Here is a 72089-nt window from a genome sequence, read left to right on the forward strand (position 1 = left end):
ACTCATCGAGAGAATCCACTGGGAAAGATCCCATCGGCCCATTGTGCCTCTGCTACTCCTCAAACCCCTTTCTGTTCCAATCCCAGTTTCCAGCCAAAGACCTTCGCCTTTGCATTCCAGGGGGTTCAAGGTTTCATCTATTCTCCTTTGTGTGAATAATACCATCATTACAAGGAGAAATCTCTGCCCATCGCTTTAAGATTGATCCCTGAAATATTTGCGTTATGCTGATTTATTATCATGTTTTTGCTGATTTTGAGCTTTTAGGCGAGTTGAATCTGAATTCTGACATGATTGCTCATTTGCTAGTGCAGTTGGGGAGGGTTTAAACTAATGTGGCAGGGGGATGGGAACCGATGATGGAAGTCAGTGGGGACGGAAACAAAAGGCAGGAAGGGAGAGTGTGTAAAGAATGACCAGAGAAAGCAGGGCAGAGAGCAGGGAAAGTCTACATTAAACTGCATTTTTTCAACGCAAGGGGCCTGACGGGCAAAGCGGATGAACTCAGGGCATGGATGGGCACATGGGACTGGGATATTATAGCTATGACTGAAACATGGCTAAGGGAGGGGCAGGACTGGCTGCTCAATGTTCCGTGGTACAGATGCTATAGAAAGGATAGAACAGGAGGTAAGAGAGGAGGGGAAGTGGCGTTTTTGATTAGGGAGAACATCACGGCAGTACTGAGAGGGGACATATCCGAGGGTTCGCCAACTGAGTCTATATGTGTGGAACTGAAAAATAAGAAGGGAGAGATCACCTTGATAGGACTGTACTACAGACTCCCAAATAGTCAGCGGGAAATTGAGGAGCAAATATGTAAGGAGATTACAGATAGCTGCAAGAAAAATAGGGTGGTAATAGTAGGGGACTTAAACTCTCCCAACATTGACTGGGACAGCCATAGCATTAGGGGCTTGGATGGAGGGAAATTTGTTGAGTGTATTCAGGAGGAATTTCTCATTCAGCATGTGGATGGACCGACTAGAGAGGGGGCAAAACTTGACCTCGTCTTGAGAAATAAGGAAGGGCAAGTGACAGAAGTGTTAGTGAGGGATCACTTTGGGACAAGTGACCATAACTCCATTAGTTTTAAGATAGCTATGGAGAATGATAGGTCTGGCCCAAGAGTGACAATTCTTAATTGTGGCAAGTCCAATTTTGATGGTATCAGACAGGAACCTTCAGAGGTAGATTGGGAGAGGCTGTTGGCAGGCAAAGGGACGGCTGGTAAATGGGAGGCTTTTAAAAATGTGGTAACCAGGGTTCAGGGTAAGCACATTCCCTTTAGAGTGAAGGGAAAGGCTGGAAGAAGTAGGGAATCCTGGATGACTCGAGATACTGAGACTCTGGTCAAAAAAAAGAAGGAGGCATATGACGTACATAAACAACTGGGATCAAGTGGATCCCTTGAAGAGTATAGAGATTGTCGAAATAGAGTTAAGGGGGAAATCAGGAGGGCAAAAAGGGGACATGAAATTGCTTTGGCAAATATTGCAAAGGAGAATCCAAAGAGCTTGTACAGATACATAAAGGGAAAATGAGTAACTAGGGACAGAGTTGGGCCTCTTAAGGATCAACAAGGGCATCTATATGCAGAGCCTCAATAGTTGGGTGAGATCCTGAATGAATATTTCTCATTGGTATTCACGGTTAGAGAAAGGCATGGATGTTAGGAAACTAAGGGAAATAAATAGTGATGTCTTGAGAAGTGTGCATATTACAGAGGAGGAGGTGCTGGAAGTCTTAAAGCGCATCAAGGTAGATAAATCCCCGGGACCTGATGAAATGTATCCCAGGATGTTTTGGGAGGCTAGGGAGGAAATTTCAGGTCCACTAACAGAGATATTTGAATCATCGGCAGCCACAGGTAAGGTGCCTGAAGATTGGAGAGTAGCGAATGTTGTGCCCTTGTTTAAGAAGGGCAGCACGGAAAAGCCTGGGAACTACAGACCGGTGAGCCTAACGTCTGTAGTAGGAAAGTTGATCGAAGGTATTCTGAGATAAAGGATCTGCAAGCATTTAGAGAGGCAAGGACTGATTCGGGGCAGTCAGCATGGCTTTGTGCGTGGAAAATCATGTCTCACAAATTTGATTGAGTTTATTGATGGGGTGACCAAGAAGGTAGATGAGGGCAGTGCAGTAGACGTTGTCTACATGGACTTTAGCAAAGCCTTTGACAAGGCACCGCATGGTAGGTTGTTGCAGAAGGTTAAAGCTCACGGGAACCAGGGTGAGGTTGCCAATTGGATTCAAAATTGGCTGGACGACAGAAGACAGAGGGTGGTTGTAGAGGGTTGCTTTTCAAACTGGAGGCCTGTGACCAGTGGTGTGCCTCAGGGATCGGTGCTGGGTCCACTGTTATTTGTGATTTATATTAATGATTTGGATGAGAATTTAGGAGGCATGGTTAGTAAGTTTGCAGATGATACCAAGATTGGTGGCACAGTGGAGAGTGAAGAAGGTAATCTAGGATTGCAACGGGATCTTGATCAATTAGGCCAGTGGGCCGACGAATGGCAGATGGAGTTTAATTTACATAAATGTGAGGTGATGCATTTTGGCAGATCAAATCAGGCCAGGACCTACTCAGTTAATGGTATGGCGTTGGGGAGAGTTACAGAACAAAGATATCTAGGAGTACAGGTTCAAAACTCCTTGAAGGTGGAGTCGCAGGTGGACAGGGTGGTGAAGAAGGCATTCGGCATGCTTGGTTTCATTGGTCAGAACATTGAATACAGGAGTTGGGACGTATTGTTGAAGTTGTACAAGACATTGGTACAGCCGCACTTGGGATACTGTATGCAGCTCAATGGTTAAAGCGTGGTGCGAATAACGCCAAGGTCGCGGGTTCGGTCCTCGTACGGGTCAACAATACAACGTCATCACGAAGTGAAGTGCTTGCCTCATATGTTTGCAGGCAACCAGTCCAATGTTACTGGGGCGGCATTATTACTGACCTGAAGCCGCGCAGAGTCCCTTTTATCTGCTTGACTCCTCTTGGATAATATCTGCCACTTTTTCATTCTTTTACATTTGTGCGCCACAAACGTGTCGGTAACATGTTTCCCAAGTTTCTTAGTCTACAGCGATGACAATTCACGTCGTTCTGAACAATGCCTTACCTCCAATTCCTGCAATTTTCAGGCAGATCTGCTCCAGGCAACTTTGGAAATAACAACGCAACATGTCAGACGTGCCCACCATTCAGGACTGGAGTGAATTTGGAAACGGCATGGTCACTCCAGCCCAAAACGCATACTTGGCCGGTTAGCTCAGATGGTTAGAGCGTGGTGCTAATAACGCCAAGGTCGCGGATTCGATCTTGTACGAAGTAACCACAGCGTGAAATAATCTCCGCTTGTCCGGCAAGCTGTAGCGGCATTTTGACTCCGCTGCGACGGCGCAGAGTCCCCTGTAACTGCTTCGCGCCTCTTGGACAGTATCTGCCACTTTTTCTGAGAAACTGTCGTTCTTTTACATTTCTGTGTCACAAATGTGTCCAACGTCTCCTAATCAACAGCGAACTCCTGCAGATGACAATTCACGTCGCTCTGAACTGTGCTTTACGTCTCCTTCATTGCAATATTTCAGGCTAATCTGCTCCAGGCAGCGTTGCAAACAGCCATGGTACGATGTCACATCAGCCTATCTTGAAATTGCGGCATTGAATAGATCAGCAGCGCTGTGCAGGAATTACTAACCCTCTTGCCAGTAATTTGGCTCAAATGCTGCCACCTTCAACAAACCGATTGCTTAACATGCAGTCGTTTGCTGGCTACGCCAAATACATTTGATGCTTCGAGATGTCTTTTTCAAAAATCTGCACTACTCATTTATAATGTGGTGCTTATTACACTGATGTGGAGATGCGGGCGTTGGTCTGGGGTGAGCACAGTAAGAAGTCTTACAACACCAGGTTAAAGTCCAACAGGTTTGTTCCGATGTCACTAGCTTCCGGAGCGCTGCTCCTTCCTCAGGTAATTACACTGAAACACGTCTGGAACGATCAAAATACCTTAAGGCGAGAAGTATACTTGTTTGCTAATCTATTGAGAGGCGACGCATGATCTCCCGGTTAATGTCCTTAGCTTGTAACTCCCCGAACCATTTACCCCAATTTAAAATTCAGCTGGCTCATCATCATTTCGTGCTGAAGCAGCAGCCGTCCATTCGGACTAATGTGAGCGCCTGTCCTGCAATTGCAAATAATCTGCATGATGTTGAGATGCTGGAGCTGGATACAGAAAGAATTGTGACAGCAACAAGAAGTGTGACAGCAACAGGTGTATTTGAAATCACAAGCTTTGGCAGCGCCGTCCCTTCATCAGTTGAAGTGATGAAGGACCACTTTACCTGATGAAGGGACAGCGCTGCCAAAGCTTACGATTTCAAATCAACCTGTTGGACTTTAATATGGTGCTGTGAGACTTCTTACTGAATAATCCGCACTCACTTTATTGCGGAACGGTTACATTTCGACATTCCGCCCAAGTCTCCAGACAATCTAAATCCTGCTGTATCCTCCGAAAGTCCTCATCGCTATCCGCAATTCCACCAACCTTTGTGACGTCTGCAAACTTACTAATCAGACCAGTTACATTTTCCTCCAAATCATTTATATATACTACAAAGAGCAAAGGTCCCAGCACTGATCCCTGTGGAACACCACTGGTCACAGCCCTCCAATTAGAAAAGCATCCCTCCATTGCTACTTTCTGACTTCTATGGCCTAGCCAGTTCTGTATCCACCTTGCCAGCTCACCCCTGATCCCGTGTGACTTTACCTTTTGTACTAGTCTACCATGAGGGACCTTGTCAAAGGCCTTACTGAAGTCCATATAGACAACATCTACTGGCCTACCTGCATCAATCATCTTAGTGACCTCCTCGAAAAACTTTATCAAGTTAGTGAGACACAACCTCCCCTTCACAAAACCGTGCTGCCTCTCACTAATACGTCCATTTGCTTCCAAATGGGTGTTGATCCTGCCTCGAAGAATTCTCTCCAGTAATTTCCCTACCACTGAAGTAAGGCTCACCGGCCTGTAGTTCCCGGGATTATCCTTGCTACCCTTCTTAAACAGAGGAACAACATTGGCTATTCTCCAGTCCTCCGGGACATCCCCTGAAGACAGCGAGGATCCAAAGATTTCTGTCAAGGCCTCAGCAATTTCCTCCCCAGCCTCCTTCAGTATTCTGGGGTAGATCCCATCAGGCCCTGGGGACTTATCTACCTTGATATTTTTTAAGACACCCAACACCTCGTCTTTTTGGATCACAATGTGACCCAGGCTATCTACACCCCCTTGTCCAGACTCAACATCTACCAATTCCTTCTCTTTGGTGAATACTGATGCAAAGTATTCATTTCGTACCTCGCCCATTTCCTCTGGCTCCACACATAGATTCCCTTGCCTATCCTTCAGTGGGCCAACCCTTTCCCTGGCTACCCTCTTGCTTTTTATGTACGTGTAAAAAGACTTGGGATTTTCCTTAACCCTATTTGCCAATGACTTTTCGTGACCCCTTCTAGCCCTCCTGACTCCTTGCTTAAGTTCCTTCCTACTTTCCTTATATTCCACGCAGGCTTCGTCTGTTCCCAGCCTTTTAGCCCTGACAAATGCCTCCTTTTTCTTTTTGACGAGGCCTACAATATCACTCGTCATCCAAGGTTCCCGAAAATTGCAGTATTTATCTTTCTTCCTCACAGGAACATGCCGGTCCTGTATTCCTTTCAACTGCCACTTGAAAGCCTCCCACATGTCAGATGTTGATTTGCCCTCAGACATCCGCCCCCAATCTATGTTCTTCAGTTCCCGCCTAATATTGTTATAATTAGCCTTCCCCCAATTTAGCACATTCATCCTCGGACCACTCTTATCCTTGTCCACCAGTACTTTAAAACTTACTGAATTGTGGTCACTGTTACCGAAATGCTCCCCTACTGAAACATCTACCACCTGGCCGGGCTCATTCCCCAATACCAGGTCCAGTACCGCCCCTTCCCTAGTTGGACTGTCTACATATTGTTTTAAGAAGCCCTCCTGGATGCTCCTTACAAACTCCGCCCCGTCTAAGCCCCTGGCACTAAGTGAGTCCCAGTCAATATTGGGGAAGTTGAAGTCTCCCATCACCACAAACCTGTTGTTTTTACTCTTTTCCAAAATCTGTCTACCTATCTGCTCCTCTATCTCCCGCTGGCTGTTGGGAGGCCTATAGTATACCCCCAACATTGTGACTGCACCCTTCTTATTCCTGATCGCTACCCATATAGCCTCACTGCCCTCTGAGGTGTCCTCTCGCAGTACAGCTGTGATATTCTCCCGAACAAGTAGCGCAACTCCACCTCCCCTTTTACATCCCCCTCTATCCCGCCTGAAACATCTAAATCCTGGAACGTTTAGCTGCTAATCCTGCCCTTCCCTCAACCAGGTCTCTGTAATGGCAACAACATCATAGTTCCAAGTACTAATCCAAGCTCTAAGTTCATCTGCCTGACCCGTAATGCTCCTTGCATTAAAACATATGCACTTCAGGCCACCAGGCCCGCTGTGTTCAGCAACTTCTCCCCGTCTGCTCTGCCTCAGAGCCACACTGTCCCTATTCCCTAGTTCTCCCTCAATGCTCTCACCTTCTGACCTATTGCTCCCGTGCCCATCCCCCTGCCATACTAGTTTAAACCCTCCCGTGTGACACTAGCAAACCTCGCGGCCAGGATATTTATGCCTCTCCGGGTTAGATGCAACCCGTCCTTCTTATACAGGTCGCATCTGCCCCGGAAGAGCTCCCAGTGGTCCAGATAATGGAAACCCTCCCTCCTACACCAGCTGTTTAGCCACGTGTTTATCTGCTCTATCTTTCTATTTCTAGCCTCACTGGCACGTGGCACAGGGAGTAATCCCGAGAATACAACCCTCGAGGTCCTGTCTTTTAACTTTCTGCCTAGCTCCCTGAACTCCTGCTGCAGGACCTCATGCCCCTTCCTGCCTATGTCGTTAGTACCAATATGTATAACGACCTCTGCCTGTTTGCCCTCCCCCTTCAGGATGCCCTCTACCCGTTCGGAGACATCCTGGACCCTGGCACCAGGGAGGCAACATACCATCCTGGAGTCTCTTTCACGTCCACAGAAGCGCGTATCTGTGCCCCTGACTATAGAGTCCCCTATTACTATTCTGCGCTTTGACCCTCCCTTCTGAACATCAGAGCCAGCCGTGGTGCCACTGCTCTGGCTGCTGCTGTTTTCCCCAGATAGGCTACCCCCCCCCCCCGACAGTATCAAAAGGGGTATATCTGTTCGAGAGGGGGACAACCACAGGGGATTCCTGCACTGACTGCCTGCCCTTTCTGGTGGTCACCCATTTCTCTGCCTGCACCTTGGGTGTGACCACATTTACATAACTGCGATCTATGACGCTTTCCGCCACCTGCATGCTCCTAAGTGCATCCAATTGCTGCTCCAACCGAATGATGCGGTCTGTGAGGAGCTCCAGTTGGGTGCACTTTCTGCAGATGAAGCCACCCGGGACGCTGGAAGCCTCCCGGACCTGCCACATCTCACAGTCAGAGAACAACACCCCTCTAACTGACTTTGCGTCAATTAATTAAAATTAAAATTTGTCTTTTTTTTTAAAAATATTTTTTTTTAAATTTCAAAGTTACTGTCAACTACCTGTTTCCTAGCACTAGATTTCTAATAGAAATGCGATAGCTAACGATAGTACTCTCCGATCTCTGGCTTAGATATCCCTCTAAATTATAATTAAGTTATTATGTTTAATTAGTTACCAAATACTCAATTTTTTTTTAAATTTAGGGTAGAATCCCAACCAGCCACTCTGGCCACAGCTTTTCTGTGATGTCACTTCAGTTTCCTCCCCCCCCGACACACACAATTTGAAAAAAGGTATAAAAGTAAAAATAAGTAAAAATCACTTACTTCCCTTCTTACCTTCTGAGTGTCTTAGATGTTCTCAGGTTCTCTCGCCGACAGAGACTGCTCCTCCACCTCCGAACCTTGACCTGCACAATGCTAATAATATAATAATAATATAATATGGCACTTACTTTACACCAATGGGTCTTATTATTAGGGTAAAGGAGGAGGGCGGGTGGGAGAAACTACACGTGTAGTGTCTCGGGTTTCCTCTCCACCAGAATTAATTGGTTGGGGAGGGGGGAGGACTTCCCAGAGGTCCGCGGGTCGAACTTCCGGTTCCCGCCTTATAGAAAAACAAATAAAACAGAAAAGAACAGACAGGGGACCAGGTAAGGCTTTTTAAAGTCGCTACTCACCTCCCAGAGGGCCCCTGCGCACCGCTGCCGCCGAAATCCAAAGGGCTGCTCCTGTAAAGGTAAGTGGTTTTAAACCCCTAAAACCCCTGTCTGTTCCAATCCCAGTTTCCAGCCAAGGATCGGCGCCTTTGCATTCCACGGGGTTCAAGGTTTCAACTATTCTCCTTTGTGTGAATAATACCATCATTACAAGGAGAAGTCTCTGCACATCGCTTTAAGATTGATCCCTGAAATATTTGCGTTATGCTGATTTATTATCTTTTTTTTGCTGATTTTGAGCTTTTAGGCGCGTTGAACCTGAATTCTGACAGGATTGCTAGTTTGCTAGTGCAGTTGGGGAGGGTTTGAACTAATGTGGCAGGGGGATGGGAACCGATTTAGGAAGTCAGTGGGGACGGAAACAAAAGGCAGGAAGGGAGATTGTGTAAAGCATGACCAGAGAAAGCAGGGCAGAGAGCAGGTAAAATCTACATGAAACTGCATTTATTTCAATGCAAGGGGCCTGATGGGCAAAGCGGATGAACTCAGGGCATGGATGGGCACATGGGACTGGGATATTATAGCTATGACTGAAACATGGGTAAGGGAGGGGCAGGACTGGCAGCTCAATGTTCCGGGGTACAGATGCTGTAGAAAGGATAGAACAGGAGGTAAGAGAGGAGGGGGAGTGGCGTTTTTGATTAGGGAGAACATCACGGCAGTACTTAGAGGGGATATATCCGAGTGTTCGCCCACTGAGTCTATATGTGTGGAACTGAAAAATAAGAAGGGAGAGATCACCTTGATAGGACTGTACTATAGGCTCCCAAATAATCAGCGGGAAATTGAGGACCAAATATGTAAGGAGATAGCTGCAAGAAAAATAGGGCAGTAATAGTAGGGGACTTTAACTTTCCCAACATTGACTGGGACAGCCAAAGCATTAGGGGCTTGGATGGAGGGAAATTTGTTGAGTGTATTCAGGAGGAATTTCTCATTCAGTATGTGGATGGACCGACTAGAGAGGGGGCAAAGCTTGACCTCGTCTTGGGAAATATGGAAGGGCAAGTGACAGAAGTGTTAGTGAGGGGTCACTTTGGGACAAGTGACCATAACTCCATTAGTTTTAAGATAGCCATGGAGAATGATAGGTCTGGCCCAAGAGTTAAAATTCTTAATTGGGGCAAGGCCAATTTGGATGTGATCAGACAGGAACTTTAAGAGGTAGATTGGGAGAGACTGTTGGCAGGCAAAGGGACGGCTGGTAAATGGGAGGCTTTTAAAAATGTGTTCACCAGGGTTCAGGGTAAGCACATTCCCTTTAGAGTGAAGGGCAAGGCTGGTAGAAGTAGGGAACCCTGGATTACTCGAGATATTGAGACTCTCAAAAGGAGAAGGAGGCATATGACGTACATAAGCAACTGGGATCAAGTGGATCCCTTGAAGAGTATAGAGATTGTCGAAATAGAGTTAAGAGGGAAATCAGGAGGGCAAAACGGGGACATGAAATTGCTTTGGCAAATAATGCAAAGGAGAATCCAAAGAGCTTCTACAGATACATAAAGGGAAAAAGAGTAACTAGGGACAGAGTAGGGCCTCTTAAGGATCAACAAGGGCATCTGTGTGCAGAGCCACAAGATTTGGGTGAGATCCTGAATGAATATTTCTCATCAGTATTCACGGTGGAGAAAGGCATGGATGTTAGGAAACTAAGGGAAATAAATAGTGATGTCTTGAGAAGTGTGCATATTACAGAGGAGGAGGTGCTGGATGCCTTAAAGCGCATCAAGGTAGATAAATCCCCGGGATCTGATGAAATGTATCCCAGGATGTTGTGGGAGGCTAGGGAGGAAATTGCGGGTCCCCTAACAGAGATATTTGATTCATCGGCAGCCACAGGTGAGGTGCCTGAAGATTGGAGAGTAGCGAATGTTGTGCCCTTGTTTAAGAAGGGCAGCAGGAAAAGCCTGGGAACTACAGACAGGTGAGCCTAACGTCTGTAGTAGGAAAGTTGCTAGAAGGTATTCTTGGAGACAGGATCTACAAGCATTTAGAGAGGCAAGGACTGATTCGGGGCAGTCAGCATGGCTTTGTGCGTGGAAAATCATGTCTCACAAATTTGATTGAGTTTATTGTGGGGGTGAACAAGAAGGTAGATGAGTGCAGTGCAGTAGACGTTGTCTACATGGACTTTAGCAAAGCCTTTGACAAGGTACCGCATGGTAGGTTGTTGCAGAAGGTTAAAGCTCACGGGATCCAGGGTGAGTTTGCCAATTGGATTCAAAATTGGCTGGACGACAGAAGACAGAGGGTGGTTGTAGAGGGTTATTTTTCAAACTGGAGGCCTGTGACCAGTGGTGTGCCTCAGGGATCGGTGCTGGGTCCACTGTTATTTGTGATTTATATTAATGATTTGGATGAGAATTTAGGAGGCCTGGTTAGTAAGTTTGCAGATGACACCAAGATTGGTGGCACAGTGGATAGTGTAGAAGGGTATCTAGGATTGCAACGGGATCTTGATCAATTAGGCCAGTGGGCCGACGAATGGCAGATGGAGTTTAATTTAGATAAATGTGAGGTGATGCATTTTGGCAGATCGAATCAGGCCAGGACCTACTCAGTTAATGGTATGGCGTTGGGGAGAGTTACAGAACAAAGAGATCTAGGAGTACAGGTTCATAGCTCCTTGAAGGTGGAGTCGCAGGTGGACAGGGTGGTGAAGAAGGCATTGGGCATGCTTGGTTTCATTGGTCAGAACATTGAATACAGGAGTTGGGACGTCTTGTTGAAGTTGTACAAGAAATTGGTACGGCCACACTTGGAATACTGTGTGCAGTTCTGGTCACCCTATTATTGAAAGGATATTATTAAACTAGAAAGAGTGCAGAAAAGATTTACTAGGATGTTACCGGGACTTGATGGTTTGAGTTATAGGGAGAGGCTGGATAGACTGGGACTTTTTTCCCTGGAGCGTAGGAGACTTAGGGGTGATCTGAAAGAGGCCTATAAAATAATGAGGGGCATAGATAAGGTAGATAGTCAACATATTTTCCCAAAGGTAGGGGAGTCTAAAACTAGAGGGCATAGGTTTAAGGTGAGAGGGGAGAGATTCAGAAGGGCCCAGAGGGGCAATTTCTTCACTCAGAGGGCAGTGAGTGTCTGGAATGTGCTGCCAGAGGTAGTAGTAGAGGCGGGTACAATTGTGTCTTTTAAAAAGCATTTAGATAGTTACATGGGCAAGATGGGTATAGAGGGTTATGGGCCAAGTGCGGGCAACTGGGACTAGCTTAATGGGAAAAGCTGGGCGGCATGGACTGGTTGGGCCGAAGGGCCTGTTTCCATGATGTAAACTTCTATGATTCTATGATTCTATGATCAGAAATTGAATTTCATCCAGTCCCAATAAAGGATGCACTTTGGATCTGTCCATCGCTGCTGTTCAGTTAAACCTCATTGTTATATTCCATCACATTTATATTTAAATACATTTCAATTTGTTTTCTTCATTCAAAGCCATTCTGCACTCTGTCCTCTGGGTTTCTGTTGCCATGAGCACCCGGTTTCCCTGGGTTTCTGTGGCTCTGGCTCATCTTTCTTTCTCACTCCACAGTAGAAATATTTCCCACTTTCTCTGTCTGTTAGCTTTCACAAAGAGTCATCGGACTCGAAACGTTAGCTCTTTGCTCTGCCTATAGATGCTGCCAGACTTGCTGAGATTTTCCAGCATTTCCTCTTTCGTGGTTATCTTTCTGTTCACATGGAAATTCAATTGGTCACAACTGGTCCAAAAGCAGCAATGGTTCCATTGGGGCTCGAAAGCAGGACCAGCTGCGTGTAAAGCGGACGTGATAACCACTATACTATTGAACCAGCTGGCGGCAGCTACGCTCCTTATATGACTGGAGTTTGTGATTGTTCCATCGATCCGGAACCTTTGTAAAGCGTCTATTTGATGGGAATGGATCAGCTGTCCAACACCTGACTTGCTGTATAACATGTTTGCGTGTCCACAAAGTCACGTTCAGCTGATTGTGCCCAATGTTTTCTCTTTGAATCAGGCAATTCTCGAAAAAGACTCAAAATGAAAGAGCGTTTAATTAAATGAAAATGAAATGAAAATCGCTTATTGTCACAAGTAGGCTTCAATGAAGTTACTGTGAAAAGCCCCTTTTCACCACATTCCGGCACCTGTTCGGGGAGGCCGGTACGGCGCGGAGGTTTTTTGGCAAAGGGGAGGTTTCGCTTTTGTAAGGAACAGTTTTGAAGCAAGCGTGCTGGACGCAGCGCACCTTGAGTCAGAATGTTGAGTCATTGAGAGTCAGGAAGTGACTGTCCCAAATCTAACTGGGAATAAGCTGTCTCCAGGAAAGGGACTCGGTGGGCGGAGAATCGGAGTGAAGCACCTAACAGCAGCACAGCTCTGAACTCGCCCTGAATCCAGAGGCAGAGCTGCTGATATGCCGTCCGGATTCAGGGAGTGGCGCAGGGCAAAGGAAGCAGCTGTATGTTCTGGAGGAGAGGCACAGCATCAGCAGAGGAAAGAGGGGCAACAGCGGAGCGACTGGAGCAACAGCGAAGGGGGAATGCGGTCACTACAAGCAGGATCTCTCATAGCCCGGATAGCTCAGTCGGTAGAGCATCAAACTGTCAATCTGAGGGTCCAAGGTTCAAGTCCCTGTTTGGGCGATCATTTTAGATCCCAATGATCGATGCTAAAGTGAACCCATCGAGTGAATCCACTGGGAAAGAAGCCCATCGGCCCATTGTGCCTCTGCTACCCCTCAATCCCCCATCTGTTCCAATCCCAGTTTCCAGCAAAGGACCGTCGCCTTTGCATTCAACGGGGTTCAAGATTTCATCTATTCTCTTTTGTGTGAATAATACCATCATTACAAGGAGAAATCTCTGCCCACCGCATTCAGATTGATACCTGAAATATTTGCGTTGTGCTTATTTATTATCATTTTTTTGCTGATTTTGAGCTTTTCGGCGAGTTGAATCGGAATTCCGACATGATCAGGAATTGAATTTCATCCAGTCCCAAAAAAGGATGCTCTTTGGATCTGTCCGTTGCTGCTGTTCAGTTAAACCTCGTTGTTATGTTCTAATAAATTCCATCACATTTATATTTAAATACATTTCACTTTGTTTTCTTATTTGAATGCCATTCTGCACTCTGTCCCCTGGGTTTCTGTGGCCATTAGCACCCGGTTTCCCTGGGTTTCTGTGGCTATGGCTCATCTTTCTTTCTCACTCCACAGTATAAATATTCCCCACTTTCTCTTTCTGTTAGCTTTGTCAAAGAGTCATCGGACTCGAAACGTTAGCTCTTTGCTCTCTCCTACAGATGCTGCCAGACTTGCTGAGATTTTCCAGCATTTCGTCTTTCGTGGTTGTATTTCTGTTCACATGGAAATTCAATTGGTCACAACTTGTCCAAAAGCAGCAATGGTTCCAGTGGGACTCAAACTCAGAACCTGCTGCGTGTAAAGCGGACGTGATAACCACTACAACATGGAACCAGCCGTCGGCAGCTCTCCTCCTTATATGACTGGAGTTTGTGATTGTTCCATCGCTCCGGAAGCTTTGTAAAGCGTCTATTTCATGGGAATGGATCAGGTGTCAAAACCTGACTTGCTGTATAACATGTCTGCGTGTCCCACAATGTCGCGCTCAGCTGATTGTGCTCAAATTTTTCTCTTTGAGTCAGGCAATTCTCGACAAAGACTCAAAATGAAAGAGCGTTTAATGAAATGAAAATGAAATGAAAATCGCTTATTGTCACAAGTAGGCTTCAATGAAGTTACTGTGAAAAGCCCCTCGTCAACACATTCCGGCGCCTGTTCGGGGAGGCCGGGACGGCGCGGAAGTTGTTAGGCAAAGGGGAGGTTTCGCTTTTGTAAAGAACAGTTTTCAAGCAAGCGTGCTGGACGCAGCAAACCTTGAGTCAGAATGTTGAGTCATTGAGAGTCAGGAAGTGACTGTCCCAAATCTAACTGGGAATAAGCTGTCTCCAGGAAAGGGACTCGGTGTGCGGAGTATCGGAGTGAAGCGCCAAAGAGCAGCACAGCTCTGAACTCGCCCTGAATCCAGAGGCGGAGCTGCTGATATGCTGTCCGGATTCTGAGAGTGGCGCAGGGCAAAGGAAGCAGCTGTTTCTTCTGGAGGAGAGGCACAGCATAGGAAGAGGAAAGAGGGGCAACAGCGGAGCGAGAGGAGCAAAGCGAAGGGGAAATGCGGTCACGACAGGCGGCACCACTCGCAGCCCGGATAGCTCAGTCGGTACAGCATCAGACTTTTAATCTGAGGTTGCAGGGTTCAAGTTCCTGTTCGGGAGATCATTTTAAATCCCAATGATCGATGTTGACGTGAACCCATCGAGTGAATCCCCTGGGAAAGATTCCCATCGGCCCATTGTGCCTCTGCTACCCCTCAAAACCCTGTCTGTTCCAACCCAGTTTCCAGCCACGGACCTTCGCCTTTGCATTCCAGGGGCTTCCATATTTCATGTATTTTCTTTTGTGTGAATAATACCATCATTACAAGGAGAAATCTCTGCCCATCGCTTTCAGGTTGATACCTGAAATACTTGGGTTATGCTGATTTATTATCATTTTTTTGCTGATTTTGATCTTTTAGGCACGTTGAATCTGAATTCCGACATGATCAGAAATTGAATTTCACCCAGTCCCAATAAAGGATGCTCTTTGGATCTGTCCGTTGCTGCTGTTCAGTTAACCCTCATTGTTAAGTTCCAATAAATTCCATCACATTTATATTTAAATACATTTCACTTTGTTTTCTGTATTCAAAGCCATTCTGCACTCTGTCCCCTGGGTTTCTGTGGCCATTAGCACCCGGTTTCCCTTGGTTTCTGTGGCTATGGCTCATCTTTTTTTCTCACTCCACAGTATAAATATTTCCCACTTTCTCTGTCTGTTCGCTTTGACAAAGAGTCAACGGACTCGAAACGTTAGCTCTTGGCTCTCCCGACAGATGCTGCCAGACTTGCTGAGATTTTCAGCATTTCCTCTTTCGTGGTTGTATTTCTGTTCACATGGAAATTCAATTGGTCATATCTTGTCCAAAAACAGTAATGGCTCCACTGGGGCTCGAACACAGGACATGCTGCGTTTCAAGCAGACGTGATAACCACTACTCCATGGAACAATCTGGTGGCAGCTACACTCCTTATATGACTGGATTTTGTGATTGTTCCATCGCTCCGGAACCTTTGTAAAGCGTCTATTTGATGGGTATGGATCAGCTGTCAACACCTGACTTGCTGTATAACATGTTTGCGTGTCCCACAAAGTCGCGTTCAGCTGATTGTGCACAAATTTTCTCTTTGAGTCAGGAATTTTCGAAAAAGACTTAAAATGAAAGAGCGTTTAACGAAATGACAATCGCTTATTGTCACGAGTCGGCTTCAATGAAGTTACTGTGAAAACCCGCTAGTCGCCACAGCTGGCGCCTGTTTGGAGAGGCCGGTATGGCGCGGAAGTTGTTAGGCAAAGGGGAGGTTTCACTTCTGTAATGAACAGTTTTGAAGCAAGCGTGCTGGACGCAGCGAACCTTGAGTCAGAATGATGAGTCATTGAGAGTCAGGAAGTGACTGTCCCAAACCCAACTGGGAATAACCAGTCTCCAGGAAAGGGACTCGGTGGGCGGAGTATAGGAGTGAAGAGCCGAAGAGCAGCACAGCTCCGAACTCGCCCTGAATCCAGAGGCGGAGCTGCTGATATGCTGTCCGGATTCAGAGAGTGGCGCAGGGCAAAGGAAGCATCTGTTTGTTCTGGAGGAGAGGCACAGCATAAGCAGAGGAAAGAGAGGCAACAGCGGAGCGAGAGGATTAACAGCGAAGGGGGAATGCGGTCACTACAGGCAGCGTCACTCGCAGTCCGGATAGCTCAGTCGGTGCAGCATCAGACTTTTAATCTGAGGGTCCAGGGTTCAAGTCGCTATTCGGGCCATCATTTTAAATTCCAATGATCGGCGCTGACCTGAACTCATCGAGTGAATCCACTGGGAAAGAAGCCCACCGGCCCATTGTGCCTCTGCTGTCCCTCAAAACCCTGTCTGTTCCAATCGCAGATTTCAGCCAAGGACCGTCGCCATTGCATTCCACGGGGTTCAAGGCTTCATCTATTCTCCTTTGTGTGAATAATACCATCATTGCAAGGAGAAATCTCTGCTCATCGCTTTCAGATTGACCCCTCAAATATTTGCGTTATGCTGATTTATTATCATTTTTTTGCTGATTTTGAGTTTTTAGGCGAGTTGAATCTGAATTCCGACATGATCAGAAATTGAATTTCATCCAGTCCCAATAAAGGATGCTCTTTGGATCTGTCCGTTGCTGCTGTTCAGTTAAACCTCATTGTTATGTTCCAATAAATTCCATCACATTTATATTTAAATACATTTCACTTTGTTTTCTTAATTCAAAGCCATTCTGCACTCTGTCCCCTGGGTTTCTGTGGCCATTAGCACCCGGTTTCCCTGGGTTTCTGTAGCTATGGCTCATCTTTCTTTCTCACTCCACAGTATACATATTTCCCACTTTCTCTGTCTGTTAGCTTTGACAAATAGTCATTGGACTCGAAACGTTAGCTCTTTGCTCTCCCTGCAGATGCTGGCAGACTTGGTGAGATTTTCCTGCATTTCATCTTTCGTGGTTGTATTTCTGTTCACATGGAAATTCAATTGGTCACAACTTGTCCAAACGCAGCTATGGTTCTAATGGGGCTCGAACCCAGGACCTGCTACGTGTAAAGCAGACGTGACAATGGTAACAGCTGTACTCCTTATATGACTGGAGTTTGTGATTGTTCCATCACTCCGGAACCTTTGTGAAGCGTCTATTTGATGGGAATGGATCAGCTGTCAAAACCTGACTTGCTGCATTACATGTTTGCGTGTCCCACAAAGACGCGTTCAGATGATTGTGCCCATTTTTTTCTCTTTGAGTCAGGCAATTCTCGAAAAAGACTCAAGATGAAAAAAAAGAGCGTTCAATGAAATGAAAATCGCTCATTGTCACAAGTAGGCTTCAATGAAGTTACTGTGAAAAACCCCTAGTCGCCACATTCCGGCGCCTGTTCAGGGAGGCTGGTGCGGCACGGAAGTTGTTCGGCAAAGGGGAGGTTTCGCTTTTGTAAAGAACAATTTTGAAGCAAGCGTGCTGGACGCAGCTAAACTTGAGTCAGAATGTTGAGTCATTGAGAGTCAGAAAGTGACTGTCCCAAATCCAACTGGGAATCGCCAGTCTCCAGGAAAGGGACTCGGTGGGCGGAGAATCGGAGTGAAGCACCTAAGAGCAGCACAGCTCTGAACTCGCCCTGAATCCAGAGGCAGAGCTGCTGATATGCCGTCCGGATTCAGAGAGTGGCGCAGGGCAAAGGAAGCAGCTGTATGTTCTGGAGGAGAGGCACAGCATAAGCAGAGGAAAGAGGGGCAACAGCGGAGCGAGAGGAGCAACAGCGAAGGGGGAATGCGGTCACGACAGGCGGCGTCACGCGCAGTCTGGATAGCACAGTCGGTAGAGTATCAGACTTTTAATCTGAGGGTTCAGGGTTCAAGTCCCTGTTCGGGCGACCATTTTAAATCCCAATGATCGATGGTGATGCGAACTCATCGAGTGAATCCACTGGGAAAGAAGCCCATCGGCCCATTGTGCCTCTGCTACCCCTCAAACCCGTCTGTTCCAATCCCAGTTTCAGCCAAGGACCGTCGCCATTGCATTCCACGGGGTTCAAGGCTTCATCTATTCTCCTTTGTGTGAATAATACCATCATTACAAGCAGAAATCTCTGCTCATCGCTTTCAGATTGACCCCTCAAATATTTGCGTTATGCTGATTTATTATCATTTTTTTGCTGATTTTGAGTTTTTAGGCGAGTTGAATCTGAATTCCGACATGATCAGAAATTGAATTTCATCCAGTCCCAATAAAGGATGCTCTTTGGATCTGTCCGTTGCAGCTGTTCAGTTAAACCTCATTGTTATGTTCCAATAAATTCCATCACATTTATATTTAAATACATTTCACTTTGTGTTCTTAATTCAAAGCCATTCTGCTCTCTGTCCCCTGGGTTTCTGTGGCTATTAGCACCCGGTTTCCCTGGGTATCTGTGGCTATGGCTCATCTTTCTTTCTCACTCCACAGTATAAATATTTCCCGCTTCCTCTGTCTGTTCGCTTTGTCAAAGAGTCTTGGAGCTCGAAACGTTACCTCTTTGCTCTTCCTACAGATGCTGCCAGACTTTCTGAGATTTTCCAGCATTTTGTCTTTCGTGATTTTATTTCTATTCACATGGAAATTCAATTGGTCACAACTTGTCCAAAAGCAGCAACGATACCACTGGAGGTCGAACCAGGGACTTTCTGCGTGTAATGCTTACGTGATAACCACTACACCACGGAACCAACGAGCTTCCCACCTGGCTGTTTATATGACTGGAGTAAGGATTCGAGTCCCAGTTGGACCTATGTTAATTTTAGAGCACAGATAGCTCAGTCGGTGCAGCATCAGACTATTAATCTGTTATATATCCTATACCATCCTCTTTTAGTTTATGATTCGTTCCTGAGATGTGGGGCCAGCTATTTATTGCCCATCACTGAGGGCATTTCAGATTCAACAACATTGCTGTGGATTAAGGACGGAGATTTCCTTCCCTTCAATGAGGACTTCAATGGACCAGATGAGTCCTTAGCCTTTTAATACCAGATTTTTATGGAATTTAAATGTCACCATTTGCCGTGACGGGATTCGAACCTGAATCGCTAGAGCTTTGCCCTGGGTCACAATGTAAACGCCCGTCCCTTTATCTGCGCATCAACTTTCACTCAATTAAACGTCCCATGGGATTTAAAAAATAAATAAATTTAGAGTACCCAATTCATTTTTTCCAATTAAGGAGCAATTTAGCCGATCCACCTACCCTGTACATCTTTTTGGGCTGTGGGGGGCGAAACCCACACAGACACGGGGAGAATGTGCAAACTCCACGGGGACAGTGACCCAGAGCCGGGGTCGAACCTGGGAACTCGGCGCTTCCCATGGGATTTTAAAAGAAAACAAAGTATGAAAACAAGGCCTAAATGGAGGCACACCGTCAGATCACAAAGCTTGGTAAAAGGTATAATATTTTCCTAAGTGGCTTACAAGAGGAAAGCGAGGTAGAGGTGGAGCACGGAATTGGAAGAGAGAGTGGGAGTTCCTGAGCTTCCGCACCGTCCAACAGGGGGCACCATTGGAACAGTGATAAAAGCCAGGAATGTTCAATGGTCCAGTATTAGATGGAATGCAGATATTTCAGAGGGTTGTGGGGCATAGAGAGATTCTTGGAAGGTTTGGGGGAGGGGGCAATGTGTCTGGTGTTTTTCTTGGGGGCGGTGATATATGGTCGTGCAGGGATTGGAAAGAAGGTTGCTGACTCAATACAATTAATCGGTTCGGCGTTGCTGATGTTGTGCATCTTTCTGAACCGCGCTAATGGGGTCTGCCAGAGACTGTGGGACACGGAATTTCAGGAAGTCTTAGGCCAGACTCGTCCTCAGAAAGCGGCGCTACTATTTCCCAATTTGGGCTTAAATATTGCTGAATGTTGACCCTCCGGGTGGCCGAGTTGCGCGGGAAACAGTGAACGAAAGGCCGTAGAGCCACTTGATGTTCTCTGCCTGCCTGTGTGTACGAGTGGATGGGATCAATTCTCATAGAATCCCCACTGTGCAGAAGGAGGCCATTCGGCCCTTCGATGTTATACCTGCCCTCTGAAAGTGCACCCTATCGAAGCCCACTTCCCCCACCACGCTTCCGTAACTCCAACAGACCTGCACATCTTTGGACTGTGGGAGGAAACCAGTGCACCCAGGGGAAACCCACACAGACACGGGGAGAATGTGTAGACTCCACAGTCACCCCAGGCCAGAATTGGAGCGGGATCTCTGGCTCTGAGGCAGCAGCGATAACCGCTCTTTCTCTCTCTCCACGCTGTTGTTGTTCACAGACCAGGGAATGGCAGCCTTCACACTCAGACATTGAAGAATCAACCTGGACATGGCTGAAGATTCAGCTTTCAATCTTTACTTGCACTCCAGAGACTGACATGGTGGCCATTGCTCACATCAGAATCGAGTAGGCTGCAAGGGCCGATGTCCCCCACGTGTGGGACGCAGCGAATGCGAGAGTGTGGTGCAGTGTCAGGGTGCCGCCCGCCTGCGAAGGGACAGTATTGCAGCCATATTATTTCCATGGCAAGTTCAGTTCAGATTCTGGTTAATGCTAACTCCAAATGTGTTGCTAGCACGGGAATCAGCGACGGTAATGCCAATGAATGTAAAGGGGTAAATTTTGGATCCTCTCTTGTTGGAGAATGTCACTGCCTGGCAGTCATGCAGTGCCAACCTTCCTCGCCACTTGTCAGCTCAACCATGAATATTGTCCATGTCTTGATGCAGTTGGCTATGGGCTGCGTCAGTACCTGGAGAGTGGCTAACGGCGCTGAACATTGCGCCGTCATCAGCGACCATATAATCATAGAATCGTAGAACTTAGTGCAGAAGGAGGTAATTTGGTTCATCGTGCCTTCCCCGGCCCTTGGAAAGAGCACCCTACCTCAGCAACGCCACGGACCCTTTTTGGACACAAGGACAATTTTGCGTGGCCAGTCCACCTAACCTGCACATCTTTAGACTATGGGAGGAAACCGGAGCACCCGGAGTAGACACGGGTAGACACGGGGAGAACGTGCAGACTCCGCACAGATATCATCACTTCCGACCTCATTAAGGAAGTTCATCGATGAAGCAACGGAAGGTGGTTGGGGCTAGGATACCAATGGGAACAACTCGGAATGATAGTCTGGAGCTGAGGTGATTGGGCTTCAACTATCACAAGCATCTGCATCATGATCATGGCTTATTATTCAAATCATTAATCTGCTCCCGTTTTCACCCAGATCCTTTGATTCGTTCAGTTCGAAAGGCTATAACTAACTCCTTCTTGCAAACATAAAAAGTTTAGTACTGATTTTGTAAGTAAATAATTCCACAGACTCACCACTACAAAGAACAAAGAAAAGTACAGCACAGGAACAGGCCCTTCGGCCCTCCAAATCTGCGCCGACGATGCTGCCCGTCTAAACTAAAACCTTCTACACTTCCTGGGTCCGTATCCCTCTATTCCCATCCTGTTCATTGTATCTGTCACGATGTCCCTTAACTGTCACTGTCGTCCCTGCTTCCACCACCTCCTCCGGCAGCGAGTTCCAGGCACCCACTACCCTCTGTGTAAAAAACCTGCCTCTAAACCTTGCCCCTCGCACCTTAAACCTATGCCCCCTAGTAATTGACCCCGAGTAATTGTCATGTTTTGGCAGCATGGTAGCATTGTGGATAGCACAATTGCTTCACAGCTACAGGGTCCCAGGTTCGATTCCTGGCTTGGGCCACTGTCTGTGCGGAGTCTGTACGCTCTCCCCGTGTGTGCGTGGGTTGCCTCCGGGTGCTCCGGTTTCCTCCCACATTCGAAAGATGTGCAGGTTAGGTGGATTGGTCACACTAAATTGCCCATAGTGTCCAAAATTGCCCTTAGTGTTGGGTGGGGTTACTGGGTTATGGGGATAGGGTTAAGGTGTTGACCTTGGATAGGGTGCTCTTTCCAAGAGCTGGTGCAGTCTCGATGGGCCGAATGGCCTCCTTCTGCACTGTAAATTCTATGTAACTCTGTAACTATTCCCATCCTATTCATGTATTTGTCAAGATGCCCCTTAAATGTCACTATCATCCCTGCTTCCATCACCTCCTCCGGCAGCGAGTTCCAGGCACCCGCTACCCTCTGTGTAAAAAACTTGCCTCGTACATCTCCTCCAAACCATTCCCCTCGCACCTTAAACCTATGCCCCCAAGTAATTGACCCCTCTCCCCTGGGAAGAAGTATCTGACTATCCACCCTGACTATGTCCTGCATAATTTTGTAGACCTAATGTACAAGGTCGCTAATGTAATGACGCATTTAACGGATTGGGGTCCACGCAGAACAAAATGTAGAACGGATGTGAAAGTTGGGAAAGGGGCAGGAGGCAAAGGGGGAATTTGAGATTGGGAAGGATCACCAGAAAAAGAGCAATAGTTGGGAAATTTCGAAGAATTTCAGTCTGTAAACTAATAGTGGACTTTTGGGCAAAATATGTTTAAAACTCTGAATGGTCATTTGCTTATTTAAGATTTCACAGGTAATGGTCATAGAACATAGAAAATACAGCACAGAACACGCCCTTCGGCCCACGATGTTGTGCCGAACCTTTGTCCTAGATTAATCATAGATTATCATTGAATTTAAAGTGCAGAAGGAGGCTACTCGGCCCTTTGAGTCCCCACCGGCTCCCGGAAAGTGCACCCCACCCAAACTCAACACCTCCACCCAACACCAAGGGCAATTTTGGACATTAAGGGCAATTTATCATTGGGCAATTCACCTAACCTGCACATCTTTGGACTGTGGGAGGAAACCGGAGCACCCTCAGGAAACCCACGCAGACACGGGGAGGACGTGCAGACTCCGCACAGACAGTGACCCAAGCCGGAATCGAGCCTGGGACCCTGGAGCCTTGAAGCAATTGTGCTATCCACAATGCTACCGTGCTGCCCTTAAGAACAAATAAATCTACACTATATCATTTTACCGTAATGCATGTACCTATCCAATAGCTGCTTGAAGGTCCCTAATGTTTCCTATTCAACTGCTTCCACAGGCAGTGCATTCCATGCCCCCACTACTCTCTGGGTAAAGAACCTACCTCTGATACCCCTCCTATATCTTCCACCTTTCACCTTAAATTTATGTCCCCTTGTAATGGTTTGTTCCACCCGGGGAAAAAGTCTCTGACTGTCTACTCTATCTGTTCCCCTGATCATCTTATAAACCTCTATCAAGTCGCCCCTCATCCTTCTCCGTTCTAATGAGAAAAGGCTTAGCACCCTCAACCTTTCCTCGTAAGACCTACTCTCCATTCCAGGTAACATCCTGGTAAATCTCCTTTGCACCTTTTCCAAAGCTTCCACATCCTTCCTAAAATGAGGTGACCAGAACTGTACACAGTACTCCAAATGTGGCGTTACCAAAGTTTTGTACAGCTGCATCATCACCTCACGGCTCTTAAATTCAACCCCTCTGTTAATGAACGCGAGCACACCATAGGCCTTCTTCACAGCTCTATCCACTTGAGTGGCAACTTTCAAAGATGTATGAACATAGACCCCAAGATCTCTCTGCTCCTCCACATTGCCAAGAACTCTACCGTTAACCCTGTGTTCCGCATTCATATTTGTCCTTCCAAAATGGACAACCTCATACTTTTCAGCGTTAAACTCCATCTGCCACTTCTCAGCCCAGCTCTGTATCCTATCTATATCTCTTTGCAGCCGACAACAGCCCTCCTTACTATCCACAACTCCACCAATCTTCGTATCGTCTGCAAATTCACTGACCCACCCTTCAACTCCCTCATCCAAGTCATTAATGAAAATCACAAACAGCAGAGGACCCAGAACTGATCCCTGTGGTGCGCCACTGGTAACTGGGATCCAGACTGAATATTTGCCATCCACCGCCCCTCTCTGACTTCTATCGGTTAGCCAGTTCGTTATCCAATTGGCCAAATTTCCCACTATCCCATGCCTCCTTACTTTCTGCATAAGCCTGCCATGGGGAACCTTATCAAATGCCTTTCTAAAATCCATGTACACTACATCCAGTGCTTTACCTTCATCCACATGATGCACGCTTATTAAATATTATTGGAAAGAGGTTTCTATTCAGCACCTTGGCTATGGGAACTCACAGAGAGGGGAAGCTGGTGATATTTCTGTTGACATGGAAATTCAATTGTCCAGAAGCAGCAATGATTCAACTGGGGCTCGAACCCAGGACCTGCTCCGGGTAAAGCGGAAGTGAAAAACCAGTACACCACGGAACCACGTGGTTAACATGGGTTCCTGTTTATATGACTGGAGTGTGTGATTGTATCCATAGCTCCAGAAATGTTGGAAAGCGCCCATTTGGTGGGATGAGCTCAGCTGTAAACACCTACATGTTAGCGTTTCCATTTAAGTCGCGTTTCGCTGATTGTTCTGAATGTTTTTCCTTTGAGTCAGGCAATTTGCAGGAAAAGAGGCAAAATGAAGCAGCGTTTAAATGTTATGGGCAAACGGGAGGCTTCACTTCTGTAAAGATTCCGACATGATCGAAATTTGAATTTCATCCCCGACGGGGGCGCACGAACTAGTGCGGTCAAATGTCCTGGACAAGGGGCAGGCGAGGGAGGAATGAGGCTAGAACAGAGGGGAAAAGTGAACGAGATAGAGACCGCTTGGACCTTTGACATGTTTGCGCGGCACTGCGCTGCCCCACTCCAGTCATAAAGTCCGGGTCACAGGAATGGGCGAGGATAGGGGAATGGAGGTGAGGGTGAGGCAGAGGCAGCGGTCAGACAACAGGCATAATTTAAGGTTAAGATCAGCCCCGGGAGAGGCGGGGCACCATACTAGCAGGGATAGCTAGCACAGGAAGAAAGACAGCAAGGCGGGACGCGGTGCACCTCCCGGCAGGGTGGGAGACCCTCTCTGTTGGTGGGGGGGGGGGGGGGCAGTATTGCTCTCTTTGGTTGTTTCTAAATATGCCGGTCAATATGGTCGCTTTCCTTAATTCTAATTACGTTTGCTTTAGAGTCTCCAGGTATCTTTCGATACCGCCACAAGGTTGAAACTCGAATGAGTGTGTAGGAGTGAGTGTGTAGGAGTGAGTGTGAGTGAATATGTAAGAGTGAGTGTGTGTTAGCATGTGGGTGTGATAGTGTGTCAGAGTGACAATGTGTCAGAGTGAGAGTGAGTGTGTTCCCTCCCCATTTTTTCAGGTAATTCTCCTCCCCAGTTCCCATTCCTCTCCCTGTCTCTCGCTCAATTAGGACGCCATCCCGGCCCATAGTTTCAAACTGCCTCTCCCAGCGTGGAGAGGAGAGCATGCCAATAGCACTTTGTAATTAGAGAGGAGGGCGACACATTGTGGGTGCGGGAGTCGGCGCGGGCCTCAATCTCTGTATTTGCGCTTCCCCCATCGTTCAATGTTACTGACAGGGAAAGGGGCGTCCGGTTTGAGCAACCTCTAATCTGGGAATCAGACGATCCTGAAAGATATGTATGTGTTTCACAACAGATGTCTTTCTTTCATTTAGAATGGTGGCATGTTGTGCATTTTGCTTATTGTATTTCTTTGCATTATCCCCTCATCTGGACGGAGCTCAAAGGGCCAATCACACCGACCTTCTTTGCCGGTTTATTAGACGATGTATCTGTTTGGAGGCGAGAGTGAACTAGGTCGACCCATCTCCCAAAACAGCACCACGGAAGCTTGTGGCAATGAAGCTTCAACAATCTGATTTTTCTGCCTATTTCGAAGAGGAATGAAGGCAAAGATTCCATACTTTTCCGGGCCATTTCTTCCAGAACGTCCCGTCTTCAAGTCGCTTAGTTGCCAAGATTTATTTTGTGAAACTGATAGGCAGCGCTCATCAGCTCTTCGCCCATAAAAGGTTGCCTGCATGGGGCAGACTAATAAATGGCTTGTTACGACCAGCTCCGCAAACTCAGCCAGTTCTACCATCCAGCACGGATAACTTCCTTCATTTGTAAACTCCTCCGCCCAAAGTCCCTGCTTGTTTCTGTGAATTATATCAGCCCTACAGTCTACCCTGAATATTTAACATTCCCCGTTATTAAAGTGCCCTATCTATGCAAAGAACTGCATTCCCTACAGCCCTCCTTTTATCTCTAGTCTCCTCCAAAGCCATGCAGAAATCTATCGACACGCCTGCCCTAAAACTTTCACAAACTATGAAACGTTTTTCTCCTCCTACAACCTTGCGATAAGTCTGCGTTCCTCCATTTATTGCTCAGTGCTTTGCCGTCCAAATAATTGCAACCTGGTCTCCGTGGTCTCAGCTGCCTGGTTCCCAATACTTGTTCTTGTTCACAAATCATTTCCACCCTTTCTGTAGCTTTAGGAAACAACTTCTGCCTTCCATTTGCACAAATATTTGGGTACCTAGCCAATACCTGCTGTCGATGCCCCTGGTGTTAAAGTTCCTTCCACAACTTCTGCTATGAACGAAGCAGGGGATTTATTTTGATAAGTTGCTATTGTCGATTTGCATCCTTGGAAATATTTCGAGAAAATTCTCCTAACAAGGATATTTTCTCTCAGGTGCGCAGAGGAGATCAATGACCACAAATACACGATAAAGATTGGCATTGCTCCGATATATCCTGTCCTCAGATTATTCCTAAAAGAACCCCACTTCAGGAACATAAGAATACCCATTCTCTGCCACATTTCCTCCTTCCCAAATTGCTCTAGCTTGTCCTGTGACCCGTAGCGTTTAACTCTTCAACAGGAAGACACTTCATCGCCAACGTAACTCTGTTGAATCCCCAAGAACTGCATACGATTGAAAAAGTGTGCCGTTCAGTGTATATATCAGCGAATACTTGCTCGTTCTACTCAATCTCCCTTCATAAGAAAATTCCCTCACCGTCGTTGTTTGGTTCAAAAATGGCTACCGGCTGTGCTTTCTTACGTTTTGAACTTGTCCTATGACCATCACTCTGGATGTGGCTGAAAACTGCTCAGTGAATCTGGAGCCAGAGGTAAAACTCCACGACCCCTCTCCCTGTGTGGTTAAATATGCAGTAAATAGGGATATAATACTAAAACATAATGGTAATAATAATGTTTATTAGTGTCACAAGCAGGCTTACGTTAACACTACAATGAAGTTACTATAAAACTCCCCGAGTCGCCACACTGCGGCGGCTGTTCCGTACACTGAGGGAGAATTCAGAGTGTCCAATTCACCTAACAAGCACGTCTTTCTAGACTTGTGGGAGGAAATCGGAGCGCCCGGAGGAAATCCACACAGACAAGGGGAGAACCGACGGACTCCGCACACACAGTGACCCAAGCGGCAACTGAACCTGGGGCCCTGGCGCTGCAAAGCAACAGTGCTAAGTTCTGTGCTACCCTGCCACCCAAATCAGGAGTACCAACTACTGCGTACCACGCGCTGCATACCCCAAATCTGTACTCTTGCCCTCAGTTCTGTGACCTCTATGTTCATCATCCCCATCTGGGATGATCCATAACACAAAGGTGCAGTGTTAGAATGCGTTTAAAACCACAATTTCCCGGGAAGCTGAGGTAACGTGCAGTCTGGGGTCAGCAGCGTGCGATAGGCGAGAACTTTTCAGTGGACAAAATGCAGGCATTCAGATTCAGGTTCCTATTGCCTTCGAACAAGTGGGCACATTCATTTCAACTGAGGTCATATTGCAAATTGGCATTCAGGATTATGTTGCATTTGAATTTAAGGGCAGCACGGTAGCATAGCGGTTAGCGCAATTGCTTCACAACCCCCGGTTCCTAGGTTCGATTCCAAGCTGGGTCACTGTCTGTGCGGAGTCTGCACGTTCTCCCCGTGTGTGCGCGGGTTTCTTCCGGTTGCTCCGGTTTCCTCCCACAGTCCAAAGATGTGCAGGTTAGGTGGATTGGCCGTGCTAAATTGCCTTTGTGTCCAAAATTGCCCTCAGAGTTGGTTGAGTGGGGTTACTGGGTTATGGGGATAGGGTGGTGTGGGATTGCGTAGGGTGCTATTTCTAAGAGCCGGTGCAGACTCGATGGGCCGAATGGCCTCCTTCTGCACTGTAAATTCTATGAATTTAAGTTGCGGGTTAAGGGTGCGCTTAATTTAGTGCAATCATTGTTTTTTAAATGAAGAGTAGATTTAGATTAGGATTAGAGTTTGGTTTAGAATAGTAGTTATTTTTACATTTCGTGGGACCGTCATGTTTCACGTTAAAACGTAAGTTACAGTTTGAGTTTCTGTTCCAAGTGGGGTTCGGGCCAATGATATTATTGGGATTTCAGTTGCCATGCAGCTTTAGGATTACCATGATAGTTCAACGTCCAGCAATCATTCGCAATACATTTTCAGCCACGGTTCGGATAATTGCAGCTTTGGTTTTCATTCGGGATGACATCATTGCTGATATTCGTCTTGGAGTTACGGCTTGAGATCAGGTTTTGTTCCTTGTCCGGTTTGGTAGTAACAGTTTTTGCCGTTTGCGTTAGAGTTACTGTTAGGGTTCCGTTAGTTTTTGGAAAAAATGTAAGGTCGAGAAAGAGAGTCTGAGAGAAGCATGTCGACAGCAAGAGAGGCAATGCGGGGAGGACAAAGGAAACAATTTCTATTTTAATAATGGACTGAACCTAATGGTCCCATCCTGAACACTTCACAGAGAATCACAACAGCAACATTGCAGAACTGGACATAAAGGAAATGTCGTCAAATGCACGGAGATATTTTAAGGAATGTCTGAAAGGCGGTCAGAAAGTGTCACTGTGGTTTTGGGGGGAAAATCTAGACCTTCTGACACAGTGAGATGCAGGAATAAATCCATGGATGATGCAAAAAAAAGAAAAGGATGGACGTTTCAAGATCATTGTGTGGCGTTGCTGAGATCCAATGGCGAGCAGCGTGCAATAGAGTGAGAGGTGACTGGGCAGCGGTAGGCTTTGGACAAGGCAGCAAAGTTTGAATGAGTTCAAGGTTAGACAGGTTTAGGTCTGTGTTGAAAGCGTTGCAAAATGTATTTGTTCTCGAGTGCAATCTGAAATTTTAACCTAAATCATTGCCGTCATTGTGATGTGAAAGGATGGGAATCCGACTGGGGGGATTTAACATTCGATACTCCAGACATTGCGATTCACTTTTCCCGCAGGCAAGTCACCACCACCTTCTGATGGGCAACGAGGGAAGGACAATAAATGCTGGCCGAACCAGCGACGCTTATATCCCGTAAATGGAAGAACGTAAATCCTGAAATTGGGATCAAGGAGTCTATCGACCAGTTTGGAAAGAAGGATGAGCAGTTCCAGATCGAACAGCTGCTTGACTGGGGGCAGAACGTACACCAGTACTCAAGGGCGTTGGTTGAACCTTAGAGCCAAACAAAGGCAATATCGTGGATGCAGTTCCCTATCCAGCCCTGCAAGAGGCATTTGGTATCTGGCGCTGTCACGATTAGGATGGCTGCTTCAGCAGTCAATTCTTTCCAGATAAATATTCACTGCTCTTTGTCGTGTGTGGAAGTCTGAGAATGCATATAAGTCGCATGTGTTGGAAGCACTGGTGCACGTTACTGGGCTGCGTTCAGTTGATTCGTTTAGTTATAAATTTAATAATTGATGTAACCGGATAGATTACTGTGCTCTTGAGCTGTTTTCTGAAACTGGACTGAGTGGCCCCATAAATAAATGTGTTTGTGCAGCAACTTAAATGTTGCAGGGTTTCTCCGACTTCCCTAAATATAAATTCCGAGTTGCTGTAATCCCTGCTATTTTTGCCCGCAATGCGATTATATAAGAAATGAAAAACATACACCAACCATAGAAGTAAGAAGCTGCCGGATATGCTAAAGAGTAAAATCACAGATTTCTTTCTGCTCTCCATCTCTGGGTCACTGTCACTCTCTCTCTTGCTCTGACCCCTTAGTTGTTTACGGACTCGACTTGCCACTAAAATGTGTCTGACTGTCAGGGCGTTGAAGAACAGAATTAAAACGAATGGGAGCAATGGGGTTAATACAACACTAAAACAGTCATATCCTGCCTATGCAGGCTCAGTATAGTAGCTTGCCTTGACATAACAGAACCACGGCACATTGTTGATTATCACAAGAGGTTCAAGTGGAAAGTAGAAGGGGATGCTTTTCAAACAAATCAGAGTGCAAATTGTTGCTAGAATCACAGACGCCATTTTTTCAGTGCAATATTTAGCTTTCAGCTTCTGGCAACAGATTGCCACGAATCGGTCAAAGGTAAAAGTGACAGTGAACCAAACAGAACAGTCTGTAGCTGCAAGACGCAGGGCATTCATAACTCTGCACACATGCGTAATGTACAAGAAAGCCCATGGATAATAATAATTAACAATCTTCCACAAAATGAGATCAGTGATAATGAACGCTAGATCCCCCATTGCCATTGCCATCATGTAGCGAGTGGTGCAGGTCGAGAGGCCACACTTTCCCCGGGATAGGATCATAATCGCCACTAGATTAACTTGTTGGGAGCAAGAGAGAGAAGAGAATAAAGAGAGCAATGATTCACCAAATATTCAAAGTATCTGACGCAAACATGAGATCAGGGTTTTAGCAATAATGTTGGCTGGTTGCAGCCACACCATACAGTACAGTTTTAATAATCTCAACCAAACCAAACCCACCTCCAGTCCCACATCCACGATTAAAGGATTCCAATCGGAATCATGGGAAGGTATCCTCTGCTTGAATTCGGACTGGAAAGTAAATACCTCGTGAGGCTGGAAGTTACTCATTTCATTTGTTTTCCAGTTTTATGTGTGACAGGCCAGATTTGCCCGTTTTACTCAGACTTACCACAAAGACGCCAGGGGTGGGTGATTCAAACCAGGCGCCCAGCCCCAGCATAATTCCTGATGGAGCAGGACAGGCGGGATAAGAAGTAGAAAAACAGATATGCAGAATTATCTGCAAGAATCAGAACACACGTGCAACAGCAACACCTCGTGATTTTGCTAAATTATCGACTAAGGAGTAACATTTCAGGTCGAATATTCATATTTATCAGATGTCAAGGTTAGGAAATAGAATTCAGCACATAGGAGAAACAGAATTTCATGACAGCGATTTGTGAAGGGGAATTATTTACATGAAAACAGTTAAATGTCGATTTAATAAATTAATCAATGAAACTGTGCTGTTCTCCTCTTTGGTTGTCAATAAATAGCAAATATCCGTTTTTGCCAGTGCCGTAGAACACGAGATAAAACAAAAACATATTTCGATTGATGCACTTATCACCAACCTTCAGCAAAATGATTCCCCTTCGAAATGAATTACATTCGTAAAACACGGAAGCAGCTTCTTCCAATGAAAGAAAATTCTGGCGAAAAATCAAAACTGGACCTTCTTTATTTCCATTCCAATTAGTGACTCGCACCCGATTTGTTCCTACGCTGACACATACCCCAAGTACCTTACCACTGCGATCAGATAGCCCCCTCCAGTGAGTGCCCAACACTCGGGACAACTCCACTGTGACAGCTACATCCAGAAATACATTGCCTCCGTTTTCTGCGTTGGTCTCCATGTCACCAGCAGGCAGTTTTCCAGGAAAGTCAATACAAGTTGATACCTCATGGAACCTCTACATTCATGGGCGCACTGTAGCACAGTGGGTAGCACAGTTGATTCGCAGCACCAGGGTTCCAGGTTCGAGTTCCAGCTTGGGTCACTGTCTGTGTGGGGTCTGCACGTTCTCCCTGTGTCTGCGTGGATTTGTTTCGGGCGCCACGGTTTCCTCCCACAAGTCCCGAAAGACGGGCTGTTGTGTGAATTGGACATTTTCCCACGGTGAGCTAAAACAGGGGACAGAATGTGGCGACTCGGGGCTTTTCACAGTAACTTCATTGCAGTGTTAAAACTTGTGACAATAAAGATTATTATTATTCTCATTGGAACAATGTTGCAAAAAGTCAAATTTAAATCGGATCAACAAAACCGATACCAAAGCCCCACCCTCTTCATAACTGTCAGTATGCGACGTTATAATTCACAGAGTAAAGCCCGGGGGCCGCTCGCACACACGGCTGCTCGGGTACAAACACTTACCAGGAACACCGATGGCGGCAAGGGTAATGTTGTATATTTTCAGAATTGTGTCAGTCGGAAAATGCATTTTCTGCATGAAATGATCTATCCCTTTGTACCATAGAAAATGTCTGGGTTGAACACTAATTATATACTTTCCCAGGTCGGATCATTTATACACCGTGGAATCCCGCGGGGGGAGTAGCATGTAGCAACATTTATTTTCTGTTTGTAGAAACCGAAATGACATCATAGAACGTTTGCGCACCCCCATAGCATCCAGAACATCAAACATGTAAAGCCGGAGGACGGTGGATTTCTGGGATGCACTGTCTGAAATGGCGGAAGAGGAAGAATTATGCATCGCATGTTCAGGTAGACTTGTGGTCCTGCATACCAAGAGCTGGAAACGTGGAAGTAGGCTGAGTAGACCCTCCTCTGCCAGTGCAAAGATGTTGGTGTAAATATGTTCCTTGTGTGTCTTGGCCTTCCGGTGCTGATTGTTGTTCCCGACCAAGTGCTGCAAAGTGGCACTTTCCAGACCCAAGGACAATGTACTTAGGGTCGTTCTAAAGCATGGCCGCAGAGTCACAATGGGAAGCCTGGCTGGCTCCGTCCTTGAACCCAAAATACACCTTGTGACGGGAATCGTGTACACTCTCTCTAACCATATGGCTCACATTGAATTGACGCATTTAATGTCATATGTATCACAATTGTATTGAAGCACCTTAAAGTGCAACACGATCTTTGTGGGCAAATTAGGTGTCATTGCATGACCTGTAATGAAAAGTTTGATATTTCTTATGTTCCATTTTGGTACAAGAACAACTCAGATTGCAACGTAATCTAGGTAGAAAACATGAATGTCATTGGACTTTGGGCAATGACATTTGAATGTGTTTTTCGAGTTTTGTGAATAAGCATATAATTTGTCATACTGGATCAATTAATAAAACAGTCCTTAAACCAGGCCATGTGCCTGTATTCCTCACGTTTGTCTTAGAAATTGGCAGGGAACAAACATTGTGCAGGAAGAGGATTCAGATTTCGATTGGTGGGAGCAGAAAGCGAAAAGGTTCTTGTTGATCATTGCCATGGGTCATTCCCCGGATGTGCCTTCATGCGCGTAAAATTATTTGGTTGGAGGAGGTGAAAGAAACATGGAGAGTCTGATAATGCTTCCTCCAGGGAATGTATTAAGCCGCTCACAAATACCATGGACAGAAAGGTTACGCACTCTTTAACGTATAATCCAATTGTTCCTGAGCCATCCGCAGTTGGGGGGTGATAAATTCTGAATCATAGAATCAGAACATTTACAGCGTAGTGGAATGTCATGCGGACCATCATGTCAGCACCGGCTCCAGAATGAGCCATTCAACCAGTCATGTCTCTCTACCTTCGCCCATAATTGTTTGATTAATTCATGCTTTCCCTTGGTCACTTCTCCAATAGTGATAGCAAGTATTCACTTCCATACCCCCCCCCCCCCCGCCCCCCCACGTTACCCCTGCCTTATTCAGGACTCCTTCATTCAACACTGACCGGTTCCCCTTGAGGAATTACTAGTTTCCCCATCTAAATGGAGGGAAGTCTCAACGTGATTCAGTGCAGAGGGATCTGGGTGTCCTCGTGCACGATTCTCCGAACAGTATGTACAGCAAGTAATCATGAGGCAAATGGAATTATGGCCCTTTTAGCTAATGGGATGGAGTACAAAGTAGGGACGTGTTACTGGAAAATGTACAATGCGTCGATGAAACCGCATCTGGAGAAATGGGTAAAGTTTTGGCATCCCTTATTTGAGGAGGGATCTAGTTGCTTCAGTTGGGCAGGTGAGAGGAGACTCACTGGATTCTAGATGTAAGGAGTTTGTCATGTGAAGTAAGATTGAGCAGTTGAGGCCTATACTCTGTTGAGATTAGAGGAATGAGAGGAGGTCTAACGGAGATATATAAGATGATGAAATGAACTGATAAAGTCGAGGGGAGCGGATGCTTCCCCTTGTGGGATAATCCAGAATGAGGGGTCATAGTTTTAGGATAAGCGGTTCACTAACCCAGAGTGCAGTGCATGCCGGGACTTTGAGTAAATTCAAGGAGGATACAGGCGGGTTTTTATTTGGTAATGGGTTGCGGGGTTATGGAGAATGGGCAGGTGTTAAGTCAGAGTAGAGATCAGCCACCATGGTATCGAATGGCAGAGCGTGTTCGAAGATTTGAAAAGCCTCTTGTTGCAACGAGTTCTTGTGAAATTATGGTGTGGAGAATCCGGCGTTGGATTGGGGTGGGCACAGTAAGAAGTTTTACAAAACCATGTTATAGTCCAACAGGTTTGTTTCGAATCACTAGCTTTCGGAGCGCAGATCCTTCATCAGGTGAATGAAGAGGTGGATTCCATAAATAGATATATGGACAAATTCAATGATGCAAGATGATACTTTGAATGCGAGTCTTTGCAGGTAATTAAGTCTTTACAGGTCTAGACGGTGCGTCTGGGGAGAGGCATAATCACAGGTTAAAGAGGTGTGAATTGTCTGAAGCCAGTGCTGTTGGTAGGATTTCGGAAGCTCAGGCCAGATAGTAGGGGGTGAATGTAATGAGACATGACTCCAAGCTCCCCATTGGGGCCGTACTCTTGCGCACAGCAGAACTCGGCTATCAGTTTCTGCTTGGCGTTGTCACATATCCTAAAGGAAGTCATGGAGAGCGCTCACCCGAAGACCAGAGGCTGAATGTCCTTGACTGCTGAAATGTTCCACGGTTGGAAGGGAACATTCCTGCCTTGCAATTCTTGCTTAATGTCCGTTCGTCCGTTGTCGCAGCGTATGCTTGGTCTCGCCAATGTATCACGCCTCGGACATCATTTCCAGCACTGTATGATGCAGAGGACATTGGCCGAGTCATAAAAGTATGTACCGCATACCTTGATGGATGGTGTTCTCATGCGTAATGGAGGTACAAATTTCGATGATCTGGCAGGTATTACAGAGATTACCATGGCAGGGTTCTGTGGCGTTGTGGTCGCTGTACTCCTGAAGGCTGGGGTGTTTGCGTCAAACAATGGTCTGTTTGAGGTTGTGCGGTTGTTTGAAGACAAGGGGTTCTGGGGATGGCCTTGGCAAAATGTTAATCTTCGGCGATGACGTGTTGAAGGCTTTGAAGAAGATGTCGTAGTTTTTCCGCTCCGGGGATGTACTGGACGTCGAAGGGTGATTTGTCGGTTGCGTCCCGTGTTTGTCTTCTGACGAGGTCGCTGCGGTTTTTTGCTGTGGCACGTTGGAACTGTGGATCGATGAGTTGAGAGCCACATCCCATTCTTACAAGGGCGGCTTTCGGTGTTTGTAGATGCCAGTTTTGTTCCTCCTCGCCTGAGCAGATCCTTTGTACACGGAGGGCTTGTCCATAGGGGAGAGCTTCTTTGATGTGGTTCGGGTGGAAGTTGTAGAAAGAGCATCGTGTGGTTACCCGTGGGCTTGCGGTAAAGCGACGTGCTGAGGCCACCGTCCTTGATGGAGGTTAGTGTGTCCAAGAAGGCAACCAATTCTGGAGAGTAGTCCATGGTTAGTCTGGTAGTGGCATGGAACGTATTGATGTCATTCTGAGGGCAACTAAAAACATATATGTGATCAATCGCCTTCCAACTGATGGTGTGTGTCTCTGCTTTGGAAAGGCGTTGCTGCTTTCCGAATACGGTTGCCCATTGTTAGGTTCGTGTGTCAATGGTTGGGGTTTACAGCACTGCTTCTTTTCACCGGTGCAAAGATGAGCATCAAAATACCAGAGGGCAGGTAATTGGCGAGTGGCAATGAGATAATTCTGAACTTATTTTCTTCCCTACATGGAAAGGGCTTGCTGAACGCCGGTTTGCTCAGCACGGGGAAGGTGGGAGCACAGTGGTATTGTCTCTTGCTCTACAACTAATCCAAAGACCCAGGTTCATACTGTGAGGATCCGACTTCCAATCGCAACACTGTAAATGGGATTTGAGTTCAGTTGACAAACCGGAATGTATTTATTAAAAAATCACTTCCTTTGAGGAAGGAACTCTGCCGTCCATACCTGACCTGGCCAACATGTCACTCCAAATCGACAGAGATGTGGTTGGCTCCTTAATCGCCTCAGAAATGGATAAGCATACCATTCAGTTCAAGGACAATCAGCGATGTGCAGTAAATGTTTAGCGAGCTATCGTCACCGATATCCCATTCTTGCAATCAAAATTGGTCAAATGGTCATAAAGATTTGGACTAGTTAGTAAAACTGTGGGGACTTTACAAGTCATATCTCGATAAGTGGACAGGTATTCGTGGATAATTTTACAGTGACTATAAATTGATAGGAATCCGGGGATATGGGCAAGACAGGAATCGCAGGACATCATGATGTTCCTTTGGAGAGCCGGGGACGAGTCCAAGCGGTTTATTTTAGCGCCCTCATTATAATTTGATTCTGTAAATAGTTGAAAAGTTCTCAGCGAAAGTAAAAAAGAGTTTCCCTTGTTACGGATCCCAACTGCACGCAGCCAAGAATATTAGGAAGCACGTAGACTCTGAATGGCTGATTCAAATAAAGGGGTAAGTCCATTAATGCAGCCGTCACTTCTCCTCTGGTTTCCTTAATTATATTAAAAGCGGCTGCCCACAGGACTCAATAAAGTATTGATAGGCTACAGATCTCACTACCTCTGCCAGTAGGAGGGTGTGTGCAACAAAATGTATATTTTACTGAGTGTGATAACTCTCTTTGACGGTCAGAGACAATAAAACAACATGTTGTTCAGATTGCTTTTCTATTCTTGTCTTTCATTCTAACACAGTACGAAGTCTTACAACACCAGGTTCAAGTCCGACATGTTTGTTTCGATGTCACTAGCTTTCGGGGACTGCTCCTTCCTCAGGTGAATGAAGAGGTATGTTCCAGAAACATATATATAGAAAGATTCAAAGATGCCAGACAATGCTTGGAATGCGACCATTAGCAGGTGATTAAATCTTTACAGATCCAGAGATGTGGTAACCCAAGGTTAAAGAGGTGTGAATTGTGTCAAGCCAGGACAGCTGGTAGGATTTCGCAGGCCAAATGGTGGGGATGAATGTAATGCGACATGAATCCCAGTTCTCGGTTGAGGCCGCACTCATGTGAGAACTTGGCTATAAGTTTCTGCTCGGCGATTCTGCGTTGTCGCGCGTCCTGAAGGCCGCCTTGGACTTCAGGACTCCTGGCTCTTTTAGCCAGGCAATTCTCGAAAAAGGCTTAAAATGAAAGAGTGTTTAATGAAATGAAAATGAAATGAAAATTGCTTATTGTCACGAGTGGGCTTCAATTAAGTTACTGTGAAAAGCCCCTCGTCGCCACATTCCGGCGCCTGTTCGGGGACGCCGGAACGGCGCGGAAGTTGTTAGGCAAAGGGGAGGTTTCGCTTTTGTAAAGAACAGTTTTGAAGCAAGCGTGCCTTGAGTCAGAATGTTGAGTCATTGAGAGTCAGGAAGTGACTGTCACAAACCCAACTGGCAATAACCAGTCTCCAGGAAAGGGACTCGGTGGGCGGAGTATCAGAGTGAAGCGCCGAAGAGCAGCACAGCTCTGAACTCGCCCTGAATCCAGAGACGGAGCTGCTGATATGCTGTCCGGATTCAGAGAGTGGCGCAGGGCAAAGGAAGCAGCGGTTTCTTCTGGAGGAGAGGCACAGCATAAGAAGAGGAAATACGGGCAACACGGATCGAGAGGAGCAACACCGAAGGGGGAATGAGGTCACTACATGCAACATTACTCACAGCCCGGGTAGCTCAGTCGGTAGAGCATCAGGCTTTTAATTTGAGGGTCCAGGGTTCAAGTCCCTGTTCGGGCGATCATTTTAAATCCCGAGGATCGACGCTGGCCTGAACTCATCGAGTTAATCCACTGGGAAAGAAGCCCATCGGCCCATTGTGCCTCTGCTGCCCCTCAAACCCCTGTCTGTTCCAATCCCAGTTTCCAGCCAAGGACCGTCGCCTTTGCATTCCACGGTGTTCAAGGTTTCATCTATTCTCCTTTGTGTGAATAATACCATCATTACAAGGAGAAATCTCTGCCCATCGCTTTCAGATTGATACCAGAAATATTTGCGTTATGCTGATTTGTTATCATTTTTTTTCTGATTATGAGCTTTTAGGCGAGTTGAATCTGAATTCTGACATAATTGCTAATTTGCAAGTGCAGTTGGGGAGGGTTTAAACTAATGTGGCAGGGTAATGGGAACCGATGTAGGAAGTCAGTGGGGACGGAAACAAAAGGCAGGAAGTGAGAGTGTGTAAAGCAAGACCCGAGAAAGCAGGGCAGAGAGCAGGGAAAGTCGACATTAAACTGCATTTATTTCAATGCAAGGGGCCTGACGGGCAAAGCGGATGAACTCAGGGCATGGATGGGCACATGGGACTGGGATATTATAGCTATGACTGAAACATGGCTAAGGGAGGTGCAGGACTGGCAGCTCAATGTTCTGGGGTTCAGACGCTATAGAAAGGATAGAACAGGAGGTAAGAGAGGAGGGGGAGTGGCGTTTTTGATTAGGGAGCACATCTCGGCAGTACTTAGAGGGGATAAATCCGAGGGTTCGCCAACTGAGTCTGTATGGGTGGAACTGAAAAATAAGAAGGGAGAGATCACCTTGACAGGACTGTACTACAGGCTCCCAAATAGTCAGCGGGAAATTGAGGAGCAAATATGTAAGGAGATTACAGATAGCTGCAAGAAAAATAGGGTGGTAATAGTAGGGGACTTAAACTCTCCCAACATTGACTGGGACCGCCATAGCATTAGGGGCTTGGATGGAGGGAAACTTGTTGAGTGTATTCAGGAGGAATTTCTCATTCAGTATGTGGATGGACCGACTAGAGAGGGGGCAAAACTTGACCTCGTCTTGGGACATAAGGAAGGGCAAGTGACAGAAGTGTTAGTGAGGGATCACTTTGGGACAAGTGACCATAGCTCCATTAGTTTTAAGACAGCTATGGAGAATGATAGGTCTGGCCCAAGAGTTAAAATTCTTAATTGGGGCAAGGCCAATTTTGATGGTATCAGACAGGAACTTTCAGAGGTAGATTGGGAGAGACTTTTGGCAGGCAAAGGGACGGCTTGTAAATGGGAGGCTTTTAAAAATGTGTTAACCAGGGTTCAGGGTAAGCACATTCCCATTAGAGTGAAGGGCAAGGATGGTAGAAGTAGGGAACCCTGGATGACTCGAGATATTGAGATTTTGGTCAAAAAAAGAAGGAGGCATATGACGTACATAAACAACTGGGATCAAGTGGATCCCTTGAAGAGTATAGAGATTGTCGAAATAGTGTTAAGAGGGAAATCAGGAGGGCAAAAAGGGGACATGAAATTACTTTGGCAAATAATGCAAAGGAGAATCCAAAGAGCTTCTACAGATACATAAAGGGAAAAAGAGTAACTAGGGACAGAGTAGGGCCGCGTAAGGATCAACAAGGGCATCTATGTGCAGAGCCTCAAGAGTTGGGTGAGATCCTGAATGAATATTTCTCATTGGTATTCACGGTGGAGAAAGGCATGGATGTTAGGAAACTAAGGGAAATAAATAGAGATGTCTTGAGAAGTGTGCATATTACAGAGGAGGAGGTGCTGGAAGTCTTACAGCGCATCAAGGTAGATAAATCCCCAGGACCTGATGAAATGTATCCCAGGATGTTGTGGGAGGCTAGGGAGGAAATTGCAGGTCCCCTATCAGAGATATTTGAATCATCGGCAGCCACAGGTGAGGTGCCTGACGATTGGAGAGTAGCGAATGTTGTGCCCTTGTTGAAGAAGGGCAGCAGTGAAAAGCCTGGGAACTACAGACCGGTGAGCCTAACGTCTGTAGTAGATAAGTTGCTCGAAGGTATTCTGAGATACAGGATCTACAAGCACAGGATCTACAAGAGAGGCAAGGACTGATTCGGGGCAGTCAGCATGGCTTTGTGCGTGGAAAATCATGTCTCACAAATTTGATTGAGTTTATTGAGGGGGTGACCAAGAAGGTAGATGAGGGCAGTGCAGTAGACGTTGTCTACATGGACTTTAGCAAAGCCTTTGACAAGGTACCGCATGGTAGGTTGTTGCAGAAGGTTAAAGCTCACGGGATCCAGGTTGATGTTGCCAATTGGATTCAAAATTGGCTGGACGACAGAAGACAGAGGGTGGTTGTAGAGGGTTGTTTTTCAAACTGGAGGCCTGTGACCAGTGGTGTGCCTCAGGGATCGGTGCTGGGTCCACTGTTATTTGTGATTTATATTAATGATTTGGATGAGAAGTTAGGAGGCATGGTTAGTAAGTTTGCAGATGATACCAAGATTGGTGGCACAGTGGATAGTGAAGAAGGTTATCTAGGATTGCAACGGGATCTTGATCAATTAGGCCAGTGGGCCGACGAATGGCAGATGGAGTTTAATTTTGATAAATGTGAGGTGATGCATTTTACAGATCAAATCAGGCCAGTACCTACTCAGTTAATGGTATGGCGTTGGGGAGAGTTACAGAACAAAGAGATCTAGGAGTACAGGGTCATAGCTCCTTGAAGGTGGAGTCGCAGGTGGACAGGGTGGTGAAGAAGGCATTCAGCATGCTTGGTTTCATTGGTCAGAACATTGAATACAGGAGTTGGGACGTCTTGTTGAAGTTGTACAAGACATTGGTACACCCCCACTTGGGATGTTGTGTGCAGTTCAATCGTTAGAGCGTGGTGCTGATAACGCCAAGGTCGCGGGTTTGATCCTCGTACGGGTCCACAAAACAACTCTGTCACGAAGTGATCTGCTTGCCTCATATGTTTGCAGCCAACCTGACGTGTGCTACTGTCGCGGCATTATTACTGACCTGAGGCAGCGTAGGCTCCCTTTTATCTGCTTGACTCCTCTTGGATAATATTTGCCATTTTTTCATTCTTTTACATTTCTGCGCCACAAACGTGTCGGTAACATGTTTCCAAAGTTTCCTAGTCTACAGCGGTGACAACTCACGTCATTATGAACAATGTCTTACCTCCAATTACTGCAATTTTCAGGCAAATCTGCTCCAGGCAACGTTGGAAATAGCCACGCAACATGTCAGACGAGCCCACCATTCAGGACTGGAGTGAATTTGGAAACGGCATGGTCACTCCAGCCAACAATACATGCATGGCCGGTTAGCTCAGATGGTTTGAGCGTGGTGTTAATAACGCCAAGGTCGCGTGTTCAATCCCCGTACTGGCCAACGAAATAACCATATCGTGAAATAATTTCCACTTTTCCGGCAAGCTGGAGCGGCATTTTGACTCCGCTGCGCCGGCGCAGAGTCCCCTTTAACTGCTTGGCGCCTCTTGGACAGTATCTGCCTCTTTTTCTGAAAAACGATCGTTCTTTTACATTTCTGAGTCACAAATGTGTCCAACGTCTCCTAATCAATAGCGAACTCCTGCAGATGACAATTCACGTCGCTCTGAACTGTGCTTTACGTCACCTTCATTGCAATATTTCAGGCTAATCTGCTCCAGGCAGCGTTGCAAACAGCCACGGTACGATGTCACATCAGCCTACCTTGAAATTGCGGCAATGAATAGATCAGCAGCGCTGTGCAGGAATTACTAACCCTCTTGCCAGTAATTTGGCTCAAATGCTGCCACCTTCAACAAACCGATTGCTTAACATGCAGTCGTTTGCTGGCTACGCCAAATACATTTGATGCTTCGAAATGTATTTTTCTAAAAGCTGCACTACCCATTTATAATGTGGTGCTAATTACACTGATGTGGAGATGCGGGCGTTGGACTGGGGCGAGCACAGTAAGAAGTCTTACAACACCAGGTTAAAGTCCAACAGGTTTGTTCCGATGTCACTAGCTTCCGGAGCGCTGCTCCTTCCTCAGGTAATTACACTGAAACACGTCTGGAACGATCAAAATACCTTAAGGCGAGAGGTATGCTTGTTTGCAAATCTATTGCGAGGCGACGCATGATCTCCCGGTTAATGTTCTTAGCTTGTAAATCCCCGAACCATTTACCCCAATTTAAAATTCAGCCGGCTCATCATCATTTCGTGCTGAAGCAGCAGCCGTCCATTCGGACTAATGTGAGCGCCTGTCCTGCAATTGCAAATAATTCGCATGATGTTGCGATGCTGGCGCTGGATACAGAAAGAAGTGTGACAGCAACAAGAAGTGTGACAGCAACAGGTTTATTTGAAATCACAAGCTTTGGCAGCGCCGTCCCTTCATCAGTTGAAGTGATGAAGGACAACTTTACCTGATGAAGGCACAGCGCTGCCAAAGTTTACGATTTCAAATCAACCTGTTGGACTTTAATATGGTGTTGTGAGACTTCTTACTGAATAATCCGCACGCACTTTATTGCGGCACGGTTACATTTCGACTGGATTTTGAATTCACAGGGTCAGCTGCTTTTACTCATTCAATGAAGAAAGCCGCCCAAAGGCTTTTGCGGACAAGTACTGGAAATGTGAGCCGTAGCACATCCCGTGCTAGAATAATAACAATCTTTACTGTCACACGTAGGAGTACATTATAACTGCCTATAAGTTACTGTGAAATTTCGATCATAAAGATGAATACATGAGAAATTTGATGAGGAGAAAGTTTGCAGATTGGGCGATGCTCCAGGCACAATGTGTTCAACAATGCCGAAGCCAGCGTAAGTGTTGGTGAGAAGTCTGTCAGTTGGAAACGTGCAGAAAGTTCAAGGGAAAGCAAATCCTTACGGCTTGCTGGCAACCTAAAGGGTGGAATTTACAAAAGGCAAATTCGCCCGATCCAGCTTGTTCGCGATCAGTCAGGAAAGAAGACTCAATTCTCCATTCACGACTTGACTAAATTTCGAATGGACGTGGTCACACGAGGTCATCATCTGTATATGGCCGGTTAGCTCAATGGTTGGAGCGTGGTTCCAATAAAGCCAAGGACGAGGGACCGATCCTCGTGCGGGTCAACAAAACAACTCCGTCACGAAATGATCTGCTTGCTTCATATGTTTGCAGGCAACCTGCCCAGTGCTACGGTCGCGGCATTATAACTGACCTGAGACAGCTCAGGGTCCCTTTTATCTGCTTGACTCCTCTTGGATAATATCTGCCACATTTTCATTCTTTTACATTTCTGCGCCACAAACGTGTCGGTAACATGTTTCCAAAGTTTCCTAGTCTACAGCGATGACAATTCACGTCGTTCTGAACAATGTCTTACCTCCAATTCCTGCAATTTTCAGGCAAATCTGCTCCAGGCAATGTTGGAAATAGCCACGCAACATGTCAGACCAGCCCACCATTCAGAACTGGAGTGAATTTTGAAATGACATGGTCACTCCAGGCAACAACACATACATGGCCGATTAGCTCAGATGGTTAGAGCGTGGCGCTAATAATACAAAAGTCGCGAGTTCGATCCCCGTACTGGCACACGAAGTAACCATATATTGAAATGATCTCCACATTTCCGACAAGATGGAGCGGCATTTTAACTCCGCTGCGGCGGCGCAGAGTCCCGTTCAACTGCTTGGCGCCTCTTGGACAGTATCTGCCGCTTTTTCTGAGAAACTGTCGTTCTTTTACATTTCTGTGTCAATAATGTGTCCAACGTCTCCTAATCAATAGCGAACTCCTGCAGATGACAATTCACGTCGCTGTGAACTGTGTTTTACGTCTCCTTCATTGCAATATTTCAGGCGAATGTGCTCCAGGCAGCGTTGCAAATAGCCACGGTACGATGTCACATCAGCCGACCTTGAAATTGCGGCATTGAATAGATCAGCAGCGCTGTGCAGGAATTACTAACCCTCTTGCCAGTAATTTGGCTCAAATGCTGCCACCTTCAACAAACCGATTGCTTAACATGCAGTCGTTTGCTGACTACGCCGAATACATTTGATGCTTCGAAATTTATTTTTCAAAAAGCTGCACTACCCATTTATAATGTGGTGCTAATTACACTGATGTGGAGATGCGGGCGTTGGACTGGGGTGAGCACAGTAAGAAGTCTTAAACACTAGGTTAAAGTCCAACAGGTTTGTTCCGATGTCACTAGCTTCCGTAGCGCTGCTCCTTCCTCAGGTAATTACACCGAAACACGTCTGGAACGATCAAAATACCTTAAGGCGAGAAGTATACTTGTTTGCTAGTCTATTGAGAGGCGACGCATGATCTCCCGGTTAATGTCCTCAGCTTGTAAATCCCCGAACCATTTACCCCAATTCAAAATTCAGCTGGCTCATCATCATTTCGTGCTGAAGCAGCAGCCGTCCATTCGGACTAATGTGAGCGCCTGTCCTGCAATTGCAAATAATCTGCATGATGTTGAGATGCTGGCGCTGGATACAGAAAGAAGTGTGACAGCAACAAGAAGTGTGGCAGCAACAGGTTTATTTGAAACCACAAGCTTTGGCAGCGCCGTCCCTTCATCCGTTGAAGTGATGAAGGACCACTTTACCTGATGAAGGGACAGCGCTGCCAACGTTTACGATTTCAAATCAACCTGTTGGACTTCAATATGGTGTTGTGAGACTTCTTACTGAATAATCCGCACGCACTTTATTGCGGCACGGTTACATTTCGACTGGATTTTGAATTCACAGGGTCAGCTGCTTTTACTCTTTCAATGAAGAAAGCCGTCCAAAGGCTTTTGCGGACAAGTACTGGAAATGTGAACCTTAGCCCATCCCGTGCTAGAATAATAATAATCTTTACTGTCACAAGTAGGCGTACATTAACACTTCCTATAAGTTACTGTGAAATTTCGATCTTAAAGATGAATACATGAGAAATTTGATGAGAAGAAAGTTTGCAGATTGGGCGATGCTCCAGGCACAATGTGTTCAACAATGCCGAAGCCAGCGTAAGTGTTGGTGAGAAGTTTGTCAGTTGGAAACATGCAGAAAGTTCTAGCAGAAAGCAAATCCTTACGGCTTGCTGGCAACATAAAGGGTGGAATTTACAAAAGGCAAATTCGCCCAATCCAGCTTGTTCGCGATCAGTCAGGAAAGAATACTCAATTCTCCATTCAAGACTGGACTAAATTTGGAATCGACATGGTCACACGAGCTGATCATCCGTACATGGCCGTTAGCTCAATGGTTGGAGCGTGGTTCCAATCAAGCAAAGGTTGCGGGGACGATCATCGTACGGGCCAACAAAACAACTCAGTCACGAAATGATCTGCTTGCCTCATATGATTGCAGGCAACCTGCCCAGTGCTACTGTCGCGGCATTATTAATGACCTGAGGCAGCGCGGGATCCCTTTTATCTGCTTGACTCCTCTTGGATAATATCTGACACTTTTTCATTCTTTTACATTTCTGCGCCACAAACGTGTCGGTAACATGTTTCCAAGGTTTCCTAGTCTACGGCGATGACAATTCACGTCATTCTGAACAATGTCTTACCTCCAATTCCTGCAATTTTCAAGCAAATCTGCTCCAGGCAGCTTTGGAAATAGCCACGGAACATGTCAGACCAGCCCACCATTCAGGACTGGAGTGAATTTGGAAACGGCATGGTCACTCCAGCCAAAAATGCATACATGGGCGGTTAGCTCAGATGGTTAGACCGTCTTGCTAATAACGCCAAGGTCGCGGGTTCGATCCCCGTACTGGCCAACGAAGTAACCACATCGTGAAATAATCTCCACTTTTCCGGCAAGCTGGAGCGGCATTTTGACTCCGCTGCAGCGTCTCAGAGTCCCCTTTAACTGCTTGGCGCCTCTTGGACAGTATATGCCGCTTTTTCTGAGAAACTGTCGTTCTTTTACATTTCTGTGTCAATAATGTGTCCAACATCTCCTAATCAATAGCGAACTCCTGCAGATGACAATTCACGTCGCTATGAACTGTGTTTTACGTCTCCTTCATTGCAATATTTCAGGCGAGTCTGCTCCAGGCAGCGTTGCAAATAGCCACCGTACGATGTCACATCAGCCTACCTTGAAATTGCGGCATTGAATAGATCAGCAGCGCTGTGCAGGAATTATTAACCCTTTTGCCAGTAATTTGGATCAAATGCTGCCACCTTCAACAAACCGATTGCTTAACATGCAGTCGTTTGCTGGCTATGCCAAATACATTTGATGCTTCGAAATGTCTTTTTCAAAAAGCTGCACTACCCATTTGTAATGTGGTGCTAATTCCACTGATGTGGAGATGCGGGCGTTGGACTGGGGTGAGCACAGTAAGAAGTCTTACAACACCAGGTTAAAGTCCAACAGGTTTGTTCCGATGTCACTAGCTTCCGGAGCGCTGCTCCTTCCTCAGATAATTACACTGAAACACGTCTGGAACGATCAAAATACCTTAAGGCGAGAAGCATACTTGTTTGCAAATCTATTGCGAGGCGACGCATGATCTCCCGATTAATGTCCTTAGTTGTAAATCCCCGAACCATTTACCCCAATTTAAAATTCAGCTGGCTCATCATCATTTCGTGCTGAAGCAGCAGCCGTCAATTCGGACTAATGTGAGCGCCTGTCCTGCAATTGCAAATAATTTGCATGATGTTGAGATGCTGGCGCTGGATACAGAAAGAAGTGTGACAGCAGCAGGTTTTTTTGAAATAACAAGCTTTGGCAGCGCCGTCCCTTCATTAGTTGAAGTGATGAAGGACCACTTTACCTGATGAAGGCACAGCGCTGCCAAAGTTTACGATTTCAAATCAACCTGTTGGACTTTAATATGGTGCTGTGAGACTTCTTACTGAATAATCCGCACGCACTTTATTGCGGCACGGTTACATTTCGACTGAATTTTGAATTCACAGGGTCAGCTGCTTTGACTCTTTCAATGAAGAAAGCCGTCCAAAGGCTTTTGCGGACAAGTACTGGAAATGTGAGCCGTAGCACATCACGTGCTAGAATAATAACAATATTTACTGTCACAAGTAAGCGTACATTAACACTGCCAATAGGTTACTGTGAAATTTCGATCATAAAGATGAATACATGAGAAATTTGATGAGGAGGAAGTTTGCAGATTGGGCGATGCTCCAGGCACAATGTGTTCAACAATGCCGAAGCCAGTGTAAGTGTTGGTGAGAAGTTTGTCAGTTGGAAACGTGCAGAAAGTTCAAGGGGAAAGCAAATCCTTACGGCTTGCTGGCAACCTAAAGGGTGGAATTTACAAAAGGCAAATTCGCCCAATCCAGCTTGTTCGCGATCAGTCAGGAAAGAATACTCAATTCTCCATTCACGACTGGACTAAATTTGGAATCGACATGGTCTCACGAGGTGATCATCCGTACATGGCCGTTAGCTCAATGGTTGGAGCGTGGTTCCAACACAGCCAAGATTGCGGGGTCAATCCTCGTACGGGTCAACAAAACAACTCAGTCACGAAATGATCTGCTTGCCTCATATTTTTGCAGGCAACCTGCCCAGTGCTACTGTCGCGGCATTATTACTGACCTGAGGCAGCGCGGGATCCCTTTTATCTGCTTGACTCCTCTTGGATAATATCTGACACTTTTTCATTCTTTTACATTTCTGCGCCACAAACGTATCGGTAACATGTTTCCAAGGTTTCCTAGTCTACAGCGATGACAATTCACGTCATTCTGAACAATGTCTTACCTCCAATTCCTGCAATTTTCAAGCAAATCTGCTCCAGGCAACGTTCGAAAGAGCCACCCAACATGTCAGACGAGCCCACCATTCAGGACTGGAGTGAATTTGGAAACGGCATGGTCACTCCAGCCATAAATGCATACATGGCCGGTTAGCTCAGATGGTTAGAGCGTGGTGCTAATAACGCCAAGGTCTCGGGTTCGATCCCCGTACTGGCCAACGAAGTAACCACATCGTGAAATAATCTCCACATTTCCGGCTAGCTAGAGCGGCATTTTGACTCCACTGCGGAGGCGCAGAGTCCCCTTTAACTGCTTGGCGCCTCTTGGACAGTATCTGCCACTTTTTCTGAGAAACTGTCCTTCTTTTACATTTATGTGTCACAAATGTGTCCAACGTCTCCTAATCAATAGCGAACTCCTGCAGATGACAATTCACGTCGCTGTGAACTGTGTTTTACGTCTCCTTCATTGCAATATTTCAGGCGAATCTGCTCCAGGCAGCATTGCAAATAGCCACGGTACCATGTCATATCAGTCTACCTTTCAATGAAGAAAGCCGCCCAAAGGCTTTTGCGGACAAGTACTGGAAATGTGAGCCGTAGCACATCCCGTGCTAGAATAATAATAATCTTTACTGTCACAAGTAGGGGGGTTTAAACTAATGCAGCAGGGGCATGGGAACCTGGATTGTAGTTTTAGGGTAAGGGAGAATGAGAGTATAGAGGTCAGGAGCACAGATTTGACGTCGCAGGAGGGGGCCAGCGTTCAGGTAGGTGGTTTGAAGTGTGTCTACTTCAATGCCAGGAGTATACGAAACAAGGTAGGGGAACTGGCAGCGTGGGTTGGTACCTGGGACTTCGATATTGTGGCCATTTCGGAGACATGGATAGAGCAGGGACAGGAATGGATGTTGCAGGTTCCGGGGTTTAGGTGTTTTAGTAAGCTCAGAGAAGGAGGCAAAAGAGGGGGAGGTGTGGCGCTGCTAGTCAAGAGCAGTATTACGGTGGCAGAGAGGATGCTAGATGGGGACTCTTCCGAGGTAGTATTGGCTGAAGTTAGAAACAGGAAAGGAGAGGTCACCCTGTTGGGAGTTTTTTATAGGCCTCCTAATAGTTCTTGGGATGTAGAGGAAAGGATGGCGAAGATGATTCTGGATATGAGCGAAAGTAACAGGGTAGTTATTATGGGAGACTTTAACTTTCCAAATATTGACTGGAAAATATATAGTTCGAGTACAATAGATGGGTCGTTTTTTGTACAGTGTGTGCAGGAGGGTTTCCTGAAACAATATGTTGACAGGCCAACAAGAGGCGAGGCCACGTTGGATTTGGTTTTGGGTAATGAACCAGGCCAGGTGTTGGATTTGGAGGTAGGAGAGCACTTTGGGGACAGTGACCACAATTCGGTGACGTTTACGTTAATGATGGAAAGGGATAAGTATACACCGCAGGGCAAGAGTTATAGCTGGGGGAAGGGCAATTATGATGCCATTAGACGTGACTTGGGGGGGGGGATAAGGTGGAGAAGTAGGCTGCAAGTGTTGGGCACACTGGATAAGTGGGGCTTGTTCAAGGATCAGCTACTGCGTGTTCTTGATAAGTATGTACCGGTCAGACAGGGAGGAAGGCGTCGAGCGAGGGAACCGTGGTTTACCAAGGAAGTGGAATCTCTTGTTAAGAGGAAGAAGAAGGCCTATGTGAAGATGAAGTGTGAAGTTTCGGTTGGGGCGATGGATAGTTACAAGGTAGCGAGGAAGGATCTAAAGAGAGAGCTAAGACGAGCAAGGAGGGGACATGAGAAGTATTTGGCAGGAAGGATCAAGGAAAACCCAAAAGCTTTCTATAGGTATGTCAGGAATAAGCGAATGACTAGGGAAAGAGTAGGACCAGTCAAGGACAGGGATGGGAAATTGTGTGTGGAGTCTGAAGAGATAGGCGAGATACTAAATGAATATTTTTCGTCAGTATTCACTCAGGAAAAAGATAATGTTGTGGAGGAGAATGCTGAGCCCCAGGCTAATAGAATAGATGGCATTGAGGTACGTAGGGAAGAGGTGTTGGCAATTCTGGACAGGCTGAAAATAGATAAGTCCCCGGGACCTGATGGGATTTATCCTAGGATTCTATGGGAGGCCAGGGAAGAGATTGCTGGACCTTTGGCTTTGATTTTTATGTCATCATTGGCTACAGGAATAGTGCCAGAGGACTGGAGGACAGCAAATGTGGTCCCTTTGTTCAAAAAGGGGAGCAGAGACAACCCCGGCAAATATAGACCGGTGAGCCTCACGTCTGTAGTGGGTAAAGTCTTGGAGGGGATTATAAGAGACAAGATTTATAATCATCTAGATAGGAATAATATGATCAGGGATAGTCAGCATGGCTTTGTGAAGGGTAGGTCATGCCTCACAAACCTTATTGAGTTCTTTGAGAAGGTGACTGAACAGGTAGACGAGGGTAGAGCAGTTGATGTGGTGTATATGGATTTCAGCAAAGCGTTTGATAAGGTTCCCCACGGTAGGCTATTGCAAAAAATACGGAGGCTGGGGATTGAGGGTGATTTAGAGATGTGGATCAGAAATTGGCTAGCTGAAAGAAGACAGAGGGTGGTGGTTGATGGGAAATGTTCAGAATGGAGTACAGTCACAAGTGGAGTACCACAAGGATCTGTTCTGGGGCCGTTGCTGTTTGTCATTTTTATCAATGACCTAGAGGAAGGCGCAGAAGGGTGGGTGAGTAAATTTGCAGACGATACTAAAGTCGGTGGTGTTGTCGATAGTGTGGAAGGATGTAGCAGGTTACAGAGGGATATAGATAAGCTGCAGAGCTGGGCTGAGAGGTGGCAAATGGAGTTTAATGTAGAGAAGTGTGAGGTGATTCACTTTGGAAGGAATAACAGGAATGCGGAATATTTGGCTAATGGTAAAGTTCTTGAAAGTGTGGATGAGCAGAGGGATCTAGGTGTCCATGTACATAGATCCCTGAACGTTGCCACCCAAGTTGATAGGGTTGTGAAGAAGGCCTATGGAGTGTTGGCCTTTATTGGTAGAGGGATTGAGTTCCGGAGTCGGGAGGTCATGTTGCAGCTGTACAGAACTCTGGTACGGCCGCATTTGGAGTATTGCGTACAGTTCTGGTCACCGCATTATAGGAAGGACGTGGAGGCTTTGGAGCGGGTGCAGAGGAGATTTACCAGGATGTTGCCTGGCATGGAGGGAAAATCTTATGAGGAAAGGCTGACGGACTTGAGGTCGTTTTCGTTGGAGAGAAGAAGGTTAAGAGGAGACTTAATAGAGGCATACAAAATGATCAGGGGGTTGGATAGGGTGGACAGTGAGAGCCTTCTCCCGCGGATGGATATGGCTGGCACGAGGGGACATAACTTTAAACTGAGGGGTAATCGATATAGGACAGAGGTCAGAGGTAGGTTCTTTACGCAAAGAGTAGTGAGGCCGTGGAATGCCCTACCTGCTACAGTAGTGAACTCGCCAACATTGAGGGCATTTAAAAGTTTATTGGATAAACATATGGATGATAATGGCATAGTGTAGGTTAGATGGCTTTTGTTTCGGTGCAACATCGTAGGCCGAAGGGCCTGTACTGCGCTGTATTGTTCTATGTTCTATGTTCTAAGTAGGCGTACATTAACAGTGCCAATAAGTTACTGTGAAATTTCGATCATAAAGATGAATACATGAGAAATTTGATGAGGAGAATGTTTGCAGATTGGGAGATGCTCCAGGCACAATGTGTTCAACAATGCGGAAGCCAGCGTTAGTGTTGGTGAGAAAGTTCTAGGGGAAAGCAAATCCTTACGGCTTGCTGGCAACCTAAACGGTGGAATTAACAAAAGGCAAATTTGCGCGATCCAGCTTGTTCGCGATCAGTCAGGAAAGAATACTCAATTCTCCATTCACGACTGGACTAAATTTGGAATCGACATGGTCACACGAGGTGCACGTATGGAAATGGCCGGTTAGCTCAATGATTACAGCGTGGTGCTAAAAACGCCGAGGTCGCGGGTTCGATTCTCGTACGTGACAACAAAACAACTCCGTCATGAAATGATCTACTTGCCTCATATGTTTGCAGGCAACCAGCCCAGTGTTACAGGAGTGAATTTGTTTTAGAGCAGAGGCACAGCATAAGCAGAGAAAAGAGGAGCAACAGCGGAGCGAGAGGAGCAACAGCGAAGTGTGAATGCGGTCACTACAAATGGGATCACTCCCAGCCCGTATAGCTCAGTCGGTAGAGCATCAGACTTTTAATCTGAGGGTCCAGGGTTCAAGTCCCTGTTCGGGCGATCATTTTAAATCCCAATGATCGATGCTGACGTGAACCCATCGAGTGAATCCACTGGGAAAGAAGCCCATCGGCCCATTGTGCCTCTGCTACCCCTCAAACCCCTGACTGTTTCATTCCCAGTTTCCAGCCAAGGACCGTCGCCTTTGCATTCCACGGGGTTCAAGATTTTATCTTCTCTTTTGTGTGAATAATACCATCATTACAAGGAGAAATCTCTGCCCATCGCTTTCAGATTGATACCTGAAATATTTGCGTTATGCTGATTTATTTTCTTTTTTTTTGTGCTGATTTTGAGCTTTTTGGCGCGTTTAATCTGAATACCGACATGATCAGAAATTGAATTTGACCCAGTCCCAATAAAGGATGCTCTTTGCATCTGTCCGTTGCTGCTGTTCAGTTAAACCTCATCGTTAAGTTCCAATAAATTCCATCACATTTACATTAAAATACATTTCACTTTGTTTTCTGAATTCAAAGCCATTCTGCACTCTGTCCCCTGGGTTTCTGTGGCCATTAGCACCCGGTTTCCCCGGGTTTCTGTGGCTATGGCTCATCTTTCTTTCTCACTCCACAGTATCAATATTTCCCACTTTCTCTGTCTTTTAGCTTTGACAAAGAGTCAACGGATTCGAAACGTTAGCTCTTTACTCTCCCGACAGATGCTGCCAGACTTGTTGAGATTTTCCAGCATTTCCTCTTTCGTGGTTGTGTTTCTGTTCACATGGAAATTCAATTGGTCACAACTTGTCCAAAAACAGCAATGGTTCCAATGGGGCTCGAACCGAAGACCTGCTACGTGTAAAGCAGATGTGATAAGCACTACACCATGGAACCAGCTGGCGCCAGCTGCATTCCTTATATGACTGGAGTTTGTGATTGTTCCATCGCTCCGGAACATTTGTAAAGCGTCGATTTGTTGGGAATGGATCAGCTGTCAACACCTGACTTGCTGTATAACATGTTTGCGTGTCCCACAAAGTCGCGTTCAGCTGATTGTGCCCAATTTTTTCTCTTTGAGTCAGGCAATTCTCGAAAAAGACTCAAAATGAAAGAGCGTTTCATGAAATGAAAATGAAATGAAAATCGCTGATTGTCACGAGTAGGCTTCAATTATGTTACTGTGAAAAGCCCCTAGTCACCACATTCCGGCGCATGTTCGAGGAGGCCGGTATGGCGCGGAAGTTGTTAGGCAAAGGGGTGGTTTCGCTTTTGTAAAGAACAGTTTTGAATCAAGCGTGCTGGATGCAGCGAACCTTGAGTCAGAATGTTGAGTCGTTCAGAATCAGGAAGTGACTGTCCCAAACCCAACTGGGAATAACCAGTCTCCAGGAAAGGGACTCGGTGGGCGGAGTATTGGAGTGAAGCGTCGAAGAGCAGCACAGCTCTGAACGCCCTGAATCCAGAGGCGGAGCTGCTGATATGCTGTCCGGATTCAGAGAGTGGCGCAATGCAAAGGAAGCAGCTGTTTGTTCTGGAGGAGACGCACAGCATAAGCAGAGGAAAGAGGGGCAACAGCGGGGCGAGATGAGCAACAGCGAAGTGGGAATGCGGTCACTACAAGCGGGATTACTCACAGCCCGGATTGCTCAGTCGGTACAACATCAGACTTTTAATCTGAGGGTCCAGGGTCCCTGTTCCAGCGATCATTTTAAATCCCAATGATCGATGCTGACGTGAACTCATCGGGTGAATCAACTGAGAAAGAAGCCCATCGGCCCATTGTGCCTCTGCTACCCCTCAAACCCCTGTCTTTTCCAATCCCAGTTTCCAGCCAAGGACCGTCGCCTTTGCATTCCACGGGGTTGAAAGTTTCATCTATTCTCCTTTGTGTGAATAATACCATAATTACAAGGAGAAATCTCTGCTTATCGCTTTCAGATTGATCCCAGAAATATTTGCATTGTGCTGCTTTATTATCATTTTTCTGCTGATTTTGAGCTTATAGGCGAGTTGAATCTGAATTCCGACATGATCAGGAATTGAATTTCATCCAGTCCCAATAAAGGATGCTATTTGGATCTATCCGTTGCTGCTGTTCAGTTAAACCTGTGTTATGTTCCAATAAATTCCATCACATTTATATTTAAATACATTTCACTTTGTTTTCTTAATTCAAAGCCATTCTGCACTCTGTCCCCTGGGTTTCTGTGGCCTTTGGCAACCGGTTTCCCTGTGTTTCTGTGGCTATGGCTCATCTTTCTTTCTCACTCCACAGTATAAATATTTCTCACTTTCTCTGTCTGTTAGCTTTGTCAAAGAGTCATCGGACTCGAAACGTTAGCTCTTTGCTCTCCCTACAGATGCAGCCAGACTTGCTGAGATTTTCCAGCATTTTCTCTTTCGTGGTTATATTTCTGTTCACATGGAAATTCAATTGGTCACAACTTGTCCAAAAGCAGCAATGGTTCCACTGGGGCTCGAAACCAGGACCTGCTACGTGTAAAGTAGACGTGATAACCACTACACCATGGAACCAGCAGGCGGCAGCTCCACTCCTTATATGACTGGAGTTTGTGATTGTTCCATCACTCCGCAACCTTTGTAAAGCGTCTATTTGATGGGAATGGATCAGCTGTCAACACCTGACTTGCTGTATAACATGTTTGCCAGTCCCACAAAGTCGCGTTCAGCTGATTGTGCACAATTTTTTCTCTTTGAGTCAGGCAATTCTCGAAAAAGACTCAAAATGAAAGAGCGTTTAATGAAATGAAAATGAAATGGAAATCGCTTATTGTCATGAGTCGGCTTCAATTAAGTTCCTGTGAAAAGCCCCTATTCGACACATGTCGGCGCCTGTTCGGGGCGGCCGGTACGGCGAGGAAGTCGTTAGGCAAAGGGGAGGTTTCGCTTTTGTAAAGAACAGTTTTGAAGTAAGCGTGCTGGACGCAGCGAATCTTCAGTCAGAATGTTGAGTCGTTCAGAATCAGGAAGTGACTGTCCCAAACCCAACTGGGAATAACCAGTCTCCAGGAAAGGGACTCGGTGGGCGGAGTATCGGAGGGAAGCGCCGAAGATCAGCACAGCTCTGAACTCGCCCTGAATCCAGAGGCGGAGCTGCTGATATGCCGTTCGGATTCAGAGAGTGGCGCAGGGCAAAGGAAGCAGCTGTTTGTTCTGCAGGAGAGGCACAACATCAGCAGAGGAAAGAGGGGCAACAGCGAAACGAGAGGAGCAACAGCGAAGGGGGAATGCGGTCACTACAGGCGGTATCGTTCATAGTCTGGATAGCTCAGTCGGTAGAGCATCAGACTTTTAATCTGAGGGTCCAGGGTTTAAGTCTCTGTTCGAGCGATCATTTTAAATCCCAATCATCGACGCTGACCTGAACTCATCGAGTGAATCCACTTATAAAGAAGCCCATCGGCCCATTGTGCCTCTGCTACCCCTCAAACCCCTGTCTGATCCAATCCCAGTTTCCAGCCAAGGTCCATCGCCTTTGCACTCCACGGGGTTCAAGGTTTCCTCTATTATCTTCTGTGTGAATAATACCATCATTACAAGGAGAAATCTCTGTTCATCGCTTTAAGATTGATCCCTGAAATATTTGCGTTATGCTGATTTATTTTCTCCATTTGTTTGCTGATTTTGAGCTTTTAGGCGAGTTGAATCTGAATTCCGACATGATCAGAAATTGAATTTGATCCAGTCCCAATAAAGGGAGCTCTTTGGATCTGTCCGTTGCTGCTGTTCAGTTAAACCTCATTGTTATGTTCCAATAAATTCCATCACATTTATATTTAAATACATTTCACTTTGTTTTCTGAATTCATTGAGAATGCTGGCAGGCAATGCGATGTTCTGTAATGGTAGTTTGTACCGACTTTGTATTGAAGTGTAACTGCAATATTATTTTCATTGACAAAACAAGATTTGTCAGCGCCGATTGCTAACTCCGCCGCTGCCTGCAGATTCCCCTCCAAGGAACACGCGCCATATTCACTTGGAACCATTTCCCATTCACTCACTCTTGTTGGGTACAAATCATGGAGCTTCCTTCCTAACCGCTTTCTGGGTGCACCTACACCACATGGACTGCAGAGTTCCAGAAATCCACACCACACCCAGTTTCACGGGAATTGGATGAGAGCTGAAATTATGGAGCGCTAGTTTATTGCTTTTTGTATTTTGAAATTGCAGATTGTGGTGGAGTGACCATAATGATGTCCAGGAAAAGTTGTGTCAATGTTCTAAGATGAAGGAATTGGATACAGAATGGCTGTTGGTGTGGTGAGTGGCACGTTTTGCCAAGGTGAAATTCGAACAAGTGTCACAGCGCCGAATGGGTATTGAGAAAAGGCGGTGAGTGAGAGAAACGCGCGTTTAACAGATTGGGTCCTCGCAGAACAAAACGTAAAAGGTGAGTGAAAGTTGGGGAAGGGGCAGGAGCAAAGGGGAATTTGAGACGGCGAAGGGTCACGAGATACAGAGCATTAGTTGGGAAATTTCGAAATATTTCAGTCTGTAAACTCGTTCCTGGTTCGTCTACTGGATGGCTCTATTCTGCGCCGCAATCGATGCGCCCTTCGCCTCATTCCACGCTTGCCAGGTGATCCTCCAGTGTCGCCTCGCCCTCCTGCTGACCCTGCCATGGACTATGCAGAGCCTCCTGTCACTCTACCTCCCCCTGACTTTGACGCAGTCCAGCCCGCTCCTGAACCGGCGGCTCTCGACCCACCCTTGAGGCGGTCAACCAGAATTTGTCGCCTCAGAGACTACATTTATGAACTTGTCGAATTTATGGACTCTCTGAATTATTTTGTTGCTTTGTTTGACCGTTTCCCTGGTTTGTATATAATGTTGATCTCGTTACTCTTGTTGCATATTGCTCTGCACCAGGCACCTTCCCATGTAAATAGCTTAGTTCTCATGTACATAGTCCTGTACATATGCCTTCGCACCCCACACATAGTTCGGATCATTATCACCACACATTATTTATTGCCACACACATACATTTTTTTATAAAAGGGGGGATGTCATAATATACAACAGAATGTCGTGGTGCAGAGACATACACTGATGGACACACAGAAAGACCAAGCAACACACACAACACCGCAGCCAATCACCAGTTAGAGCACACTCACTATAAAGACAGAGGGCATCAGTTTTCCCGCTCATTCGGGATGCAGCCTCTCAGGACAGAGCTTACAGCTTACAGCACAGATCTTCACCATGTGCTGAGTGCATAGACTGGTCAGGATAGGCATAGGTCTTTAGTTTAATCTAACATCGTGTTAACCCACAGTGAAAGTACGTTCAACAGCTTCTAGCTTAATAAAATAGTGTTGTTCTATTTTAAGTGTTGGTAGCCTTTATGTGTTCCACGGATCCAAAACACCCAACACATCACCGTGCAGCAAACATTTCACCAGCTGCTGTGGGAGGCCACGTATCTTAGAGCAATAAAGCCTCAGTTGTATTCAACTCTCGTCTTTGTCCAATTGATCGTGCATCAATTTATTGCTCTAAGATTTTCAGAAGATGGACCTCCGTATCAAGCCTGATCGTCTGCAGCTGGATCCGTATTCAAGCAATGCCAAAAAGGACTTTCAGCACTGGCTAACTTGTTTCGAGGCGTACATCAGGTCTGCACCACACCCTGTTCCGTAGGCTCAGAAAATACAGATACTGTACTCGGGGTTGAGCTCCAATGTCTTTCCGCTGATCCAGGACGCGCCAAACTACGCCGAAGCCATGGCGCTACTTAAAGAAAACTACGCCCAGCGGACGAACACGCTCTTCGCCAGGCATGTACTCGCCACTCACTCTCAACTCCCTGGTGAGTCCATAGAAGACTTCTGGCGGGCCCTAATCCCACTAGTCCGGGACTGTGACTGTCAGGCCATTACGGCCACTGAACATTCTAACCTCCTCATGCGGGACGCTTTTGTTACGGGGTTTGGGTCGGACCTCATACGCCGGCGACGTTTAGAAGGGGCCACACTCGATCTCGCAGAGACAAAGAAGCTCACGCTCCCTATGACGGTCGCCTCGCGAAATACTCAGGCCAACGCCCCCAGCAGCGCGGCCCACCCCTCCTTCCCTTCGTGTACCCCACAGCTGGCCGTCCCAGCGGGGCCCTTACCCAGCCAATACGCCTGCACCACACACCAGCCAGCTAACCCCGGGTGTCCCCAATGTTATTTTTGCGGCCAGCAAGAACACCCCCGCCAATGCTGCCCGGCCCGCGCTGCCCTTTATAAGGCTTGCGGTAAGAAGGGGTACTTCGCCGCCGTGTGCCAGGCACGCGCAGTCGCTGCTATCACCCCCCCCCCCTCGTTTACGCACAATGGGCACTGCCATCTTCACCCCCGGACCATGTGCTGCCAGTGGGTGCCACCATCTTCTCCCCCTCAGACCACGCGCGGCTAGTGGGCGCTGCCATCTTCTCCCCCTCATACCAAGCTCGGCCAGTGGGTGCCGCCATCTTCCCTTCCGCGCAACACGTGCGGCCCATGGGTGCCGCCATCTTGTTCAACCCCTGCCATGTGCGGCCCATGGGTGCCGACATCTTGTTCAACCCCTGCCACGTGCGGCCCATGGATGCCGCCATTTTGTCCTTCCCAAGATCTTCAGGCGCCGCCATCTTGTCTCCCCCACGGCACATGGGCACCACCAGCGTTCCAGGACCCGTGACCCATGGGCACCCCATCATTCGACACCAGCGACGACCAACTTCGACTCGCCTCAGTGACCATCGACCAGTCTCGTCCGCACAACCTGGCGACCGCATCAACCAGCGTTATAATCGACGGACACGTGACCTCTTGCCTGCTGGACTCTGGGAGCACCGAAAGCTTCATCCATCTGGATACGGAAGTCCACATCCGGGATGTCGCTCCCGACTCGGCTGGCAGCTCCAGGACCCGTCCTTCTCCGTAGAGACGTCCGACCACACAAGGCGGACCCATTGGTGGAGAGGGTGCAGTTGCTCCATGTGAACCCCCAGTATGCCTACGTGGCGTACTCCGATGGCCGCCAGGATACTGTCCCCCTCAGGGACCTGGTACCAGTAGGTTCCACACACACACACACCGCTGGCCCGGCTCCACCCCCACCCCCCTCCCCCAGGCGCTCCGAGCAGCAACCCCTCCAGGACCATCCTGCTCATGCCCGAGGATGAAGAGGATTTCAGCATGCTCCCAGAGTCACCGAAGACCAGACCAGCATCGGCATCGCCGCCACTACTGCTTCGCTCCCAGCGGCACATCAAGGCCCCGGACCAGTTAAACCTCTAACTGGTTCACTGGACTTCAAAATTTGCAAATATTGTATGTCTAAATTCAATTTCTGGATATAGTTCTCCACCACCCCCGCCGTACTCAATTGTAACAGGGGGTGAATGTGGTAGACCACTGTTGCACCTATATTAAGTGATGTACGGTAGGACCTGTACTACAGGTATGGCGGTAGTCCCTGCCTGCTGGCTCCGCCCAGTAGGCGGAGTATAAGTATGTGTGTCCTCAGTGAAGCAGCCATTTCACCAGCTGCTGTGGCGGCCACACATCTTAGAGCAATAAAGCCTCAGTTGTATTCAACTCTTGTCATTGTCCAATTGATCGTGCATCACAGACCGTCACCACCCTCTGGGTAAAAATGTTTTTCCTCAAATCCCCCCTGAACATCCTGCCCCTCATCTTTAACTTGTGTCCCCTTGTAACTGACCCTTCAACGAAGGTGAACAGCTGCTCCCTGTCCCCTATGCACCCTGTCCATGGCCCTCATAATCTTGCACACCTCGATCAAGTTGCCCCTCAGTCTTCTCTGCTCCAGTGACACCAACCCAAGCCTACCCAACCTATCTTCATAATTTAGTGTCTCCAGTGTTCGGACTGTCGGAGCGTTGAGCAACAGAATTAGCGACAAAGAGAAGAACGGGGTTAGAACTGCGACAAAATTATCAAATCCCTCTCACCTCGGCTCAATAAAATAGCTTAGACATCAGATACAGAAGCAGAATTAAGCCATTCCACCCATCAAATGTGCTCTGCCATTCGATCATGGTTGATATGTTTCTCACCCCCATTCTCCTGCCTTCTCCCCTTAATCGCTAATGCCCTTATTAATCAAGAATCTATCTATCTCTGTCTTAAAGACACAGTGACTTGGCCTCCAGAGCCTACTGCTGCAATAAATGCCACAGATCCACCACCCTCTGGCTGGAGAAATTCCTCCTGATCTCAGTTTTAAAGGATCATCCCTTCAGTCTGAGGCTGTGCCCTCGGGTTCTAGTTTCTCCTACTGGTGGAAACATCCTCACAACGTCCACTCTATTTAGGCCTCTCAGTGTTCTGCAAGATCCCCCTCAGCCTTATAAACTCTATCGAGTACAGGCCCAGAGTCTTCAACAGCTCCTCATATGACAAGCCCTTAATTCCTGGGATAATTCTCCTCTGGCCAGTACACCCTTCCTTAGATACAGGGCCCCAAATTGCTAATAACATTCCAAATGGGGTCTGATCAGAGCCTTATACAGCCTCAGCAGTACATCCCAGGTCTTGTATTCTAGCCCTCTCGGTGGCCTAACTCAGGTTCTGTACAGCTGCAACATGATTCACCAATTTTTATACTCAATGCCCGGACCACTTAGGGCAAGCATGCCGTGTGCCTTCTTGACTACCTTCTCCACCCACTCTGCCACTTTTAGTGATCTGTGAACCTGTACATCAAGATCTCTCTGCCGATCAATGCTCTTCAGGGTTCTGTCATTTACTGTTTATTTCCCACCTGTATTAGACCTTCCAAAATGCATTACCTCACATTTGTCTGGAGTAAACTCCATCTGCCATCTCTCCGCCCAAGTCTCTAACCGAGCTATAGCCTGCCGTATCCACTGACAGCCCCATTGCTATCCCCAATTCCACCAACCTTTGTGTCATCCGAAAATGTACTATTCAGTCCAGTTACATTTTCCTCCAAATCATTTATATATATTGAAAACAGCAGCCCTCCATTCAGAAAAGCACCCTTCCACTGCCGCCCTCAGTCTTCTATGACCGAGCCAGTTCTATATCCAACATGCCAGCTCACCTCTGATCCCGTTTGATTTCACCTTCTGCACCAGTCTGCCAAGGGGTACCTTGTCAAAGGCTTTACTAAAGTCCATGTGGATAATATCCACTGCCCAATTAAAGGCTTGCGAATCTTCTGCATTCTAGACTCAGGGAGCTCTTTGGATTCTCGCTGATTATATTGATGGGACATTCCCAGGGGTTCTGTGAGCACAAAGGGATATAAGGACAGTTCAGGAAGGTACAATTAACATAGATGAACCATGAACATATTGAATATTGGAGCAGTCATTACATCCGGTAGATATTCCTGCTGCTCCTATTTGTGATATCCCTGCAGACCCTCAGGAGAGCAACACACAGGATTATACTGAGCTGGGAGTGGAAAGAGCAGCTTCCCCAGCAGCATTCTGCATTTTAATGGCTTCATTAGAAGTACAGTTTACAGAATGTTTGTTTCTATTTGCCTTGAGCACAGGCGAACAGTGAGTGGATTTATCAAGGTCTCTCGTATTTTTAAATAAAGGTTAAATATGTCGAATCTCTTTGGCTCCCCAGCCTGAATGGGTGACACAGTAGTCAGCACTGCTGCCTCACAGCTCCAAGGGTCCCACGTTTAATTCCGGCCTCGGGTGACTGTGCGGAGTCTGCAAGTTCTCCCCGTGTCTGCGTGGGTTTCCTCCGCTTTGCTCCCACAGCCCAAAGGTGTGCAGGTTAGGTGGATTACGAAAGATCGGCGACCTGAACAGCGGAGAAGAGCAGGCAACGACACAGGGGGATGGGGAGTAACGTTTTGAAAAAGGAACTGACCGCTATGAAGGAAGCGATCAAGGCGGAGTACCAGGTGGTGATGAAGGGGATGGTGACCGAAGCGATAGCCACTCTTCAGTACACGATAGAAGGCCTGGGACGGAAAGTGGAAGCCCAGGAGAAGACGCTCCTGGACCAGAGAAGGCATCAACGGCCCACAGCGACAGGATAGTGGCTTTGGAGGCCGAGATGAAGAGGTTGGTGGCGGCTCAGGGTAACCTGAAAAGGAAGGTCAACGATGAGGAGAATAGGTCCAGGTGGCAAAACGACCGCATTGTGGATCTGCCAGAGGAGATTGAGGGGAGGGACCCAACTGCGCAATCTAGTTGGGAGGGAAGGCTTTCCAGACCCCCAGTGATGGACAGGGCACACAAGTGGCTCCGACCTAAGCCCAATACTGGGAAGCAATCAAGGGCGATAAATGCAAAGCTGCATCGATTCCAGGAATAGGGCAAAAATCCTGAGGTGGGCCCGACAGGCGAAATCATGATCGTGGGGAGGGCAGAGAGTCAGGGTCTACCAGGACATTGGGGCGGACTTGGCAAAAAGGAGGGCCGAATTCAACAGAGCGAAATCGGCGCTCTACAAAAAAGGGGTGCAATTCGGCATGTTAATCCCGGGCAAACTCTGGGTGACATACAAGGGGAAGGAACATTACTTCAGCACTCCGGCGGAGGCGGATGAGTTTGTTAAAATGAACAACCCGGGGGAGAGCAGACGTGGCAGCGGTGAAAGCGGCAGGGACAGGGGAAGAAAGGGAATGAGAGTGGAGGACGGAGCGAAAACAAAGACTGTAACATGGACTATGTTTTTGCGCGGGACTGTGCTGCCTCGTTTTCGTGTTTGTCTCCTTTCTCAGTTTGAAGATGGGAAACAGGAAAGGGGAGCGAGAATAGGGGAAGCAGGCAAGTGGGAGGGATAGGGGGTGGAGAGGGGGAGGTTAAACAGGGCCCGGTCTAGACCAGCACTGGGAGGGGAGCCACCTGACTAGTGAGGAGGGCTCGCATGGGAAGACAGGCAGTGAGGGAGACCGCGGCGCACCTCTCAGGGGAGAGGGAGCGTCTGGCCAGAAGGGGGGAGAAAGGGCAGAAGGGGGAGAGAACACTCGGGGGGGGGGAGGGGGAACCAGAGGGATGGATGGGGGGGGGGGGGGTTGGGGAAGGGGGGAACAAAGACGGGGGGGGGTGCACAGAACGTAAAGGGAACAAAGAGAACAAATGGGACAGACACAGGCCTCGACGGGCATGGAGCAGAGCGAGGAACCAAGATGGCGCCGTAAACTGCCATTCTGGTGGGCCCCTGGGCAATGGGAGACCTCGGAGGGCAAGGGCACGCCCACGTGGCATACACATAGTTAGAGGCCATGTTGGGTGCCTCCTGGGCAAAAGGAAATCCCGGACCGCAGGGACCCGACCTCATGGTGTGGGTGGCGACTGCGGCCATTTTGAACGGTCCCCTAACAACGGAAAACCCCGGAGTGCAGGGGCGCGTCCACCAGGTAAGTATGGTTAATCCCACAGGATCGGGGGGGGGGGGGGGGGGGAGGCGGTCAGAAACGCCCCCCACCAGGATTGTTACCTGGAACGAAAGGGGACTTAACGGTCTGGTGAAATGATCCAGAGTCTTCACCCACCTAAGAAATGAATGAAATGAAATGAATGAATGTAAATTGCTTATTGTCACAAGTAGGCTTCAAATGAATTTACTGTGAAAAGCCCCTGGTCGCCACATTCCGGCGCCTGTTCGGGGAGGCTGGTACGGGAATCGAACCGTGCTGCTGGCCTGCCTTGGCCTGCTTTAAATGCCAGCGATTTAGCTCAGTGTGCTAAACCAGCCTCTAAACCAGGCTAAAGAAGCCAGAACGCCGACATAACCGACCGACAGGAAACACACCGTAGGGAGAAGGACTGACTGCTGGTAAGGAAGGCTGGGTGGGACACGTAGCTTCGTGCTACGGGAGGAGGGCTAGGGGAGTAGCCATACTGATCAGCAAGAGGACGATGTTTATGGAGTTTATGAAGATGGTTACGTACCCAGGGGATGGTACGTCATGGTCAGCGGTGTCCTGGAAGGGGCACCGATGGTACTGGTGAATGTGTCCGCGCCCAACTGGGACGACACCGAATTAAAAAAAAAAACCATGGCGGAAATCCCTGACATTGACACACTCCGACTGATTATGGGGGGGGGGGGGGGGGGGGGGGGCGACTTTAACTGCGTGCAGGACCCAGTGACCGATCAATCAAACCCCAGAACGGAGAGAAAGACAGACATGGTTAGGGAGTTGGGAATATTCATGGAGCAGATGGGGGCGATGGACCTATGGAGGTTCCTACACCCGGGAGTCAATCAATTCTCATTCTTTTCGCAGTTGCACAAGGTATATACCTGCATCGACTCCTTTGCAGTGGGGAACTCGGTGCTTCAAGGAATAAAAGGAGTGGAATACTCAGCGATTGGCATCTCCGACCACACTCCACATTACATGGATGTGAGGTTGGAGACAGGTTATTCCCAGTGCCCCACATGGAGGCTGGGCATGGGAATCCAAGCCAACAAGGCCTTCTGCCAGAAAACATTGCGGGCCATAGGCGATTGAGTTAGTAACAACCTGAACGGGGCGGTCTCACCGTCCACGTTCTGGAAGGCACTAAAGGCCGTGATTAGAGGAGAGTTCATAGCCTACAATCCGTGCAGAGATAGGGAAGAGAGGGCGGCCAGGCAACAGCTGGTCGTCTCCATCTTGGAGGTCGACAGAACGTAATCCGAGGGGTTCCCGGTGGACTTCTATAAAATATTTGCACCAGTCCTGGCCCCACTCCTAAGGGACATGTTCGCAGAGTGACTGGCAGGGGGCATCCTGCCACCCATGCTAGCGTAGGCCACAATCTCACTTATTCCCAAAAAGACCTGACGGAATGTGGATCACACAGACCCATTTCACTGCTGAATGTTGATGTGAAAGTTCTCGCAAAAGTCTTAACCAAAAGGCTGGAGGGCTGCGTACCGGAGGTTGCCGCAGAGGACCAAACGGGCTTTTTCAAGGGTAGGCAACTCACTGCGAACATCAGGCGGCTGCGGAACGTAATAAACACCCTCCCCGGGGAGAGAAACCAGAGGTGATCGTCCCACTGGACGCAGAAAAGGCCTTCGAGAGAGTCAAATGGAAGTACCTCCTCGAGGTACTTGAACGGTTTGGGCTGGGAGCGGGGTTCACCATCTGGATGAGATTCCTGTACAATGCTCCCAAGGCGAGCGTTTGAACCAACACCACCAGGTCTGAATACTTCCAGCTGCAGAGAGGAACAAGTCCGGACTTCTCCCTACCCCCACTCTTGTTCGCGCTCATGATCAAACCCCATGCGATACTCCTGCTGGACGCAAAATGCTGCAAGGGCATCCGGAGAGGGGACACAGATTACACAGTCTTACTCTGCGATTGTTGCTCTCTCTGGTTGTTTCTAAATATGGTGGTCAATATGGTCACCTTCCTTAATTCTAATTACGTTTGCTTTAGAGTCGCCAGGTATCTTTCGATACCGCCACAAGGTTCAAACCCGAATGCTGATCAAGGAATCGGTACACCAGTTAGTTAGTTCAAAGTCAAGACTATTTATTTACATACACAGCAATATCAACTCATGCACGACATACTACAAACTAAACTATCACTACTGCTAAAGCCTATACTTAGCTTCGGGCGCCCACTCAGTCAGAGGAACAATGGCCGTTGTTCGGTTCTGAGGCTGCTGGGGTCAAAGTGGCAGAGGGGAACAGCTAAGGTCGTCCGTCTGGTAGCGAGCGTTGACCTTGGACTTACTTGCTTCTGGTGTAGCTGGTGGACGTGTCTCTCCGCTGTGAGAGCCAAGTCCAAGAGAGTGATTCTCTCTTGGGGCCTTCTTCTTATACCCGAAGGGGGCTTCGCGTGCTTTTGGGCGGGCCTTGCACTTGGCCCCAATCAATTGGGCCATTTCTTGATCATTCGCATTGACCTTGACCAATAAAGGGGTGGGAGCCCTGATGGCTGGGCGGGTCCTAGGTGGCCGTTGGCCTGCTTTGTTTTCTGCATTCGGTTTCAGGAACTGGCGCCGCAAGGTCTGGGGCCAGATTGGTTATTTAAGTATCTTCCTTTGTTACCGGAGATGGGCCGTCCATATGCTAATGGGCCTACAGTTCCAGTCTCGTCTGTTTCTCCAATATGCAAACAGGCTCTGTGCCTGCTTGCTTTCTTAACATTGTCCATTTTTCTCTGCAATCTTTGCAAATGGCCAGTTTGTATTCTGGAAGCGGCCATCTCAGATGACTACACTCTCTCCTTGTGACCCTCAACGCAAAGCGTGACCGATCAAATTACTGCATCATCTTCGTACTCCTCCTAAGTCGGGCACCCATAAGCACTTGACAGGCTCTACACTGCTCTGTCCTATGAATTGCAACTTTTACCCCAATTATTTTATGTACATACATCATTATAAAATTCTACAGGGCGCAATGACATTCAGGCATGCAGTACAAAATAAAAAAACTGGAACCTCCAACTATCCTTAACTAAACTAACCGCAATCAATCACAATAATTTACAACATTTTCAACTGTACAATAGCAGCAACACAGGTCTCTGGTTTGGCAGTCAAGCACAGAGTTTTACATTTCTTTATTCAATCGAAAAGAAAACACACGAAGAAACAGATGTATTTTAATTCACTTAAAGGGGTGGGGGGGGGGGGGGGTAGCGTCCGTGCACAACTGGAGGGATTCTGCTAAGATCCAACTGTAGAGTATGATGGTCGTCTTCATCTTTCCTTCTTTCTGTCTTTTCTTCTTCTGTGGTTCCTGAGGTTCCCGAGTTCTATAGACACAAGCATAATTTCTGTTATTATCTTGTTTAAGATCTCGTCTGTCTGTCTGTCTGTCCTTTATTGCCAATACCCGTTATAATTGGTCACCATCTGTGACTCCCTCATTTTTTTGTAAGCAAATATTTGGGGACAAGTCATCCGACAAAAATACTGACACAGTGCGAGCCGTCATGCAGCCTGTGTGATCTACCGTGCTCGTGTTTGAGGATGTAAATAGCATCTGGAAGCAACCTGAGGGTTGCCATAAAGAAACAAAAGAGTTTTGTACTTAAAAAGCCAAAATGGGGTGCGTATGGGCCGCGGTGGGTAAGAATGAGTGGAATCCCTGGGTAGGACAGTGACCAGTGCCCGAGGTGCTCTACCCGAGCGTAGCTGACCAGAGGGGGGGGTCCTCAGGCAGGGCAGGGATTAGTGCCGTTTTTCTCATGCTTGAGTGACAGGCAAGAACGGTAAGAATTTGTGGTTGTCGTGGGTGCAGCCTCTTATGATTACCTTTGAATCAGAAGAGTAGCTGTGATTGGTTGTCCGTGGACAAACTTGTTCCATTGACTGCCATTGGCCATTAAAAGAGTGGTGGCGTGGAGCTAGGAAAAATTTAAATGGACCAACAACATTTAACATTTACAATAACAAACAAACATACATAATAAACATGGTGCAGGTTCCATCAGAAAGGACACCGTAACTCTCCATTGGTTACTTTTTACCATCATCTGGACACCTCATTGCTCAATAGCGAACAGGGTCGCAAAGTGATTCGTTTGGTGGGAGTCAGACTCTATGTCGTCGTCCTCTCCCGGCTGCCATTCTCTTGACTGGAGTATGTTTGCTAAAGCTGCTTGGGGCGAATTGGGGTCCATCTCACCATTCCGGATGAGCCTGAACGAATTGTCTCGGTGCCAGAGTCTTGCGTCGAGGTTGGAGCTGCAAGGGTTTAAACCGTAATCGTCGGGCGGTGGGTCTGGGTCAGGGGCTTTAATCGTAGCATGGTGTGCTGGGGCTGTCGTCATCGCTATCGCCGTTGCTGTTGCTGTCGCTGCTGGTTGAAGGAAGGGAGAGGCGGAATCGTACCTCTTGGGGTGGAGTCGTAGTCGTGTCTGTGGATGGGCTGGACAAGTTGGGAAATGGTAGGAATACGTTGTTCGTGGGCGGGGCGTTCTCATCTGCTGCTGCAAGCGAGATGTGGTGTGAAATGTTGTTCCGTGAGCCATAAGCCAAAAACGGTTTATGTGGAACTACGCAGACTTGCCATTCGGGTAGGTTTTCTTATACACAGAGGGGCTGACTTTATCTGAGATGGAGTACGGTCCGGAAAATTTGGAGGAAACGAATGAACTGGGGTTGTATCGGGATAGCATCACTTGCTGCCCTATTACAAACAGTGGCATGTACTGTTTTATCAAAGCAAGCCTTGCTTTGTTTCTTGCGGGTTCCAATCCTGACGGCTGCTGCAAGCTGGGCGGCCTTCACATTTTCAACAACCTGTTGTACTGCTTTCTCATGCGTGATGGCGGTGGCTGTGGGGCTGGCAAAATCCAGTCCTAATAAATATTCTGTGCCTTTCATGGGGAGTCCGGTCATGAGGGTGTGGGGGGTGTATCTTGTGGATGTGGATACTGTGTTTCGAATGAACATTAATGCAAATGGGAGAACTGTGTCCCAGGTGCTGTTGCACCATTTTTCTGAGTGTGGCTTTTAGAGTTCTGTTCATCCTTTCTACTATGCCGCTTGATTGGGGGTGGTATGATATATGAAACTTTTGCTTTATTCCGAAAATTGTGAGGACGTTTTTCATCACTCGTCCTGTAAAATGGGATCCTTGATTGGACTCGATACTGAGTGGGCGGCCCCATCTTGGAAAGATGTACAACGAAAACAGCGCGGGAGCAGAGGGAGCCGGGACAGCGAAAACAGCGCCGGAGGGGAGAGCCGGGAGATTTAAAAAGCGCGGGAGGAGAGAGCCGGGAGATTTAAAAAGCGCGGGAGGAGAGAGCCGGGACAGTGCTGGGAGAGGTGAGTGCACAAAAGGTGTGGCAGGAGTGCCTTTAGACACGGAGTGCTGATTGGAACAGAGTGCATCTCAGTTTAGGTGAGTGACTGAGTTCGGGTGAGTGGCTGTGTTTTAGTTGGTGTTCGGGTTTATCCTTGAGGTTCTATAAAAATATATTTAAATTAATTAACTAGTTGAATATGGCTGGACAGGTGATGTGCTGTTGCTGTATGATGATGGAACTGGTGGATCCGATTGAGACCGTCAATGACCACATCTGCAGCAAGTGTTGGCTGCTCGAGAAACTTCGGCTCAGAATTGATGAGCTGAAGACCGAGCTGCTCACACTGCGGCACATCAGGGAGGTGGAACATTACCTGGACGCTTTGTTTCAGGAGGCAGTCACACCCGGTAGAATAAGTTCTGTTAATTCGGACAGTGGTCGGGGACAGAGTGGTGTGACTGCAAGGGAGGCAGGTAGGGGGATCCTGAGTTTAGGAGTTGAGGAGCCTCAGCCCTTGACCTTGTGCAACAGGTATGAGGTACTTGCTCCCTGTGTGGATGAGGAAGAGGGCTGTAGGGTGGATGCGTTGACTGACCACTGCACCGTGGTACAGGAAGCCATTCAAGAGGGGGGAGCAAAACGACAAGTGGTAGCTGTAGGGTATTCTATAATTAGGGAGATTGATGGCATCCTTTGTATGCCAGATCGAGAGTCCCGCATGGTATGTTGCCTGCCCAGTGCCAGGGTGAGGGACATCTCTGATCAGCTTGAAAGGATTTTGGAGAAGGAGGGGGAGGATCCAGTTGTTGTTATTGGGACTAACAACATAGGTAAGACTAGGAAAGAGGACCTGTTTGGGGATTATCAAACACTAGGGACTAAATGAAAGAGCAGGTCCTCCAGGGTTATAATCTCTGGATTACTACCCGAGCCATGTGCCAATTGGCATAGGGTTGAGAAAATTAGAGAAGTTAATACGTAGCTAAAGGAGTGGTGCGGGAAAGAGGGATTCCATTTCATGGGGCATTGGCATCAGTACTGGGGCAGGAGGGACCTGTACCGTTGGGACGGTCTTCACCTGAACCATTCTGGGACCAGTGTTCTAGCGAATAGGATTAATCGGTTGGTCACAAGGACTTTAAACTAGCAAGTTTGGGGGAAGGGAAGTGTAAAGCTATGGACAGTATAATGGTTAATGGAGATCAAGGCAGCAGGTTACGTGACAGGTTATTATGTAGAGATATGGGTTCAAAGACAAGGAAAATTAGGAGAAAGGGTAAAACGAAAAATAAATTGCGAAAAGTTACTGATCAAGGTGTTAGGATTCATAACAAAGACATAAAAAACAGCATAAGTGTACTTTACCTGAATGCTCGTAGTATCCGAAATAAGGTAAATGAGTAGTTGGCGCAAATCATCGTGAATGGCTATGATTTAGTGGCCATTATTGAAATATGGTTAAAAGATGGTCACGACTGGGAGTTAAATACCCAAGGGTATCAGACTATACGAAAGGATAGAATGGACGGGAAGGGCGGTGCTATAGCTTTGTTGTTTAAGGATGGCATCCGGGCAATAGTAAGGGATGATATTGGTGCTATGGAGGACAAGGTTGAATCATTTTGGGTGGAAATCAGGAATAGTAAGGCAAAAAGGTCACTGATAGGAGTAGTCAATAGGCCACCAAATAGTAACAGGATGGTAGGGCAGGCAATAAGCAAAGAAATAACGGATGCATGTAGAAATAGCACAGTGGTTATCATGAGAGATTTAAACCTGCATATCGATTGGTTTAACCAGGTTGGTAAAGGCAGCCTTGAGGAGGAGTTTATAGAATGCACCCGGGATAATTTCCTGCAACAGTATGTAATGGAACCTATAAGGGAACAAGCGGCCCTAGATCTGGTCCTGTGTAATGAGGCAGGATTGATTAATGATCTCATAGTTCGGGATCCTCTTGGAAGGAGCGACCACAATATGGTGGAATTTAAAATACAGTTGGGGGATGACAAGGTAAAATCAAACACTAGTGTTTTGTGCTTAAACAAAGGCGAGTACAATGGGATGAGAGAAGAACCAGCTAAGGTAGACTGGGAGCAAATACTTCATGGTGAAGCAGTTGAGGAACAGTGGAGAACCTTCCGAGCGATCTTTGACAGTGTTCAGAAAAGGTTCATACCGACAAAAAAGAAAGACGGTAGAAAGTGGAAAAATCGATCGTGGATATCTAAGGAGGTGAGGGAGAGTATCAAATTTAAGGAAAAAACATACAAAGTGGCAAAAAATTAGTGGGAGACTAGAGGACTGGGAAGTCTTCAGGGGACAACAGAAAGCTACTAAAAAAGCCATAAAGTAGAGTAAGGTAGACTATGATAGTCAACTGGCTCAGAACATAAAAGCAGATAGTAAAAGCTTCTACAAATATATAAGACAAAAAAGAGTGGCTAATGTAAATATTGGTCCTTTGGAAGATGAGAAGGGAGATTTAATAATAGGAGACGGGGAAATGGCTGAGGGGCTGAACAGGTTTTTTGGGTCAGTCTTCACAGTGGAGGACACAAATAACATGCCAGTGACTGATGGAAATAAGGATATCACAGATGAGGACCTTGAGATGATTGTAATCACTAAGGAGGCAGTATTGGGCAAGCTAATGGGGCTAAAGGTAGACAAGTCTCCTGGCCCTGATGGGATGCATCCCAGAGTGTTAAAAGAGATGGCTAGGGAAATTGTAAACGCACAAGTGATTATTTATCAAAATTCACTAGACTCTGGGGTGGTCCCAGAGGATTGGAAAGTAGCAAACGTGACACCACTGTTTAAAAAAGGAGGTCGGCAGAAAGCGGGTAATTATAGACCGGTAAGCTTAACTTCGGTTGTAAGGAAAGTGCTGGAATCTATCATTAAGGAGGAAATAGCGGAGCACCTGGAGGGAAATTGCCCCATTGGGCAGACGCAGCATGGGTTCACAAAGGGTCGGTCGTGTCTGACTAATTTGGTAGAATTTTTTGGGGACGATACCAGTGCAGTAGATAACGGGGAGCCAATGGATGTGGTATATCTGGATTTCCAGAAAGCTTTTGACAAGGTGCCAGACAAAAGGTTGCTGCATAAACTAAAGATGCATGGCATTGAGGGTAAAGTGGTTGCATGGGTAGAGGATTGGTTAACTAACAGAAAGCAGAGAGTGGGGATAAATGAGTGTTTCTCTGGTTGGCAACCTGTAACTAGTGGGGTCCCTCAAGGATCAGTGTTGGGCCCGCAGATGTTCACAATTTACATAGACGATTTGGAGTTGGGGACCAAGTGCAATGTGTCAAAGTTTGCAGACGACACTAAGATGAGAGGTAAAGCAAAAACTGCAGAGGATACCGGAAGTCTACAGAAGGATTTGGATAGGTTAGGTGAATGGGCTAGGGTCTGGCTGATGGAATGCAATGTTGCCAAGTGTGAGGCTATCCATTTTGGGAGGAAAAACAGCAGAATGGATTATTATTTAAACGGTAAGATG

The 72089-nt window shown here is 47.0% G+C and overlaps 6 non-coding genes across 6 annotated transcripts; 5 read left to right on the top strand and 1 right to left on the bottom strand.

Moving 5' to 3' along the window:
• Positions 1–12890: 12890 nt before the first annotated feature.
• trnad-guc (transfer RNA aspartic acid (anticodon GUC)) lies at positions 12891–12963 on the top strand. Its single transcript has one exon. It is a non-coding gene; the product is annotated as a tRNA-Asp (tRNA).
• A 24842-nt stretch (positions 12964–37805) lies between these two features.
• On the top strand, positions 37806–37878 carry trnak-uuu (transfer RNA lysine (anticodon UUU)). The gene has a single exon. It is a non-coding gene; the product is annotated as a tRNA-Lys (tRNA).
• Positions 37879–41184: 3306 nt separating this feature from the next.
• trnai-aau (transfer RNA isoleucine (anticodon AAU)) lies at positions 41185–41258 on the top strand. The gene has a single exon. It is a non-coding gene; the product is annotated as a tRNA-Ile (tRNA).
• Positions 41259–47743: 6485 nt separating this feature from the next.
• Positions 47744–47817, top strand: trnai-aau (transfer RNA isoleucine (anticodon AAU)). The gene has a single exon. It is a non-coding gene; the product is annotated as a tRNA-Ile (tRNA).
• A 4009-nt stretch (positions 47818–51826) lies between these two features.
• Positions 51827–51899, top strand: trnak-uuu (transfer RNA lysine (anticodon UUU)). Its single transcript has one exon. It is a non-coding gene; the product is annotated as a tRNA-Lys (tRNA).
• A 2404-nt stretch (positions 51900–54303) lies between these two features.
• trnav-uac (transfer RNA valine (anticodon UAC)) lies at positions 54304–54376 on the bottom strand. The gene has a single exon. It is a non-coding gene; the product is annotated as a tRNA-Val (tRNA).
• Positions 54377–72089: the final 17713 nt, after the last annotated feature.

Source organism: Scyliorhinus torazame, chromosome 4, assembly GCF_047496885.1.
Source record: "Scyliorhinus torazame isolate Kashiwa2021f chromosome 4, sScyTor2.1, whole genome shotgun sequence".
NCBI lineage: Eukaryota > Metazoa > Chordata > Chondrichthyes > Carcharhiniformes > Scyliorhinidae > Scyliorhinus > Scyliorhinus torazame.